The sequence below is a fragment of the Pinus tabuliformis genome, chromosome J (genome assembly GCF_031772625.1).
Source record: "Pinus tabuliformis cultivar Carrire ecotype Pingquan chromosome J, CPIR1, whole genome shotgun sequence".
NCBI classification, from domain to species: domain Eukaryota; kingdom Viridiplantae; phylum Streptophyta; class Pinopsida; order Pinales; family Pinaceae; genus Pinus; species Pinus tabuliformis.
In genome coordinates, this window is record NC_142295.1 from 540,146,778 (window position 1) to 540,218,866 (window position 72,089).

At 38.3% G+C, this 72,089-nt stretch overlaps 3 protein-coding genes and 1 pseudogene across 3 annotated transcripts; 2 read left to right on the forward strand and 2 right to left on the reverse strand.

Moving 5' to 3' along the window:
* Positions 1 to 7,893: 7,893 nt before the first annotated feature.
* On the reverse strand, positions 7,894 to 9,066 carry LOC149228144 (protein NRT1/ PTR FAMILY 8.1 pseudogene; annotated as a pseudogene).
* Positions 9,067 to 15,910: 6,844 nt separating this feature from the next.
* Positions 15,911 to 17,206, reverse strand: LOC149228145 (protein DEHYDRATION-INDUCED 19-like). Its single transcript, XM_089378058.1, has 3 exons — positions 16,888 to 17,206; positions 16,171 to 16,312; positions 15,911 to 15,956 (listed from the first exon to the last, which is right to left on the reverse strand). The coding sequence occupies exons 1-2, from the start codon at positions 17,190 to 17,192 to the stop codon at positions 16,294 to 16,296; spliced, it is 324 nt and encodes a 107-aa protein (XP_089234184.1). The 5' UTR covers positions 17,193 to 17,206; the 3' UTR covers positions 15,911 to 15,956; positions 16,171 to 16,293.
* An 11,680-nt stretch (positions 17,207 to 28,886) lies between these two features.
* LOC149228146 (uncharacterized) lies at positions 28,887 to 29,930 on the forward strand. The gene has a single exon (XM_089380688.1). It carries the CDS (start codon positions 28,887 to 28,889, stop codon positions 29,928 to 29,930), a length of 1,044 nt encoding a protein of 347 aa, XP_089236814.1.
* Positions 29,931 to 39,055: 9,125 nt separating this feature from the next.
* LOC149228147 (uncharacterized) lies at positions 39,056 to 41,242 on the forward strand. The gene is made up of 6 exons (XM_089375645.1): positions 39,056 to 39,358; positions 39,534 to 39,641; positions 39,799 to 39,903; positions 40,063 to 40,168; positions 40,378 to 40,631; positions 40,813 to 41,242. Exons 1-6 carry the CDS (start codon positions 39,274 to 39,276, stop codon positions 41,043 to 41,045), a joined length of 891 nt encoding a protein of 296 aa, XP_089231771.1. The 5' UTR covers positions 39,056 to 39,273; the 3' UTR covers positions 41,046 to 41,242.
* The last annotated feature ends 30,847 nt before the right edge of the window (positions 41,243 to 72,089 follow it).

A 72,089-nucleotide genomic window follows, 5' to 3' on the forward strand; every position in this document is an offset into this window, starting at 1 on the left:
GTGCGCCTTGGAACAATGAGTCTGTAATTGTTCACTAAGAGGACAAGTGGCACTGGATTGTAGCGCTAGACACTCGATGTAGATTTGACTTTGCAGTGGAAACTGGACTTCCTGGGAAGGAAGTGAATCTCGGTACTACTTTGAGGGTGGAGATGTGATCCTCTGGATTCCTTTGTTGATTGATACATGCATCATATCTTTTTATTTGTTGGTTTAGAAAATGTGCACATGTGTATATGTGGTTATTGTAAATACTGTAATGAGCCGTGTTATAAAGATCCAGTATGCGGTATGGTTATTATCTGGTCATGTTGTTATGTTTTAACAAATGGTCATTGTAAATATTGCAATGAGCTATGTTATAAAGCTCCATGGGCAGTATGTTTTGTTTTCAACGGTCTTGTTGGTTATAGGTGTCATTGAACACCAAGGACGGTGTTCCCCCAAGGGGGAGGGTTCTGTAACAACCCTGGTGAAAAATTCCATGTAAGAAAAGTTAAAAACAATAACCACAGTTGATGGGACACGTATTCCAAGCTGAATGTTGGGCAAGACATCCTAGGGGGTGTTCATTTGGTTGGTTATGGTTAAAGAAATTGGCAAAGGCAATGAATAAGGCTTTGGAAAGGCAAAATGGAATTTTTTGCACATTTATTTATGAAAATAATGGAAATTAGGAGAAAAGGGAGGTGAAAGGTTACAGGTTGCATGTGAGGAGGAAATTGAAGGACAATAATGGAAAATGAAGAAAATAGAGACCTCATTGATAAAAAGTCTTCTAAGGATCAGTTGGCAAGCTTGATCAGTTCAGTTTTGGAGCTCTCTCATTACTCTCTCTCTCTCTCTCACACTCACTCTTGGACACTTAGAGTTTTCTTGGAGCATTTTGGCATTGGATCAAGAAAGTCAAAGAAGGAAAGAGGAAGCAAAGATCAAGCAGAGAAATGTAGGGTCAAGCAACTATAACAGGCTTCATTGCAGGCATCGACTTGCATGAGATTTGGCATGCATGTGGTTATTTTGCTGTTATGGCATGGGTTTTACCAGGTGTAATATTGTTTTCAGCCTAGCCCAAATAGCCATGGTGTGATGGGGTTCTCATGTTTTGGCTGAGTTGGATTGCCAGATGGATTTGAAGTTGATTGAGGTGGATCTCTGAAATGATAGAACACATGGCCTAGTAACCCTTGAGCCAGACTATGGGTGGAAGTAAATATGGATTTTGTGTTGCGTTGGATGGCCTAGAAATCCTTACTAGTGAATGACAGGATATACGGTAAAGCCAAGAGGTGGTTTTCTCTCCATTGGGCCTAGTAATCCCGGGTTTGGGATATGCAGTAAATCTTGGAGAGTGGTTCTCGGTTTAGGGCCTAGTGATCCGGGTTTGGATTGCGGTAAAGCCTGAGAGACTAGGAGACAGGAAAATTCCTCACGGTGTAGGTGGAGAAATCTGGTGGCATCCATGATTTTTTGTCCTAGTGATTGGGTGGAGATCATGGTAAAGCCTGTTATGATGTGTTCATTGTGGTGGCCTAGTGATCCGGGATGTATTACGGTAAAGCCTGGTTTCTGTTGATGAGGGTGAGGTGGTGTAGCCTCGGTATGCCCTAGTTGGTTCTTTTTGTTGAGTCCCACATTCATGCTTAGAATATGGCATGGGGGTGAATGGCTGAAGAGAGATTTGGCTCAACCATTCTATGGTCGGGTGGAACATGGTAGTCCCATCCCCAGTTGGTTTATTGCATTCATTAATGATAAATCCATTCCCTTGATTTTCATGTGTAAATGTATTGATGTATATGTGGATTTTGATGGCTAATATGTTTATGGTATTTCTATTCCTATTATGTTGGTTATATGTACATTTATGACAACAACTATGTATGGCTCGTTTTTACTTGTATATGAATGGATAATGTGTTTATGACCTAATAGATGATAATGCAACAAATGACATGAGAGAATAATGGTTCATAGTGATTCTTAGATAAGTATGAGATTCCTACACTTAATTATGTTGTTTACACCTATAGGTTACATGTTGATGATATGTTTGACAAAATTCCTGGCATGGCTAGTAGGGGTCTGGTTATGGTCATGTTCAATTTATTGCTTTTGCATCGTTATTTCCCTATACTTTTAATGATTTCAAGCTATCACTCCATTTTGGGCAGTGGCCTAGGCTCTAGACCTAGAAATGTGGCTTAAATCTCAGGGTTGTTGGCACAGTACTGACAATTTTGGTCTCTGATCACTGGCAGGCAAGCCTGTGAGAGCGAATTTAGATTGTTGGTCACTCCCTTGCCCATAGCATTAGAGAGACTATGGCCTAAGAGATCCATAATAACAGTGGGACCTAGGGACACGCTGTCTGAGTGGCTAACTTGTTTCCTGAGGGTTCTGTTGATGATGTTGGATGACTGTGTGTGATGTTTCCGTCGATTCCACCTCCTTAAGGTCATATAGGAGGTCTAATCTAATCATAGTAGCCTCTCGTCTCATGTTTACCCCAGTTGGCATGCATACTTAGGTGGATGTAGGAGGAGGGTGTTACCATTAACGTGTTTGATTGTATGGGGTGGGATAACCACACCATCTCCTTCTTAAATGTGATGGAAGACAACAAGGTGGCAGACTCCCCCTTGCTCCATTGATGTGAATTCCAACACTCCAATTCGGAAAGGTTTTCAAGGTTAATATTAAAAAGAAACAATTAATTAATTTACTGTGAATGTTTAAATTTTAATGATATTTTTAACTATATGTAATATTATTAATACAATATGAGTGAGATTAAAAATTAAAAACATATATTCTTTCCCAACAATTATTGGTTTAAATTAAAAAATTAAAAAATATATATTTTTATAAACTTTAAAATTAAATTATTATTATTTAATATTAAAAGTATGATTACTAAAAAACAATAATAATGCAAAAATATATATATTAGCAATTGCACTACATGTTGCAATGGAAATGCCGTAAGGAGACAACATAGAAGAAAGAAGTAATTTTTTTTATGTAATTTTGTATCTTTACTGACATTTCTTTCTAACCATATAGAAGAAGTAATTTTTTAATGTAATTTTGTATCTTTACTGGCATTTCTTTCTGACCATATGTTATGTTTCAGTTATGTTTCAGGGATCTGACCATATGTTATGTGTTTCAGGGATCTAACCATATGTTATGTTTCTGTTATGTTTCAAGGATCTGACCATATGTTATGCTTCAAGTATTTTCCAAGCATGCCAATATTCTTTCTGACCATATGTTATGTTTTAGGGATATGGCCATATGTTATGTTTCAAGTATATTCCAAGCATGCCAATATTCTAGAATACATTCAAAATGAAGGCAATGCACAACACCTTAATTCCAAATGATTTATGAAATTGCTCTTCATTAAAATTCATGAACTACACCATAGCCAACTGTTATAACAAAATGACTTAAATTAAACATTTCATAGAACAAATAATATCATATCAACTTTAATTCACAATGAAATTGATAATAGTTTTTGTTAGAAGAGATTCAAGATAATGTATGCGCATTTCGAGTCATTTTTTTATGTCAATTCCAACATGTTGTCACAATTCCAACATGTGATCAAAGAGTATAGAATTTTTAGGGTGGTGTTCTATGTGCACTAAAATACCTATGAGTTCCAGCACTATGTATGGGGTTTCTTTTTCAATATCTATTTGTCGAGAGTAAGGAATATTTCAAATGTAGAGAAATCCACATGAAAATTTTTCTTTCTTTGCTTCAATTCAATAGACCATTTTCACCATATTTTAGAAGCTTCAAGCTAGAAGTTTTAGTTCACAATGTCAAAATAAGTATGACATTCTCCACTAACCTTGTATTGCTAATACTTTCATAACACACTTTGGAGACTCTATCATGGGCTTGAAAACCTACAAGATTTTTCTTCTATAATGGCTTTGTATCTTTTGTGTGCTATCCATTTTCATGCATTCAAACAAGATCACATGAACAATATGTGGCTTTTTTTCTTGCAATTCATCACTAGGTGCTACCATCCTCATTTCAAACATTTAACACCTTGTACTTCTCTTTAGTTCATGTGTTTGTCGTAATGACTCCTCATGCCCCTCTTTCTAAAAAATCCACTCCAAAAAAACTTGCCTTCAATGCCATAACATTTGCATTTGGGTGAACATGTACACGTACCTTCGGGGCTTCTAGTATCATCAATAACAGTGTTCACGTGTGCAAAAGAAAGAGTAAAATGATGAGAATTTTCCCAATAGATCTCATTCAATGCATGCCATTATAGATTAGGTGTCTTCTCATAATGTTATATTGGGTCCTGACTCCGTGAACCTTTGGTCCATATCACTTCTCAATTTGAACAAATGCATAAACTTCAAACTTATTCCACCTCCAATAATGTAGGTCAAGTATGTTTTTAATTATTAATTATATATTATTAGTAATTACACCATCCTAGATCCATATTTCAACAAAGGATCTATCAAGCTCTAAGAGGGATCAAATCTCTCAAGTGCAAACTTCTCCTCAAGTTTTTCACAAGAGGTGTCCATATCACTTCTCAGTTTGATCAAATGCATAAACTTCGGACTTATTCCACCTCCAATAATGTAGGTCAAGTATGTTTTTAATTATTAATTATATATTATTAATAATTACACCATCCTAGATCCATATTTTAACTACGGATCTATCAAGCTCTAAGAGGGATCAAATCTCTCAAGTGCAAACTTTTCCTCAAGTTTTTCACAAGAGGTGTCCATATCACTTCTCAATTTGAACAAATGCATAAACTTGAGACTTATTCCACCTCCAATAATGTAGGTCAAGTATGCTTTTAATTTTAATTATATATTATTAATAATTACACCATCATAGATCCATCTTTTAACTATGGATCTATCAAGCTCTAACAGGGATCAAATCTCTCAAGTGTAAACTTTTCCTCAAGTTTTTCCCAAGAGGTTTGAACCTCCAATAATGTAGGCCAAGTATGTTTTTAATTATTAATTATATATTATTAATAATTACACCTTCATAGATCCATCTTTTAACTCGTATCTATCAAGCTCGAAGAGGGATAAAATACCACAAGTGCAAACCTTTCCTCAAGTTTTTCACAAGAGGTTTGCATCTCGAGAGATACAAATAAATGGACGTTTACACACATAAAAAAACACATATGTTAAAATCAAATTGTTAACACTAAAATAATGTCGTTATTATTGAATTAGCTTTTGAATAACATTATTAGATTTTTATATTTATTAATATTATAGAATTAATTTTAGAAAAATAACTTAATCTATTATCTCTAAGAGTGTTTTAATGCTTAATATGGATTAATGCCTATCTATGTTTACTAACCATTTACTTTATATGATTATACTAATATATGAGTAAGCTAACATTTACTCTATATAATAAATAATACTTATTTTATATACTTACTCACACTTAAATGTTGTAACACTAGCAATTGTCCCAAAAGGTACAAAGAGAGGCCGATAGGATTATTAAATTGAAATTGTTGAATTTTTCTAAAAGAGTTAATTGGTTTGTGGAAAACCTTGTTTTCTTGGACTGGATCATTGTGCAATTACTTTTCTTTAGATGTTTTGTTTATATCTATATTACAAGGAACACATTGAAAAATCAAGAGGTTAAGTTAATTACCCAAAATCAAGAAACCTCTATAAATGACCATTATAAGTGGATTTCTGGTGTCAGTGGCTTTCACAAGCTCAAATTCAAACGCCCACCACATATTCAAACGTCCCAAGCATTGACACATGCCAGTTGATTCTCGCAATTTAATTATAAAATCACGTCAAAACGTACGGGGGGATTAAGTCTGCAGAGATACAGCTAAAGAGTTGGCCGCAGGTAGTTTTAATTGGTGTAGGGGGTATATAATTTAATACTAATCAGTGCTTGCCAAAAGCCAGGGAAGAAGAACAACAACAACAATTGGCATACCAAAGAAACGATTAACTCTGAGGCCAAGAGTGACATAAAAGAATGGGAAAAGCAGTTAAAATATCTTCAAGAGTGACATAAAAGAATGGGAAAAAGCAGTAAAAATATCTTGCCATGCCATGGAGCGCACAATAGAACTCAGAGGTGAAAAGAAGGCAACTCAACCGATATTTGGAAACATGATCATCCAGTGATCTGCAACTTGTATGGAAATGATAAAACAGTCTCAGATAGTTTCCTAGGAGAGATTCCTACAATATCTCATAACAAAATATTCTTAAAACTCAAATAGTTCTTGACCTTCATTTATGTGATATTTCCTCTTGGATTTCTTCCAACATATGGCAATACACACCATTAATGTTAAAGCGATCATCAAAGATCATCAAAGCTCCGGGTATCGTTATTCCAAGAACAATTTTCACTTTGGCATTTTTTAGATTTTGATTGAACGGTACATTCCCCTTTATGCATACAGAGGTAGCGATTACCAAAGAATCTGCAACGCATTGAAATAAAAGTATTTTCAATAAGCCTAAGATTATATGGCCCTTCAACTGTTTAGGTATTAGCATTGTCTGCAGAATACATTGCACTAGTTGGAAACAAAATACAATGAAAATTGCTGATGAATACCAAAATGAAATATCAGATTGCATGAGTTTCAGCGAAGGCTTGCAGAGAAGTTGTACTGGAATTGTTGTTCTCTATATATCTGCACCATAACGCTAAACACGATTGTTATACAATTTTGGTAATGGAAATCCATTTTATTTTGAATAATTGTCACAAAAAGTGCAAAGAGCAACATACAACTCTTTAAGGTTTTTTAGTTCTAATAGCCAATCTGGAACTGTGCCATTCACGTTGTTGTTTTGTAGATGTCTACACAACCAGTGAACAAATAATCACAACTTTCTTTGTAATATTCGTGCTCTTTTTCCAAATATACATAATTGGCTAAAGATCAAATGACCTAGAAAGTGGAGGTTTATGTTTAAAGAAAATACTTACATTCTCTCCAATATGGTTAAATTGGAAAGGTCCAGTCAGATGGTTATTGTTAGGTGACCTGCTAATTTCAACACAGTAAAATATTCAAATGGAAGCGGCACAATCAGATTTTATTTTAACAACCAAATACTTTTAACCCAAAATTAAGAATCCTAATCAACACAATTTCTATTTTATTTTAACCCAAAATTAATACCATTGCTATGAATTTTTAGTTTGTACGCACAACCCTCCAGCCAAAAGTTGGATGTAGGCTAGTATATATGTATATCATAGACTGTATGTTGATAATATTATCTGCAGTTTCACCATGCATCAATATGGAATAATATATGCAAATTTAATAAACTCCACCGCGACACTTTATACTTGCAGTATGAACTTTTCAGAAAGCATTCTAAAAGGTAAACAATAATAAAACGTGTTACATGCCTAAGAACTCCCTTCCCTGTGACAAATCTAAAGGTGACATTTAAATAGCTGGTCCATTATTTCATAACCAAGGGGTCTGATACACCAAATTTGGGGTAGAGTACGTATGCCTTGGTAAATTTAGCAGTCAAATTGCTCTGCAGAAGTGGATCTCTTGTCGCACAAACAAGGGATCTCATACACCAATTTAGTGTCTGGCTTTGCTGTGACCTTAAAATTACATTATTATTATTATATGTGTTTTCTCATCTAAGCAATTTTCCATTATAAGCAGACAACAATGATAATGATTATTATATATGTTTTCTCATCTAAGCAATTTTCCATTATAAGCAGACAACAATGATAATGATTATTATATATGTTTTCTCATCTAAGCAATTTTCCATTATAAGCAGACAACAATGAAGAGTAGTTTCTCTCAAGTGGTTTGAATGTCGAAGCTGTGAAATCCTTTTAAGATCGTGCTGCATTGAATACAAGAGCCGTCATCAACAGAAGGCAACCTATCAGCTTTCCATGGAAAATTCTTGTGATTAATCTGCGAGGTTTCTTTAATGGTGATTTATTCAATCCTGAATATGAAACCGAGTTAGTTTTGAAACGTCCATATGAAGAAATCAAACATAGAGTATTATCAAATTACTTCTTCCGACGGAAATTGGAAATCACAAAGGTTACTTTGTAGGCCTAGTCAGTTGATTGCAGGTAAATTAGTATTAAAAGACACTAAAGGCACTTAATTAGGTTAACCATTTTTAAGCAGATGCTTGAAGTCAAATCATTCTCAATGATTCTATAAATAGGAAAATTCAGAAAAAAGTATGAAAAAGAAAATCAGGAAGCTTGGTAGTAATCTTACAGGAATTTATCTGTGTGCTCAAGCTTTCGACTTCCTTCAATGACAGACTCCTTATCTTGAACTTCATAAAGACCAGACTTATCACGTGGAACAGGGATGTTCCATTTTCGAAATGATGCAACTAACACCTGGGCTATCCGGGTCAAGGGACTGCCCCCTGGCTTTTGATGTCGGTATAAACGGGTACCTGAAAAGAAGCTGCACACCGCTATTCCCATGGCCACAGTAGGAATTCCAAAACCCCACCCCCAACCAACATTCTCTTGGACCCAAACAAGAACACTAGCTGCAACAAGAGCACCAATGTTAATTGAAAAATAAAACCAGTTGAAAAAAGAACTTTTCTTTTTCTTTTCTACATCATCTGTCTCATCAAACTGGTCTGCTCCTAACGATGATACGCATGGCTTGATACCACCAGTCCCTAGCGCAATAATGTAAATTGCCAAAAAGAAAACACCAGTTTGAGTCGTTGTTGCATGGCAATTAAGGTCTGAAGCTTTGCAGGGAGGCTTAAGATTAGGCACAGATGCAGATATAGTCAACAAGGCCATTCCCTGAAAATGGACAAAAATATTCTTCAACCAAAATGTGTTGCAAACAATGTCAAAACATGATAAATTGACAGAAAGGTGTTGAGAGAATTTGCTTCTAAATATGTTACTATTCATTTCTCAATTAACAGAAAAACTTGATAGAACAGCAATGAACTTACAAAAAAATACACAATAGAAAATACAACAATTGTTTTATAACGTCCCTGTTAGAATATCTACAGTTTCAACAACGATTCTTCATGCGGAATAAACTCAAAGAATCATTAAATCTTAATGCCCAGGGATACGAGTTACCTCCAGCCATTGGTGATGTTTTGATGGAGGCCACAGTCCACTTTCTTCTTCTTCAGCACTCCAGCTTCAATCCAAGCAAAAGGAAAAGAACACAAAAATTCTGAAGGCACTTCCAAGCTCTGTTATCTCAGCTAGATGGTGTAAAACTGAAGGGGATTGAGATATCAGCTTGGGGACCAAACAGATGTACATATAGCTAAGCTTCCATCAAGCTTCTAATAGCTATGTGTTAGATGTCCCACAAATCAAGGCAGAGAACTCGAATCAAAGTGATGGACCACTATATTAGCTCCTAATAATAAATTTAGTAATTGCAGTTGCCTTTTCTTAACTTAAGGAAACTACTGCAGTTGGTTTCCATAAGTTAAGGAAAGACTGCAACTCCATAATTGTAGGCAGCAATTTGTGCAAAACTTAATGGAGCTAACATTCTCCCACTTGGTCCATACTTCCAAACTTAATGTCTCAAAAACCATTGATAATCTTTATTAAGTAATAGATACATGAATCATGGCGATAAGTCCTCTAATGACGAGTATTATCTTCCATGTATTACTATGCATTTATTCTTATTATAATTTATGTGGAAACAATTTCTTAATGAATAAACCTTATGTTTATTCTTGGTCCTTCTTAAATGAATTTTCTCAAATCAACTTAAGGTGCACATGAATATGAGAAAAAACATCACAATAATTAAGAATTTCATTAAAAATAACATTGTCCATACAATGAAAAACTACATAATGGAAGCAAGTCCCATATTCAATACATGATCCTTGAATTTAAACGGTGGCATGCCCTTAGTCAAAGGATCAGCGATCATTAACTCACTGCTGACGTGCTCAATGACCACTTTCTTTTCTTTAACACGTTCCCTTATAGCTAAATACTTAATGTCGATGTGTTTATTTCGACTCCCACTTTTATTGTTTTTAGCCATAAAAACAGCAGCTGAATTATCACAATATATTCTCAATGGCTTAGATATAGAATCCATAATTCTAAGCCCAGAAATGAAATTCCTAAGCCATACACCATGTAAAGTAGCCTCAAAACAGGAGACGAACTCGGCTTCCATAGTGGAAGTGGCAGTCAAGGTCTGCTTAGCACTCCTCCATGATACAGCTCCACCGGCCAACATAAAAATGTAACCTGATGTTGAATTACGTGAATCAACACATCCAACAAAGTCAGAATCTGAGTAGCCAATTACTTCCAAGTTGTTCGTCCGTCTATACATAAGCATGTAGTCTTTGGTTCCTTGAAGGTACCTCATTACTTTCTTTGCAGTTCTCCAGTGGTCTAAACCTGGATCACTCTGATATCGTCCCAACATTCCCACAACAAATGCAATGTCAGGTCTTGTGCAGACTTGAGCATACATTAGGCTTCCGACAACAGAAGCATATGGAATGTTCTTCATTTGTTCCCTTTCAAAGTCGTTCTTCGGGCATTGGTTCAAATTGAACCTATCACCCTTCACAATGGGAGCTACACTTGGTGAACAATCCTTCATCCGAAATCTCTCTAAAATTTTATTAATATTGGTTTCCTGGGACAGACCCAAGATGCCTCGAAATCTGTCTCTATGGATCTTAATGCCAATGACATAAGATGCCTCACCCATATCCTTCATATCAAAAATTTTAGAGAGGAATTGTTTCACCTCATGTAGCAAACCCTTATTGTAGGTTGCTAGCAAAAGATCATCCACATATAAAACAAGAAAACAAATTTTACTCCCACTAACCTTCAGGTATATACATTGATCCATAATGTTTTCTACAAAACCAAAAGAAGAAATTACATTATGGAATTTCAAATACCATTGGCGGGATGCTTGTTTTAAACCATATAATGACTTCTTGAGCTTGCAAACCAATTGCTCACCATCACTAGAGGGGAATCAATGAAGATGTGTTATTAATGAAGAAGTGTTATCAATCATTAATGAAGAAGTGTTATTAATGAAGAAGTGTTAATAACCATCATCTTTTAGTGCCAGTGTGAACATGCATTGAATCATATGTGACATTGTTTTGTAAATTAATGCAGTAAAGACCATTAGACAAAATACCATTCCCAACATAATCAGATTTATAGAATAGACTGAAAGATTTTTCTGAAAAGTTTAAGGAATATCCAAAAGGTACAAGCCTTGAAACTGAGATCAAGTTTCTAGAAAAACTTGGAACATAAAAGGTCTTTTCTAACTCCAAAACAAAACCACTACTTAAAGTTAAATAACATGTTCCTATAGCTTCCACATGCGAGCCCATCTTGTTTCCTAATAAGATGCTTCGCTCACTTCCCACTGGCTTCCTTAGGTTTTGCAAACCCTTTGTCTGCAAGCCATTTCTGAAATTTGGCGCATTCCTTCTTCATGTGTCCCTTCTTCTTACAGAAAAAACAATTGGAAACCTTTTTGATATCGGCTTGGGGAGGTACTTTACCTTTCCCTTTCCGATTGGCTTGAGATTTGCCCTTTCCACGCGTTGCCAGCATTGCACTCTCTCCCAGTTCCATCACCAGTCTTTCTTCCTCTTAAACACACATGGTCATGAGTTCATTAATTGACCATTTATCCTTATGTGTGTTGTATGAGATTTTGAAAGGTCCATATTGGTGCGGAAGGGTGTTCAGGATGTAGTGCACTAGGAAGGACTCCGATATTTCAACTTCGAGTTTCTTCAATTGAGCCACAGTGTCCCTCATCTGCATGATGTGCTCGCGCACACCTTTCACACTGGTGAGCCTTAGGGATGAGAACTTCATGATTAGGGTGCTTGCTAGTGCCTTGTCTGAAGAGACGAATTGTTCATCAATGGCCTTCAACAAGTCTTGGACCTTGTCATGCTGATCAACGGAACCTCGAATACCAGCTGAAATTTTAGTCTTAATGAACATCATGCTTAGACGATTGGATCGTTCCCATCGTTCATAAAGCGTGATGTCCGCTGCAGTGCTGGTATTAGAGAGTGCCGATGGTTCATCTTTTCTGATAGCATAATCTATGTCCATCCACCCTAGATGAAGGAGAATCCTCTCCTTCCAAATCTTGTAGTTATCTCCCTTAAGTTCGGGAATGTCACAACGAATTTCAGAGAAATTTGCAGGTTGTACTACTGCATCAAAATAAAGAATCACATGCTTATGTTAAAATTGAGGCTTAATAAACTTTCATGTTTTACCAATGTAAATCATGCTAAAAAGAATTGAATCAAATGACATAAAAATTGCCTGTGGGCTAAATTTTTAATTCAAACAGATTCAATAAAACTTTATGATAAAACTTATTAATTCATAACTCCTGTGGGTAGGTTATGAAATTTTATCCTAATTAATTACATAAATACAATAAAGATTCCTGTGGGATAAAATTTATTATATTCAGTGTAAATCATGCTAAAAAGAATTGAATCAAATGACATAAAAATTGCCTGTGGGCTAAATTTTTAATTCAAACAGATTCAATAAAACTTTATGATAAAACTTATTAATTCATAACTCCTGTGGGTAGGTTATGAAATTTTATCCTAATTAATTACATAAATATAATAAAGATTCCTGTGGGATAAAATTTATTGTATTCAGTGTAATTAATTACAATTTAATGTCTAAATAATCTTTATGTGATCTTATCAAACAAAATATATAATTTTATTTAATTAAAGATGTTGTGGCTATTCTCTAATTAATTAAAATTATTTGGATCACTAGACATTATTTTGCTGCATAAACAAAACTTAACCAGAGAGAAAAATAATGTTTACTGAAGGGAGTAAGTCAAAATGACATTTTAATAAACTCCATATAACTGTAATATTTTTCCAACAAATCAAAATTAAGGTTAAAGCAGTCAGCATTACCGAAAATGACTACAAATTGATTGTTCAATTTATAAACTTAACCCGGAGATTGACTGAAGCAGCGTTGATCTACTTTGCACTTGCATAGCAAATGCAGTTCGAAGGCTAGCTGGCTTGACTTCAGGCTCCGTCCTTAAGTTTTTAAAACAACAAAAATTGACCAGCAAACAAGCTATTTTGGTCACAAGATAAAATTAAAATCAAATTTAGATTCCTTAGTCTAACTGTCCCATAATTTATTTAAGACTAATTCTTAAATTAATTACAAAATGGGCTCTAAACAATTTGCAAACAAAACTGCAAATTTGAAATATTCAAAACAAAAGACTAAACCATTTCAAATATTGAAATATTGAAATATTTAAGAATGCATAAACTATTTCCTTTAACATGACTCATATCAAAAGGAATAGACTTCACAAACATTTCATGTTCATACCCGAGACTTTGGTGAGAGCCTTTATGTCATGAATGTGGAAATCTAGGTATTCTGTTCAATTAATGTTTGAATTACTAGAATTTTATGGCACATACTTACAAACATTATGCACTTCAATTAGTGGTTGTGCATGATTATGAACAATACACATCATAGCCTGCCGAAAACACAAATTTTCTTTGTGCAGCGCAAGGGCTTCATAGGCCTTGAGAGAAATGTTTTGGATTCCAAAAAACGTGGATATGGAGGAAGTATAAAACTTCAAAAGTATCCCCATATGAAAGTGAAAACTGAGGTTATAAAATTTCTATCAAGATGCAAGTAAAATGTTCGGACTGTAGGGATAAGATAAGATGGAATCTGTAGGTTAAGCCTCAAAATCAATTTCATTAAGAATATTGGCACTGCATTTCATATTCTGGCTGTTATATTGCTGCTGAATAGAAAACAGAATGAAAAGAGAACTATGCTGAACATAAAAAGATGCACGTGAACAGAATTCTAAAGAATTGAAAACTTGGTTTAATACTGTGTAGGTACCGGTTGCAGCAGCAGTATATTATGAAGACATGTATGTTAACGTCCACATTGCTCAAGATACGGCTTCACGGATTGCTGGCATCAGACTTTGGATAACAAATGAATTCAGGCATTCTGGCATTCAGGACAGTGGAAGTCGGGTATTTGATTACTTAATGGGAATGTGGAAAGGGAAAAAGCCCGTCTTCTAATCCCTTTTCCAGACCTGTGAAAGCTCCAATAACAATGACCACGACGGTGGCACAGCATTGCGATAAGCAGAAGGCAAAGAAAGTAAGAGGAAGAAGCTGCATTGGAACAAGACTTGAAATCCGTTGCATAGCCATCCAAAAGTTTCTTACTGACCAAAGTTCTTGTTCCGAGATGTCTATTCGTCAAATATTCGGCAACTTCCTCGACACCAATAAGGCTCTAAGAATGTAAGCTCAATCCTCATCACATTCCCCAAAGGACTTCGTGCTACAGAAGAGTTTCTATATTATGCTTCAAAAATATACTTTCTAAGAAAGCATGAGTGCCTTAATTCTTGCCGCAGACTACTGAAGCAACACCGAGTTACAAGGTTTGGAGTTGGAGGAAGAGCCCATCCATTTGTGTATATGGTTAGTGTTACTATATGATTAATTTGTCTTTAAATTTCAGGTTTTGTAATACGGAAATCTCTTTTTCTCTAAAAGATTTTGTAATTACAGAAATCTCTTGGCCATTAAATATGAAATAAGCTGATTTTGTGCAGGCCACAACTCTTCCAGGGGAAAGCCAGCTTGAAAAGCTTAATGAAGCGATGACCAGCGTATGATGCCATGATTACGAACATACATTGATGTTAAGTTTCCTTTTGTTTAGCTGCGCTCACAGCAAATGATCGAGGTGACATTTACGGCAAATAATGGAGGTTATGTTGTATTACTCTCCCATAAACGAGAGATAGTTATACCTCTTGGAAATCTCAAGCTTGAGAGGTTAAATGTATTACGCTCTCATAAACGAGAGAGTTATACCGGTTAGTAATCTCAAACTTTTGCTGACATGTTAAAAACGATCAAACATAGATGAAACTATATGTGAGTGCCAAAGAATTGTTCCCTAAGCTTCCCACGGCAGTAATATTTTGCTTTTGCTTTTATATTTAGTCAAGTGGAGGGCATGCCAGTCAAACAAATGGAAATGAAAACAATAACGCATGCATGACAAGGTTTCTTGGCCAACACACAACAAGGCAGAGATAAAAGGGCTCTGATACCAAATGTTAGAATATCTACAGTTTCAACAACGATTCTTCATGCGGAATAAACTCAAAGAATCATTAAATCTTAATGCCCAGGGATACGAGTTACCTCCAGCCATTGGTGATGTTTTGATGGAGGCCACAGTCCACTTTCTTCTTCTTCAGCACTCCAGCTTCAATCCAAGCAAAAGGAAAAGAACACAAAAATTCTGAAGGCGCTTCCAAGCTTTGCTATCTCAGCTAGATGGTGTAAAATTGAAGGGGATTGAGATATCAGCTTGGGGACCAAACAGATGTACATATAGCTAAGCTTCCATCAAGCTTCTAATAGCTATGTGTTAGATGTCCCACAAATCAAGGCAGAGAACTCGAATCAAAGTGATGGACCACTATAGTAGCTCCTAATAATAAATTTAGTAATTGCAGTTGCCTTTTCTTAACTTAAGGAAACTACTGCAGTTGGTTTCCATAAGTTAAGGAAAGACTGCAACTCCATAATTGTAGGCAGCAATTTGTGCAAAACTTAATGGAGCTAACAGTCCCCAGTATGCATCAACCATAAAAGCTCCAATCAAAGGAGTTATGTAACAAGTTCCAGACCAATTTGTGACATTATTGGCTGCAGTTGAATTGCCTTGCTTGAACTTATCTGTCAAATAGTTCACCAGATTTGAACTGAATCCATAGTATGCCAATCTTTCGCAGCACTCATTCCCTGTAAAATAAATCCGTTATGGAGACCATAATCCAATTGAAGGTATATAAATATAAAATAAGAGTGTTTCCTTGCCCAAATTTCAAAACCAGTTCTGTAATTACTAGTTATTTTCTGGTTAGTTTGTCAATAAATATGTGTGCTAACTACTCGTTGAGAAAGATATTAGTATGCTGAAAAGAACATTTTGACGTTTAAAGGTCATCACATATACCCAAAATAAATGGACAAGCCTTCCAGTTCCCCGATTTGTTCTTGACTGAACGTTTTCCATGAATATCTACAGACCCATCTTGAGTGTACTCATCATCAAGATTCACTGAAGAGTTCATACTTCTTATTGGTCGAGTGTTGACCTATAACATAAAAACCAATAAAATGTTAGCAAAGAATGAAAGAACAGGAATTATATTTATTTATAATTACTGGATAAACAGTTCCATAAAAAAAACCATGACAACTCTGTATCATACATTTCACGTAGTTACACCAGGCATACAGATTTGGCAAGCACACACAATAGTTTAAGTCATTGTGCAAAACGTTTCACTAAAAGGGGATCAGCGTTATGCTTCAGCTCAAGATGTGTTTACTAACTACATCCCCAATTTGTAATTTAATTATTTATGAAGAGAAATAGGGAACTGAATATTGGGAAACAACTTTGGCTAAGACCACAAAGATAATACATTGCTAGCTCAACGTTACCAGAATTCAGATGCAACAACGTTGATGATTGATCCCTCAATATATGACCATAAACTGGCCTTAATACAATATTTCATTCTGGGACATATCAATGGGTCAGCAATCAAAGGAACAATAGGAAAGAAAACTACATGAGCATTGAGAATCATTAAGTAATTGTAGATAAGCATTAAAAATTTATTAAAAAAAAAAACATTCTTAATGTTACCTGCCCATAACTCACACATCAAGAGATTTTTTCATCGAGCTTTCCTCTGATGATACAATTGGTTTTATTTGATCCTCATTGCTCTCAGAAATCGACAAATTATAAACAAAGGAAGATAGCAGAGGATCTGGTACTGCACTGTTAGCAGCCACCCCACGCGAGGACACACCTCCCAGAAGTGGATGCAGCTGCCCCTCCCGAAGCTCTCTACTCAGAAAAGACAGTGTGGAATTAGGTGGCAACCCACCTCTGCGAAATCTCCTCCTACGCTGCATGTATCTAGTAATTAAAGGGAACAAATTGACACCCTTCGCAGCCATGTCATTCAAGAACTATAATTTTAATGGATACAATACTAAGGCCGACAAGCACTGACAAACATAATCTACATTTTTAACAGACAGAAAACCCAAGGAAGTTAGAACATAACTCTGCTGATACAAGGGAGTAGCATCTGAAATATTGAAAGTAAATATAAATTCTTCTTTGCCCAAGCATTTCAAACTTAGATGCCACTATATCTTGTCATGTCATAGTCAAAGTAGAGGATATTTTGAACAATTGACCATGTTGAAGAGTTATATGCCCAACCATATCCTTCCCAACTTTAGTTGCGCACACAGGACATGGTTGCAAAGAAATACACAAGATATTCAGGAAAGCATTACACATGAGACCTCATCTAACAGCCCAGTGTCATAAAATTAAAGACCCACAAAAGTTTCCTCTTACTTAAAACAATAAGTTTATTTGCGCTTTATAGGAAGTCAAACTATACATCCAAAAACTTGAGGAAACAATAATGTTTAGACAGAAATAACTAATAAGTATTCCATAGCTTATTGCAAATAGTCAGCAGGAAAGCAAATGTGTCATAAGAAGACTGAAAAGATCAAACAATCAAATGGAAATTTCATCCAGCAATAGGAATGGTTTTCCTATGTATATTACCGTTTACATATCGAATTAAAAAGTTTAAAACGACTTATCAGAATAGATTTTTTACGTTCTTCAATGCATCTCCTAGGCTTAGACCATCTCAATAACAAATACCTGCCTATTCACTGTCATCTCGTCCTAGGAGTGACTCTTAAATATACTAAAAAATACTAAAAGTTGTTTAAACCAACATGGATGTAAATTCTCACACATTGAGACTTGAAAAAGCAACTTTTGAACAATGTCAACATGGATTGTTCCATGTCCACTAACACAGATGACAGATTCTATCTATCTCAAAAAGGCACACCCCACATACAGGCATTTTCTTGCTGGAAAATTCTCAAACAAGTAATATATCTTTATTAAAATTGGGAAGACTTCCACTGACCCATGTTATATTGGTCAGTGTCAAGCAACTGTTTGATTTTGGTACTCAGAAATCTCAAGCAGAGAACCGCTTATCCATTTGGCTAGTGGATGTCATTTGCCAAAAAAATACCCTTGGGTTCAATGTGATTGGACTGAGCAACTGATTATATAATATGGGCCCCATTGTCTATGGCACAGATGGTATTCGCTTGCAACTGTTCTATGGAATATTTTCCTAAAATGGCTCTTGTAAGGTCTTGAATCCGTTCCTCAATCTTACAGCCATAGTTACAAGATTAAAATAAACTGATATGCCAACCCAGAACTGATGAATACACTCTTAAAATGTGTAATATAAAGATGCAGGAAAAATGCTGGCAAACAGTAACTGCGGCTGAAAAGCGACCCAAAAAACAATGTAAAAATAAGGACAAAGTTTCCACACACCGCATTTTTTGTGTCGATGCAATGTTCATCCTCAAGATGGTAGCAGAGCAATGCGATATCAAAATCCTCAAAACAAAATGGGCAAGTGAAATCCGCCTGTATGTCATCATTGCCCTCCAATTCATCAAAGTTAAACTGCCGATTTGTACAGACAGGAAAACAAGCTACTTAGAGCTTCAAATGATCCCGAACAAAAAAATAGTTTACAAAATTGAAAACCCCCAAAAGGCAATTAGCCTGAAGCAGGTCAAATTAATAGGCTCGTAGTTTGAACCCAGACAAAACAGAGGGGTCTTCTAACGGGTAATACCGATGCATTTACGAAATTGACCCCAAAAGTAGATAGATAAAAAAATGAACTTTACAGCACAGCAAGACCAACTTTGAGCCACTGCAGTTAATATGTAGCAATAACTCCACAATTAATATGTAGTGATAACTCCACAGGAGTCGCCTTCAAAGTACTGCAAATACTACATGAGTATATACATAGTTTTTCCTTCATCTCCCATATTTCATAAATATCCCAAACCTCAGCCAAAATTGCTCCTAACAAATCAAAAACCATAAGCCCGTAGAAAATTGAAAATTGAGAAGAGGAGAAAAGCAGATTCTAAACAAATCAAAAACCCTAATCAGAAAAAAATAAACGAAGTATAATTGCCTTAGCAAACCCACATCGCCAGTAAATCTGCAAATAAATACTCTGGACATATTCATGGCTAAACCATTTCCTTTTTTAAAGGAGAAAACTTAGTGAAGCCGTCAGTTGGTGATGCATGTAAAATGGTCATCATGATTCAGAACAGTTCTATGAATGTATGTCCTCATCCGGCTTTGCAATATTAAAGTAAGAAACCTGTATGATGATGATAATGATGAACTGCGTGATGGCGCTTTGCTGCCGTGATACGAGCCGCCCATAATTCAACGTCCATGGCGTCTGGAGCTTAACAATTTCTCGCCTGACACAAGACCAAAATGTATTCGGCCCCAAAAGACCATTTCCAGAGCTCATAGTCGAAAGTAAAGGGCTTTCCTTGAAAGCCACAACAAAAATGTAGCTTCTAGGAACTTTCAAGACCTTCAACAAAAATTCATGTGGACAAGTCACTTGCAGGTAAATACTTGCCTAAAGGGCTTTCCTTGAAAGCCATAACAAAAATGTAGCTTCTAGGCACTTTCAAGACCTTCAACTAAATTCATGTGGACAAGTCTCATGTGGACAAGTCACTTGCAGGTAAGTACTTGCCTTATTGGGGCAAGTATCGAAAGAACTGCCCCGACTGAACTCTCTGTTCAAACATAAGAAAGAGCCCGATATTACAGAATCCAATAGATAAAATCTAAATGGTAAATGGTAATTACCAAAACAGAAAATTCCAATCGACCTTCGTCGAAACAATATAATGGCTAAAACACCTGGAACGAAAAAGCATATAAACAAATGAAAAACAGCTCGGCAAATCAAAAATTCTTACAACATGCAAAAAGTTTGAGAATAGTGTGAGATACATGTGATCAAATATTCATGTTACCATAGGAAAACGATGCTCGCTAGAAGCTCCAAAATATTTATGTCAGCAACAATCCTGATTAAAGAGGGCGAGGAGACCCCATCAGGGTCTTATACGCCTTGGAAAACCATTAAAACTGATAATACCCAGTAAACAAAAGAACAAAAATGCACTTGCAAATGTTAAGGCGCTTCGAGAAACAATCAAGCAACAAGAACATAAGATAAATTTGAGAAACAGAGGACATTTATATAGCTAGGGCAACTGTCAGCTGGTGATGCATGTTGAATCTTCAATATTATATGATCCAGAACAGGTCTATGAATTCACTCCTCATCCGGTGCGCTGGCTATATACATAGTTTTTCCTTCATCTCCCATATTTCATAAATATCCCAAACCTCAGCCAAAATTTCTCCTAACAAATCAAAAACCATAAGCCCGTAGAAAATTGAAAATTGAGAAGAGGAGAAAAGCAGATTCTAAACAAATCAAAAACCCTAATCAGCAGAAAATAAATGAAGTATAATTTCCTTAGCAAACCCACATCGCCAGTAAATCCGCAAATAAATACTCTGGACATATTCATGGCTAAACCATTTCCTTTTTTAAAGGAGAAAACTTAGTGAAGCCGTCAGTTGGTGATGCATGTAAAATGGTCATCATGATTCAGAACAGTTCTATGAATGTATGTCCTCATCCGGCTTTGCAATATTAAAGTTTCAATCCCGCAAAACCGCAAAATGTATACAAAAGAACTATCACTATAACCCTCAAATTACAAAACCCTGAAGAATCTCATGTACTTTAATAAAAAAGAGCCAGGAAAGAAAAGATGCAGAGAAACACCTGCCTTAGATGTGATAAGGTTCCGCATTTGTCAACAGATATTGGTTTTGTTTCCTTTCCCCATCCGAGCTGTCCTCCTCCGCTCCGCGCCTGAATACCTCCGCCCCTTCCTTGCAGCGAGGCCGATACGCAGGGGCTGACGTGTTGCTGAAGAAGTACGAAAACGAATTGCCCACAAATTGCCCGCTCTATGCCCGACGCCAGGTGTCAGCTCTATGCCCGACGCCAGGTGTCAGCCTGAGAAACAAAAGGACGATGAAATTCCCTTTCAAAGGAAGGCCTATCAGCCTAAATATATTTAAATACCACATATTACATTTATAGTATAGGAGAATTGACTTCTTATTTACATATTGTTCAAATGATTAAATGAATGTAATTTATTTATACACTGGTTTTGGTTTTGACTTTCAAATTAGTTTTAGAAATTTTTAACTTAGAGATCAAATGATTATATGAATGCAATTTATTGATAGAATGATTTTGGTTTTGACTTTCAAAATACTTTTAGAAATTTTTAACTTAGAGGTCAAATGATAAATTATGGCAAACAACTACCTTTACTATAATTCCAAATCTAAAAAATATTAAATAGAAGACTATCCTTCACAAAAATAATGATTTGGTTTTGACTTTCAAATTAATTTTAGAAATTTTTAACTTAGAGATCAAATCAAATGCATAAACTTCGGACTTATCCCACCTCCAATAATGTAGGTCAATTATGTTTTTAATTATTAATTATGTATTATTAATAATTACACCATCCTAGATGCATATTTTAACTACGGATCTATCAAGCTCTAAGAGGGATCAAATCTCTCAAGTGCAAACTTTTCCTCAAGTTTTTCACAAGAGGTGTCCATATCACTTCTCAATTTGATCAAATGCATAAACTTGAGACTTATTCCACCTCCAATAATGTAGGTCAAGTATGTTTTTAATTTTTAATTATATATTATTAATAATTACACCATCAGAGATCCATCTTTTAACTAGGGATCTATCAAGCTCTAAGAGGGATCAAATCTCTCAAGTGTAAACTTTTCCTCAAGTTTTTCCCAAGAGGTTTGCACCTCCAATAATGTAGGCCAAGTATGTTTTTAATTATTAATTATATATTATTAATAATTACACCTTCCTAGATCCATCTTTTAACTCGTATCTATCAAGCTTGAAGAGGGATAAAATCTCACAAGTGCAAACTTTTCTCAAGTTTTTCACAAGAGGTTTGCATCTCGAGAGATACAAATAAATGGATGTTTACACACATAAAAAAACACATATGTTAAAATCAAATTGCTAACACTAAAATAATGCCGTTATTATTGAATTAGCTTTTGAATAACAATATTAGATTTTTATATTTATTAATATTATAGAATTAATTTTAGAAAAATAACTTAATCTATTATCTCTAAGAGTGTTTTAATGCTTAATATGGATTAATGCCTATCTATATTTACTAACCATTTACTTTATATGATTATACTAATATATGAGTAAGCTAACATTTACTCTATATAATAAATAATACTTATTTTATATACTTACTCACACTTAAATGTTGTAACAATATATTTAAATACCACATATTACATTTATAGTAATAGGAGACTTGACTTCTTATTTACATATTGTTCAAATGATCATATGAATGTAATTTATTGATAGACTGGTTTTGGTTTTGATTTTCAAATTAGTTTTAGAAATTTTTAACTTAGAGATCAAAATATGAATGCAATTTATTGATAGAATGATTTTGGTTTTGACTTTCAGATTACTTTTAGAAATTTTTAACTTAGAGATCAAATGATAAATTATGGCAAACTACTACATTTACTATAATTCCAAATCTAAAAAATATTAAATAGAAGACTATCCTTCACAAAAATAATGATTTGGTTTTGACTTTCAAATTAATTTTAGAAATTTTTAACTTAGAGATCAAATTATCATATAAATGTAATTGATTGATAGGCTGATTTCGATTTTGACTTCGAAATTAATTTCAAATTTTTTTAACTTGGAGATCAAATGATAAATTCTCGCAAATAACTACATTCACTATAATTCCAAATCTAAAAAATATTAAATAGAAGACTATCCTTCACAAAAATAAAGATTTGGTTTTGACTTTCAAATTAATGTTAGAAATATTCTTCACAAAAATAAGGATTTGGTTTTGACTTTCAAATTAATTTTAGAAATTTTTAACTTAGAGATCAAATGATCATATGAATGAAATTTATTGATAGACTCATTTTGGTTTTGACTTTCAAATTAATTTTAGAAATTTTTAACTTAAAGATCAAATGATTATATGAATGTAATTTATTGATAGACTAATTTTGGTTTTGACTTTCAAATTAATTTTAGAAATTTTTAATTTAGAGATCGAATGATAAACTATGGCAAACAGCTACATTTACTATAATTCCAAATCTAAAAAATATTAAATAGAAGACTATCCTTCACAAAAATAAGGATTTGGTTTTGACTTTCAAATTAATTGTAGAAATTTTTAATTTAGAGATCAAATGATCATATGAATGTAATTTATTGATAGACTCATTTTGGTTTTGACTTTCAAATTAATTTTAGAAATTTTTAACTTAGAGATCAAATGATTATATGAATGTAATTTATTGATAGACTGATTTTGGTTTTGACTTTCAAATTAATTTTAGAAATTTTTAACTTAGAGATCAAATGATAAATTATGGCAAACAACTACATTTACTATAATTCCAAATCTAAAAAATATTAAATAGAAGACTATCCTTCACAAAAATAAGGATTTGGTTTTGACTTTCAAATTAATTTTAGAAATTTTTAAATTAGAGATCAAATTATTATATAAATGTAATTGATTGATAGGCTAATTTTGGTTTTGATTTTCAAATTAATTTTAGAATTTTTTAACTCAAAGATCAAATGATAAATTATGGCAAACAACTACATTTACTATAATTCCAAATCTAAAAAATATTAAATAGAAGACTATCCTTCACAAAAGTAAGGATTTGGTTTGGACTTTCAAATTAATTTTAGAAATTTTTAACTTAGAGAGCAAATGATAAATTCTGGCAAACAACTAGATTCACTATAATTTCAAATCTAAAAAATATTAAATAGAAGACTATCCTTCACAAAAATAAGGATTTGGTTTGGACTTTCAAATTAATTTTAGAAATTTTTAACTTAGAGATCAAATGATAAATTCTGGAAAACAACTACATTCACTATAATTTCAAATCTAAAAAATATTAAATAGAAGACTATCTTTCACAAAAATAAGGATTTGGTTTGGACTTTCAAATTAATTTAGAAATTTTTAACTTAGAAACCAAATGATAAATTTTGGCAAATAACTACATTCACTATAATTTCAAATCTACAAAATATTAAATAGAAGGCTATCCTTTACAAAAAAACAAAGATGAGTAAATAAAAAATAACTCTACCTGACTTTCAAATTAATTTTAGAAAATTTTTATCGATCATATAATATTTAATAAAATTATAAGTTTCTATAATCAAATGATGATATAATATATTGAAAAATCTTAAAATATTTATATTATACAAATTTAGAATTCCAATAAATTTCTATGGATATTTTAATAAAAATATAATCCCAACAAAACCAAATTTATATTTAAAATGTTTTGTAATAACCTAAATAAATTAAATACCGTAAAAAATTAAATTATATAAATAAATGCCCTAATTCAAATTTATAACCCGAACCAATATACTCACTTTTAAATAATATTAAGTACAAATACTCACGTCTATGTCGTCAAAATAACTTTCTCCCTAAGCTTTTTTTTCCAAACTAAATCGTTACCCTGCTATCGTCATATCTACTTACTGCTTATATTCACAGTTTCGATACCCTGTCCCACTAACTTCACAGAAGGCCTGTATGGTGTAAAATCGAGCTATAAAAAAATAAAATCAGAAATTGTGTAAAAAGCAATATTATCAAATTTTTGATGTGAAATATCTGTTGCTCATGCTATCTCTCAAAACATAACACTGGTTAGCGCTAAGAAGCCTGAAGAACCAAAATATAACACTGATTAGCGCTAAGCACCCTGAAGAACCAAGAACCGATCTGCAGAAAGAAAGACACTTTCGTATGATCAGACGGTTTAACATTTTCTAATCGTCTAGAAAAGCAAAGAGGAAAGTACTTTTCAGAGGGAACAAATTTTAATTTTAATTTTAATTTTAATTTTAATTTTAATTTAATTATTTTAATTTAATTTTTTTTTTGGAAGGTGGTAAAATTTATCAAATTCAGGGGTCAAACCAACAGTGAGGATAGCTATCTCTCGCTGCTATCCACGAATGTGGCTTTGACTCATCACTGTTATCAAGGAAAACCAGGCCTCCTCTAATAACGCCCGCTGGTGGTCCGTAAGGGAGCAGGCTTTGGGTCTTGGGCCACTCCCTGCCAGATGCCTTTGGGTCTTGGGCCGTTCCTGTTTCCTTACGTCCGCGGAAGACGAGCTCTTAGCCAAGCAAAAACAGTTTCACGACATACTCCAGACCTAAAGGAACTTATTTATTATTAAAAACATATGTAATTTATTTTATAATTTTTCGTGATTTATTTTATAATTTTTCATGATTTAATTATTTGAAAAAATACAAAATAATTTTAAGTTTTGGTTGTAAAAAATAGATATTTTATTATTTTAGGAGTTATAAATGCGCTAAATGTCCTCGAATTTTATTTTTTAAAAGGATATATGTATTGCTAGTAGTTATTCAATTTTTCATTATTTAAAGTATTAAATTTTAAAAAAGATATAAAAGTATGTTTATTTTTTTAACAAAGAATGTTATTATTTAATTTTATAATATTAAGATGAAAATAATTTACAAAATCATGATAATGTTTATATGAGTATGGTTTTTTTTCCCAGGAAAAAAATTCTGTAATTTTCATTGATAAATCAGAAAATTACATGTTGTAGACGCTAAACGCATATGGAGAAGTGTGGGCAAAGCCACTTACAATAACTATACTTCAAGAGAAGTATACAGTAAAGCCCTCAGACAGGGCAGCAAGTAAAGGGTATGAACCCCATAACTAGTCTGCGGACAGACCAGGAGGATAGCCATGCCCAATAACAAACCAAAGAGTAGAAAAGTAGCTCCTGAGAAATGTGTGAAGATTCTAATGGCCGCCAAGACGAGGAGGAGAGGCACGAAATGAGGTCGAAGCAGCAAAGGTACCACTCCTCCCCCACCCCCTCAAAACTCTCCTCCAGAAACCGAAGAAACGAAAGGAAAATAACACCCATACATCTCAGCAGCCTGCAGAAAAACAACCAGCTACAACCATATTGAAGCGGTAGGAAACGATGCAGAGACTGTGTCCACACCCCAGTTCCCTCAACGCTCCAGTTAACTGCAGAGGAAAGCCAAACGACGACCAATAGGACCAGAAGCCACAGCAGGGGAACCCATCAGGTCCCAACCAACCAGAGCAGAGGCATTCCGGGGGCAGAGGCGACTAGGGCAGCCACCTCGCCCCCAAGAAGACTAAACTAGAGACCAGAAAATACCCCACACCCGCGCCTCGGCTCAGTTCAAAACGCCAAGGCCAAACTCCTTGGGATAGTCCACCAAAGTAAAGCAGTGCAGGGAGTCGAGCAGAACCGCCGAGAACCAGGAGTAAAACACGCCTTCGCCTCCTGACTTAATGCACGATGTGAGACCCCGGGAAAAACTCTTCAGATGATCTCAGAATCTAAGATGTGCGGTCCTCCAACCCTGGAATGTCAGAGCCGCAGACGAGAGAAATGAATAGTGCTGCGATATGGAATGAAAGGTCGGATCTGCAGTAAAGAAGTGGAGGCCGAAAATGAATCCCCGCCCCTGGCAGAGCAGGAACCGCAGAACAGAGGCGGCCCTGTCACCGCAGGCGCAGTGGCGGCCGCAAGAGTCGATAAAACCCTAACTCAAAATCGCCAGAGCCCGACCTTCCCGATTCTTCCTCCTTATATGAGTATGGTTTGATAACAAGTAATAAGAGATTAAGTTTTTTTAATTATATAGCTTTGAGTTTAAATTTTTAAATAAATGTTAATTAGGTTAAGTATAAGTTTTGGATGATTTTGATAATATAAATTTGCTTTTTTATAAAATATTTTAATTTTAAAAAATCTATAAAATATTTATTAAAAATAAAATTAATTTTATATAATAAATATTTTTTTATAAATAAAAGTTATATATTAAATTTTTTTAATAATATATGACCTAGCCGCCCCCATCCTCGAGCTGCCCCTGCGGCCTCCCCGCCTAGCAGCCTTCTGCTGCTGGGCTCGATCATCCTCCTCGACACCCCTGGATCGCTCCCATCTGTCGACTGAATTCGCTGAAGTGATAAGCACCTCGGATAAGGGCTAGCACAGGCCCCTGCGCTGCTGTGCTCAGCCATGCCTCCTTCTGAGGACCTGAATAACATGAATCCGCCCCCGCCTCCCCCCCCAGAGGTTACAGCCTTCAAAGCAATGATAGCAGCTGGAAATAAGCGCCCGCCATCAGCCATACAACAGAAATTTGTAAAAAAGATGGAATCCATTCCTTCGGTAGCACTCCCGGAAGAAGAAACGTGCAAGGCAGCACTGAATCTAGCTGAGAGAGGACTTATAGGCCAGTTCACGGGCCTCTGGCCCTCTCCCAAATCGGTGGAGGACTGGACTCAAAGGAACTGGAAACCCTTAATCAAAGAAGGTATAAAAAGTTATTTCGTAGGCAAAGGTTTCTTCGTCTTCGTTTTCGAAAGTGCAGAGGATAAAAGCCTAATCTTCAGAAATGGACCCTATTTCATGGGTCCTCAAGGATTATACCTCAACAAATGGTCGCCAGACTTTGATCCAGCCCAGGATGTTCCATCTGCTGTTCCGGTGTGGGTGCGACTCCCCCACCTCCCTCTCCATTGCTGGAATCAAAAGTCTCTCCAGATTATTGGCAATGGACTAGGCAAATACATAGACCAAGCTGTAAGGAAAGATCAATACTCATGCGCTCGCATCTGCGTTGAAGTAGATCTGGAGGAGGGCCTGCCGGAAGCCATCAATCTTACAGTCGCAGGATGGACGCATGTACAAGAGCTGGATTATGAACAACTTCCCTTTAAGTGCAGACACTGCCATGGCTACGGGCATTTTGCCAAACACTGTAAGAAGAAGGCGGATGAACAACCAGAACAACAAAATGGGGAACAATGGACCCGAATCCAAAAAACTACTAATCACAAAAAAGGCAGTGGGAAAAGCATTCAGAAAGAGGCACCAAGCAGCTCCAACCCCCCTCAAGAAAAGAACCAAAAATCCAAAGAAAGCAATCAGAGCATCCCAGTTACAGTAGATACTGAAGATCTGGAACAGATAGATCCCCAAATCCCCAACAAAGAAGACGGTGAAATGGCATATCAGGAAACTCCTCAAGGGAGCCCTTCTAATCCTTCTTATGCAGAAATCACTAGGAAAAAACTAGCGGACAGTTCTGGTTCATCGGAGGATGAAACCTTCGAGCAGCCCACAAGAAAAGTTGGCAGGAAATCTCGCAAAGAGATAAGAGAAGAGGAAGCGGAAAGGCTTAAAACACAAGGAAGTCAGCCCACAATAGAGATGTCTATTGGGAGAAACTCCAGGAATAGGCCCTCTAAGGGAGGCTCTCAACCCACCTCTGGTAAATAATGCGTCTCGTCTCTTGGAACTGTAGAGGACTGGGGAATCCCTCGAAAGCAGAAGCAGTCAAGGACCTACTCAAAATAGAACCCTCAGACATCCTCTTGCTCCAAGAGACCAAGATAGAGGGGAATACCCTTCTAGATATCAGTAAGAAGAAATGGAAGAAAAGCATGGGAAGAGCAGTCAGCTCAAGAGGCTCAGCCGGAGGACTTGCAACCCTTTGGGCAGAAGATCTCTTCCTTCTGAACAAAGCCCACGAGACTCAGCACTGGATCTTCACAGAGCTAACGCACTGTACAAGTAAGTTGACCATCTCCCTTTTCAATCTTTATGTACCTGTTAATTATTCTGAAAAGAGAGACTGCTGGAATTCCCTCCTTGAATTCTTAGAACAGCAATCCCCAAACAACATCATTCTCGCTGGGGATCTTAATATTGTCTTAAAACCAAAAGAAAAAAGGGGAGGAACTAACAACAGAGATCCCATTCTCCCCCTGGTGGAAGACCTTATACAGCAGTGGGAATTAATAGATTTTATTCCAATCAGAGGGCAATACACATGGACCAACAACAGGGTGGGGGTGGATCATATCGCGGCCCGCCTGGATCGATTCCTAGTACAAGGCACTCTGATGATGAATAAGAAAATTATCACTACCAAAATTCTCCCCAAGCTGACCTCAGACCACAAACCAGTCCAGCTCATATTGGAAGATGAAGAAGATTTGGGCCCAATTCCCTTCCGATTCAGTCCACTCTGGATAGAAAGGAATGGATTCATGGATACAGTGAGAACAACGTGGGCCAAACCAGTCACTGGGTCCTCCAGCTATGTATGGGAACAGAAGCTCAAAGCTACAAAGTTAGCCCTGAAGGATTGGATAAGGAAGCCTGTCCCGAATCCTACCAGTCAAAGAAAAGAAGCAATTCAGACATTAGATACACTGCAAACTGAAATGGAAAGCAGAGAGATAACCACATCACTGCTAGAAAAAGAAGTCAAAACCCAATGCTCAGCATTCCGATCCTTCAGAACAGAGGAAGAACATTGGAGATTAAAATCCCGAAGCCTGTGGTTGAAAGCTGGAGATCGTAACACCACCTTTTTTCACCGTCAATTTAGAGCAAGACTCTCCAGGAACCACATATCTGAAATCACATCAGCAGAAGGACAGCTATGTAAAGGTTTCAGTCAAATAAAAGAGACATTATAAAAGTTTGTATACAGCAGATAACCAAGGCAGTGAGGAAGATACCGCAGATCTTCTCTCAAACATCCCTCTTTTGGTCAGCTCTGAAGACAATTCAGCTCTCACTCAACCTATCACGGAAGAAGAGATCATCAAAGTCATTTGGTCTATGGAACCGGATAAGGCCCCCGGGCCTGACGGATTCACCATTCATTTTTATATGACTTGCTGGGAAATCATCAAAGAAGATCTAATAAAAATGATAAAAGGTTTCATGAAAAAAGCCAAGGTAGGAGGAGGAACCAATTCCACCTACCTCGCCCTCATCCCCAAGGAAACTAATCCTGAAACCTTTGCCAGATTTAGGCCAATTTCGCTTTGCAATGCCTCTTATAAAATTCTGGCTAAGCTCCTAGCTACCAGGATGAAACCATTGCTTAGCAGGCTGATCTCTTGCAATCAAGGGGGCTTTGTAGAAGGCAGACACATCTTGGACAATGTCATTCAAGTTCAGGAGACTATTCACTCCAGCAACCAGCGAAAGGAAAAAGGAATGCTGGTAAAGCTTGACATGGCCAATGCGTTCGACCGAGTCAACCGCTCCTTCCTGTACAAAGTCCTCCTCTCTTTCGGCTTCTCCTCTCATTTTGTCGATCTAATCACTGCCTGCACTCAGAATCCCTGGATCGCCCCCCTTGTCAATGGACGCCCCACCTCCTTCTTCCAAGCTCAAAGAGGGCTCAGGCAGGGATGCCCGCTCTCCCCCTTCCTATATATTCTGATGGCAGACTCCCTCAGCAGAAAGCTATCCATTGAAAAATCCTCAGGCTCCCTTCCTGGCCTCAAACCATCAATCAGTTCCCCTGCTCTGAATCATGCCCTTTTCGCGGACGACTCTCTTCTCTTGGGAGGGGCATCTGCTCGAATTGCTAAAGCTATGGATTCAGTCCTCAAAAGTTATTGCAGGGTATCGGGCGCCTCCATTAACGAAAGAAAAAGTGAAGTATATGGATGGAATATCGGGCAGCAAGAACTCACAGGCATAGCAAACATTTTGGGCTTCAAAGGGCATGCCCAATGGGATATGATAAAATACCTCGGCCTCCCTATTACTATTGGGACCAATAAGAGGACGTTGTGGACGGATATCATTGGCAAAATTAAGTCAAAAATTACTTCCTGGGGTGGGCACTGGCTCACAAAAGGAGGCAAGGTTATTCTGATAAAATCCGTGTTATCGGCTCTACCAATCTATCAAGCAGCATATCTTCTTGCCCCAAAGAGAGTGACAGATCAAATATCAAGACTCCTGCGCGATTTTCTATGGCAAGGGGGAAAGGGTAACCAGCAAAAAATACACCTTGTCAAATGGGAGACGGTGAAGCGCCCAATTTCAGAAGGCGGACTGCAAATCCGTGATCCAGCCTTGGCAAATTTGGCGATGGGAGGGAAATTATTATGGAAACTGTACAAGGAATCATCGCACCCTGTAAGCGTAACGCTGAAGTCCAAATATGCCTGTAATGTGCCGCTCAGGAATCTTCAGACATGCCAAACTCCCAACAGCACGCAAACTTGGAAACTCTGCAATAAAAGCATAAATTTATTTAAAAGGAAGGCATACAAAATTCCAGGAAATGGCAAACGCACAAATTTGTGGTTTGACCGAATTATGGACCAAAATCCGATCGCAGAGATAGATGAAATTGCAGAAATAAAAGAATGGTTGGAACGCGCAGGGGTCACCAGCATATTCGACCTATCCAAATGGGATAGGCACGGAGATTGGCAGGGATGGGACTTCTTCGGAGTTCCTGAAAGACTTCAACAGCAGAAACAGATTCTCGAAGAACTGTTGGAAGATGCGGCCCCAGTAAATAGGAATGCTAAAGACAGCTGGGGTTGGGGGCGCTCTGGAACATACACCATAGCAGAAGCGTATAACACCATTCAACCAAACAGGAACAACAACAAAACACCTGAATTCTGGAAGAAAGTTTGGGATCCGCTCGCCTTGCCCAAGGTAAACTTCTTCTTCTGGACGCTGGCGCATGATAAGCTCCTAACCGGAGACAATTTAATGAAAAAAAACATTGCTGGCCCGCACAGATGTGAGATGTGCAGAAGCAGCGTAGAAAGTGCCAAGCACCTATTCATAGACTGTAAGTTTGCGAAAGAAGTATGGGGATTCTCCCTCCATGGGCTACAAATCACAGTTCCGACTCACAACTCAGTAGCTGATCTATTCGACACATGGAACCACTGTTATCCCAGCAAAATTCCTGTCAAATCCATCTGGAGGAAGATCTGGAATGCCATTCCCAAATTTGTGTGTTGGCAGATTTGGTTATCCAGGAACGATTTGATTTTCAATGAAAAGGCACACACTCCCCTCTCCGCAGCGGTAAAAGCCAAGTCTCTTCTCCTAGAAGCAGTGCAACAACAAAACAATACAGGTGACCCATTGCTCCTCCCAGAAGAAGAGCGGTGGCTGGGACCCCTCCACACTCAACCAAGGAAGCAGCTATCAGTTCCACAAGCAGGAAATCAGACTTGGCGCATAAGAGAAACTGAAGAAAAATTTCAAGAATGGTGGAGAATGCAAAAAATTACAACAATATTCTTTGACGGAGCCTCCAAAGGAAATCCCGGGGCAGCAGGTGCTGGAGGGGTCATCTTCGCTCCGAACGGAATAAAAAGGGACAGTTTTAGTTGGGGCATTGGGCAGAAAACCAATAATCAAGCGGAGATCCTAGGCCTTCTCAAAGCTTGTCAAATTGCCAGGGAAAGAGGAGATAAAGAATTTCAAGCGTTTGGAGATTCGGAGATCATAATTAAAAATCTAAATACAGGAAATCTGTTCACTAAAGCATGCCTCAACAAAACTCTAAATAGGCTGAAGAGAGTGCTGCTCGATTTTGACTCCTACAAATTCTTCCACATACTCAGAAATCTGAACAAAGAAGCAGATCAAATGGCGAATAAAGGGTGCACCCTCCGGAAAGATCAACTTCTCACAAACGATGAGAGCTCACTTCATCCCTGCAATCCTTGAGGAAATGGAATTCTGTAATAGCTCAAAAGAAAGTGTTAGAAACAGCAACAGAAGATATGTAACAATGGCTGCCATGGTGTAATTCTGAGTCTCTTTTCAAATAAATAAAATCATATCCGTTTTAGTTAAAAAAAAATAAAAAAAATTAATAATATATACATCATTTTAAGATTTCATTTTTTTGTGTAAGTTGATGTTTTATTACCTTGAAAATTCATACATATTAGTACATCATTTATCTATTCATTAACAACATATTTTATGTTAGGTGGTTTTAATCTGCTGAATGGAAAACTAGATGTTGTTGACCACATGCCCATAGAGTAGCATGTCCAAAACTATGATAGTCCTAAAAACTGCAACATAACAATAGAATCTACTACTTGAACATAACACAAAAAACTACCCAAGTTCATTTGACAGCTAGAAGTCAGAAGATGTAATCGAAGTTGGATCTTTCGCACTAGATCCTGGAGGGGATGACCTGGTGGTGATGCATGGAACACGCTGCTCAATCTGTGCCAAACACGTCTATTCTCTCCATGTAGAACCTTTGATTTCTCTGTTTGAGTTTCACATCCTCTAGGCTTTCATTAAGAACCCTGCCTAGCAGGGTTTTCATTTTCCAGTAGAGAAATAAGGCTTGATAGTATTGTTTTTTCCTTCTCTTGGTGTGGCCTGGTTCAGGAACCCACTGGCCAATATCCTCTATGAGCTCCGAGTTAGAGAAAACATGCCTAGCTCTTGCTGCCATAGTCTCTAGGTTCTGTAATTCACTTCTGATTTCCAGGAGAACCATTACTTGAAAAGTCTCAACAACCTCTTGGGCTTGTTGTTGGGTACGATTTAGATGCTGAGGGTCGTGACCTCCCCCTTGTCCCTCTTACTTCTCATACGTTGCCTCTGCATTTGACTTAACTGGCCGATTCTTCGAGGGTTGACACCAACCTGGCTTAGAAGTAAGATTTTAATGAAGCTATACAATAAACAAACAAATGCCAACCAAATGGGGGAGGGGGGAGGGGGGGTTTTCAACGACGAGTCAACCCAATTCAGATCGAAAATCAAAATGCTACCTCTGGTATAATTACCCTGAAATAAGCAATTCATGACATGAGAAAACAAAACACATCCCCAACATAGATACAAGGTCCCAGTAACTTGTAACAGGCAAAGATTGATGGTATCCAATTCCAGATGCCACTACACTTCATAATATTGAGGCCGAAAGCTATCGGTACCCTAAAAAACTTTGGACCATATAAAGAATTAGGATCACAGTTTAAGGTTTCAGAAAATTGGAGAATTATCGGAGAAAGGTGACCACTGTCGTCGAGAGATGTAAGCTAGCAAGTGCTTTGTGTGTCATATCCCTTGAGAGCAACTAAACCCCGTAAGGCTCTTGTTTCTCGCGCCTCGACCAACCAATGACCTTCTTTAAGACTTTGCCCTGAAGGATTAGAGCTCAGATTTCCTCAATGTCAAGAATATGAAGTTTCTTTCTGATATTATGCTCTGCGAGACTTGTTCGCCATGTCGCCAAGCTAACAGGAGTCCAAATTAGAATTTTCACATTGACTTGCTCAAACCCAAAGCCCACCTAAAAATTTGGGTGAGTCTCTCTCCCAAGGGTGACGAGCTAATTCTTCTCTGAGACATAGGGCAGACCGACCTGACTTGCCTCTCTCCCTCAACGTTTAACAAAATTCATGGTTCACTGGGATAAATGAAACTGCATGTGTTCACATGCATGGGGTGGCCATGCCACCCCGGATTTAATGCTCTCTTAAGCCTAGGGTGACAAGCACACATCCCTAGACCAACTTCCTCCTTCATCACCCCATCTGAGGATTTTAAAATTTCATTGTTTACACTATTTCAAAATTTATATTATTTGAAAATCTACCTGAGTGGGCCCAATGGTTAAGAGCATGTGTTTCCTCCTAGGAGGTCACAGGTTCAAAACCAGAGAGGGGTAGAGTATGTATGCCTTCGTAGACTTAGCAGTCAAATCGTTGCGCGGAAGTGGGTCCTTTGTCCCACAAACAAGGGGGTCTTATACACCAATTTGGTGTTTGGCTTGGCCGTGACCTTAAAATTGGATAATAATAATACCTATTCAACATTTTTATAAATAAGTTTTTTATAATATAATATAAAAATATTGTAACAATATATTTATATTTTGAAAATATTTTTCCAAAAGACTAAAACTTGATAATTTTCAATTTTAGGGTTTGACTAAAATTTCTAAATTCTCTTTTCTTGTAATGTAATTTAAACCATGATATAATGAATGGAAAAATTTATTTTACTATTTAGATTACTAGTAATTTTAAAGTGTTTCAAAGTCATATAATAATTTTAAAGTAAAAAAATTCTAAAGAATTAATTTAATTGGTAGAATGTTTATAGTTAAAAGTATTTTGTTAATCGTTGCTAACTGGACTCGGAGAGTATTGGAAGAAAACTGCGATGGTGAGGGTTTCTGCGAGGGCCTATGCGATCGAGCTCCGCGATGGTGCTGGCTCGAGCAATAACGGAGAGATGGCTCGCATGAAGCAGACAGCCTGGAAGTCGATTGGCGAGAAGGCACCGTGGAAGCAACTTGCAACGAAGGTTGCGCCAAAGTCTGTCCCAGCGACGGGAGGAGTAAAGAAGCCTCACAGATTCAGGTTTAGCACCGTTGCCCTCCGTGAGATCCGAAAGTACCAGAAGAACACTGAGCTATTCCCCTTCCAGCGCCTGGTGAGGGTGATTGCCCAGGATCTCAAGACCAATCTGAGGGTTCAAACTGTTGCCGTCTTTTTGCAATCGGAGGAGAGGAGCTTCCAAGGGCTAGATCAAAGCTTTCTCGCAGCAGGGTGATTAGATCTGGGCCTCGGGCAATGCTAAAGTCTAGATCTGGAAACAAATCTATCTTTTTTGCTGCAGATTCCTCTTGCCATAGATCAGCCGCAGATGGGTTCCTCAAGGCAAGGCAGATCCACAGCTATTTTCATGAGATCAAGGTTCTACACAGATCTGATGCAGATCTGGATGGGCCGGATCTGGAAAGTATCGAAGCCACTTCAGTGGAAAGGGAAGACCACAAAACTGGCCCCTGGACGCAGATCGCCAGCTATGATGAGATAACTCCCAAGCGTTTTCAAATTTTCATTAGAACACCCACGGGGAATACAACACTGACCTGGGTTTACGCTACAGACAGTGTAATAGATTTGAAAAACAACATTGCCGATCAGATCGGCTACCCGGCTGACAAGCAACACTTATTAGCAGGGGGCAGATCGCTACAGGACTCCAGATCCATAAAGGACTACAAAGTCAAACCATGATCTACAATCATTCTCAATATGAGACTAAGAGGAGGTGCAGCAATAAGCAAATCAACAGAAGGAGGAAGCGGATCCAAATCAAATCACAACCCAGATCTACACCAGCAGCACAGAAGTGAAGGAACATCTTACAAGAATATTTTACAAGGAGGGAAAGCTTCTCCAACAATTCCAAAGCAAGTTGGATCAGAACCAAGTCCATACATAGTGGAGCAAATGCAACAAACTCCAGAACTAACAATCGATACAGCAGAAGCAGAAAAGGTATGTTGCAGCTATGAGAAGCTAGCCATCATATGCCGTTTTAACGGATTTTGGCCCAAACCCTTGGATCTGTTTCACTAGATATTCACAAAATGGTCTATGGACTGTGAGATCCACCTCTGTTCCAAAGGGTTTTTTATAGTTAAATTCCAATCATCAGAAGTTAGAGATCTTGTGATTCAGGAAGGACCTTGGTTCTGGGGATCTTCGGGTCTCTTTATAACTCCATGGTTCCCGGAATTTGATGCAAACACTTTCGTTGTATCTAAAATGCTTGTATGGGTACGTATTCATAATCTCCCTATCCATTTCTGGGACCAAAAAATGCTTGCAAGCATAGGGAACGCCATAGGCAGATATATCAAAATGGATACACAAAGAATAGATGAAAGAATTTTTACTTTTGCACGCATATGTGTGGAAGTAGATCTCAGTAAAGGATTACCGGGAAACATTAAACTAAAACACAAAGATCGCAGCTGGATGCAGTCATTAGATTATGAAAATACAACTTTTAGGTGCAGAAAATGTCGGCAAACTGGACATCTCCAAAATGCATGTCCAAAATACAAAAAGAACAGTCGCAGAAAGAAGAAAACCGGCAATCAACAAAAGGGATGGAAAATTATACATTCAGATTCGGACGAGGAGGAAGAATATGAAGAGGAAGAACCAGTTCCAAATGAAATAGAAACTCAGAAGACTCCTACACAGGAGCCCATGGAATCACAATCCGGAAAGAATTCAGATCCAATGGAAATAAATGGAACCAAAAGGCAGCATTCATCAGACCCCTCTGATTCAGAAAAGGAAAACCCCCGACCCGGCGATGAAAATCCACTTCAAATTGTTCCCATAATTCCGTCCCAAGGAGAATGGCGAAAGGTCAAGAAGAAAAAGGGGAGGAAGTCATGATCCCCCCAAATGTCAGCGCCTTTGTTCTCGCTGTGGTCTTTTTCACTTGAAGTTTTGTCTTTATTTTTCTTTTTATGTGTTTATCACCTTTGACAGACACTGGCCGGAAATTTCCTCATATGAGGAGGCCGTGTATCTGCTTAGTGGTGCCTTTAAATGTTTGGCTGGACTGAATGTTCTCATCCAGTGAGCTCTATGATCAACAAGTTATAGAGCAAATCGAATGCCTCGGCATATACTTGTAACTTTTTATCCGGGCAATAAAAAGTTCGCTTTTTTCTCTGGAAAAAAAAAAGAGTATTTTGTTAATAAAAAATTACAGATCAATTTTCCTTGATATTTTTAAAGTTAGATTTTGCTAATTTATTTAATAAAAAGAAACAAAGAAAATTATTTTAACATTTACAAGGCTAAAAAAGACAAATAATTTCTTCATTTAATTAATATATTCAACCTTTTTTCCTTTAATAAATATACTCAAATAATTATTATTAATATAAGTGCCACCAATTGCTCATGGGGCTTTGGATTAATGGTCAATGGGTGCATTGTTAAAGCACTCCATGCAGTAGGTCACTGGTTCAAATCTCCCATTGGTACTTATCTGCCAAAAACAGAGTTAAGTGCCACCAATTTAAAATAAAAGTAGCAATTTACCAAACAGATTTAAGTGCCACCAATTTAAAATAAAAGTAACAATTTTCAGAGTGAAAATCCACATATGGCCGAAGCCCTCATGATTACAATATGGCCGAAGCCAGTCAGAATACGGCCGAAGCCAGAATACAATAAGGCCGAAGCTAGTCAGAATACGGCCGAAGCTGGCAGATACGGCAAAGCCGTCACAAATCGCCGAAGGAGGACCTCCGCAGGGTTCGAACTCGACTGGGGGAGCGAAAACCATCCTCCCCAGCCGTTCACTTTTTTTTTTTTTTGGGCAGTCACAGGGAAAGGTGGGAAATCGGAGATAGTGAATCTCTCGTTAGAGTTACGAATCGAAATCTGATCTCGAACCTTACGTAATTTTGAAATCAAAGATTATTTGGTGCTATTTTATTAAGTGATTTAAGATTTGAGTCCATTGTTGAAATTTATGATGGTGTGTATATATTAATAATGATTTGATTATTAAAATTTATGAATATATATATTTTATTTTATTTTTTTACTTTAACTAAAAAAATATTCTGACAAATCTAATTAGATTATTAAATAATACATATTAAATTTTTAAAAGTTACCAATAAATTAATGAAGATGTGTCATAAATATTTGGGTAGCCAAAATGACATTTCAAAGCCAAAGTCAAAATATGCATTGTGGCAGTACTGATGACAATTCAAACACATGAATGTTTCATGGCCTCCACGTTCTTAGTGTCCTTCCATATAGTCATTTGAGGGTTGACACCACACTGAACTTACAAACGGTTTCATCATCTATGGTTGTGTGTATAAATTAAAGATGCAATGTGGCATTGTTGGTGACAATTAAAACAAATCAATGTTTGCATGGCCTCCACGTTCTTATTGTCTTTTCATATACTCATTTCAGGGTTGACACCACACTTGAAGCTTACAAACGGTGAAGCTTACAAACAGTTGGAGATCAGATCTCATTTGCTGTTGTCTGTATAAATTAAAGATTGGTTTTACAAAGGGTTGGAGATCAGATCTCATTTGCTGTTGTCTGTATAAATTAAAGATTGGTTTCAAGTTTGCCTTGAAAAAACATTCATAGTAAGATTAAAGTGGGATCGTCACTGCAACTATATTTAGATTAAACTGGGATCATCATGGCAAATGAGCAGCAGCCCAGGCGGGGAGTTGCTACTGACATTAGGGAAGATGCAGGTCCTGCTATCTTAGACCCATCTATAGGTAATTAGCTTACTGCCTCCATAGTATATCATGCTACAGTATACAGATATACATGACACCCTGACATGACAATGGTCTTGATCAATGTTGTTTTGGTTTCCCCTTTGTTTTGATTTAAAACAGTGGAGGAGTGTGTATGTGGTGTTTATTTGTTAAATTGATTTAATTAATGTAGGACTTTATAAAGTGCCACATACCAGGGAAGCCATCTTCATTGGCACAATGCCTCCTCCAGGTACTGCTGTGAAAGAGAATGCAGAAAAAGCGGGTATAACCCCTAACGGTACGTGAAACCATCAAACCTGCTCTATTTGGTTGCAACTGTTTAGCCCTAATCTTGAACTGATGGGATTTTCCTCTCAGTTGTCGAAAGCCCTATTTAGCATTTAAGGATTTGTTCCCCTTTGAACCCACTTTTGCCCTGTTTACTTATGGAGCAGAGAGAGCTATTGACAGACCTGGTAAACTGGAGCCAACAGCTGCAGATGAATCGAGGCTCAGCTCCAGGATAATAAACGCTCAGGGTTTTACTACTCCTTCTCCTGGTAAGATCACCAAGTTTCAACATAGCAATCTCGATTCCTTTTAATTATGAGCCTTTAATGACAAAGGCCTCGCATTCCTGTGCACCGCCTGATATTTGTAAGACACTTTTGAGTATAAACAACTGACAACTACATAGAACTGGCTCTTCTCAACTGCAGCTGAGCTTCAAAACGAAGATCTCACCGTGTCTGGCACTAGGAGAGATTACCCATCTGTCCAAGAGTGCCTTGAAAATTTGAAACTTGTCCCAAGGCTATTTGACAGGTACAGCATTCTTTGGCTTTTGTTCAAGAGGATGCTTAAATACTACATGCAAGTTTATCCCAATTTTAATGTTGTTAATCACCATCTATACATACCTTTATGGCATGATCCGTGTATTCGTATGTGGGCGTAAAGCCAGTAGACATGCTTTATTTGAATATACATTTCTCAACTAATATGCCCTTTTCCACTTTCTTCATTCATTCCAGAATTGAGGAAAAACCTTTAGACTTGATGGTAAAGTTCGGTGAAAGAGCAGTGGCATTTGCTGGAAAACTACCCATAGCCCAAACATGTGAAAAGCCTAGTTTGTTTCTACGAAAACATGGGATAGTTACTGCAGAGGACGTTTACCTGCTGCTATTGGTTAGTGTAGATATTGCAAACTTTGAGAGGAACGAAGCTCTGTATTTGCAATGGCTGGTGCAGGATGTTAGGCTTCCATCAGCTTTACCAGACGTTGGTAAGTTTTTCTGTAACACTGTACTCATCGTCTACCTTAAGCTTTTACACTATGATATATACATTTCCCCTTTTCAAATTAGGAAGCAGCCTTTACTCCATACATGTAAAGTAATACAAAAACACAAAAGAGTGCAATAATTTCTCTGAGCAGATTGGATTATTCTGTCATCTAAATCCAGATGTTGTCAACCGTTTGGGTCGAGAGATGGTGGAATATACATCATCCCCATCATCACTGGCAGGAGGAGGTGTTCAGGGGCACTTATTTTTCTTATACCAGCAAGAGAAGCCATTGCCGAGCAACCTTGTAAATGAGATTCAAAGGGAAGGGTTTGATGCAAAAAGCTTTATCCGATCTCAGAACTTGGAGCATCCGTTTCCTGTTCTGGCTTTTTACTATGAGACGGAATGAATAATGTATAGCGCGTGATTATCTGCATAATATCACATCTTCATAACGAACACTGGTTAGCATGTATCTATCCTTTTTAGTAGCCAATTAAGACAGCTAGTACATGTATATATCTATCTATATCTTTTCATTTCATTGTGAATCTGCTACAACCTGCAGGTATATCAATCTATGTGCATCTTTATGATTTGTGATTATTTTGAGTATCCTATGTAGACCAAATTGAGCATAATATATCTTCTTAAAATCAATTTGCTCTCAGAGATATTCCTTAGTTTACAGAGCAGCCCGTCATTTCAATCTGATTTGAAGCCTAACCATGAGAATAATTTGATACAATACAGCATAATTATATGAATTGCAAGATTTTTTTACAACATAAGTATTTGTTATTATATTTTCTCCAGATCAATTTGCTCTCTTTCTCCGAATCAATTTGCTCTCTCAGATATTCCTTAGTTTCCACAGCAGCTTGACTTGAAAGCTAACCATGAAAATAATTTGATACAATACAGCATAATTATATGAATTGCAAAATCTTTTTTCACTTATGTTATTATATCTTTCACCAAATCAATGTTATTATATCTTTCACCAAATCAATTTACTCTCAGTGATTATATCTTTCTCGAAATCAATTTGCTCTCAGAGATATCCTTACTTTTCATAGCAGCCTGACTTGAAGGCTAACCATGAGAATAATCTGATACAATAAAGCATAATCATATGAATTACGCGAATTTTTTAACAACATAAGTATATGAATTACGAATTACAAAGATTTTTTTTTTTTTTTTGGGGCAAAGTTTAAGGATTTTTGGCAAAGTTCTTCACCTTTGAGAAAGAAACTTGCATAAAGAGGTTATTCAAATAGTATAGCATGAAGTTCAACCTAATTCTTGTTAATTTTGACTTCAGGTGAATCACCGTTTCTAGAAACCTTCAATTTTGTTGGTCGTTTAATGTCATCATAAACGTATTCGGTGCCATAAAAAAAACCTCTAAACATAATGGCCATGATACTACAGAAGGAAGAGCTCTATGATTTGCTACTATGGGTTCCTCCAACCACTTTTAAAAGCCTCCAGAAAGAGAATGACCTTCCCATTTACCAGCTTTCCCTGCTAGATTGAATACATTTTTATAAACTTCTGAATACATTTTTATAAACTTCTTTGGAGAAGGACATTGCATAAATCAATGTTGGATTTTTTCACCATCAACGCAAGCTTTCCCTGCTAGACTGAATACATTTTTATAAACTTCTTTTGAGAAGGACATTGCATAAGCCAATGTTTGGGATTTTTCATCATCAACGCTTGTGTGCAGAACACAAGATCTATAGTCTTGTCACGCTCTCTTTTGCAACACTTCCCATGTTTACTACTTTAGTAGTAGGAGCCAACGAGACTAGCTAATACGAGCTGTCAACCTCCCCAGTGGTGACACCACCAATAATCTTCTTCTCCTCCCTCTAAGAACATGGCTCTGTATCGCAAACTTCCTGTGGACGCGTCGAATTCCTAGATCAGACCAAAGAATCTTTCTCGCTTCTTAAGGTGAAAGCATCTTACCTACAATCCATTGATAAGACTAATCCATTCTTTCTCGCTTCTTAAGGTGAATGCATCTTACCTACATTCCATTGATAAGACAAATCCATTGCCCAACGTACTGACCTCTCCTCCCAACTCTAAGCTGGATGTAACTTGAAATCTACCGATAAGTCTATTCCATTGCTCAGCCTCATGGCTTCCAACATTAAATCCCTTGCTCCCTCCCTTTCAACCTGTTTCAACATGGCTTCCAACATTAAATCCCTTGCTCCCTCCCTTCCAACCTGTTTCAACAAATTATCTCTTTGTACAAATTACCTTTGGACAGATTACCTTTGGACAGATTAGCATGTAAAACACATTACCTTTGGACAGATTACCTTTGGACAGATTAGCATGTGTTTATTACCTTTGGACAGATTAGCATGTAAAACACATTACCTTTGGATTAGCATGTGTTTATTACCTTTGGACAGATTAGCATGTAAAACACATTACCTTTGGATTAGCATGTAAAACACATTACCTTTGGATTAGCATGTAAAACACATTACCTTTGGACAGATTAGCTACCTTTGGACAGATTACCTTTGGACAGATTAGCATGTAAAACACATTACCTTTGGATTAGCATGTAAAACACATTACCTTTGGACAGATTAGCTACCTTTGGACAGATTACCTTTGGACAGATTAGCATGTAAAACACATTACCTTTGGACAGATTAGCATGTAGTTATAAAATAGGTTATTGATTAGGAAAGAAGGTTAAATTAACCAAGAAAGGGAATGCAACTGAACATAAAGGTTAAATTAACCCAGAAAGGGAATGCAACTGAACATAGCCATACAAGTAAAAACTCAGGATTTACGTGGTAAAAACCCTAACAAGGTGTCAAGGAAACATTCACGAGGCAAGGGATTGGAATCTCTATTCAATCAATAAATGATTCTCTTTACAATAGTTCAGGTATTCATCAGTTTTATATATGAGCCTCCTCAGTTACATAACTACTGATCCAGTATGAAACTAACTTGTCAATAACTAATACAATTTACCCAAATTTACATTAATTAGTTGTCAATTACCAACAAACTCCACCTTGACAACAAATTTTCTAATCTCTTGCCCATTCCCATTCATCATCTCTTCTGCAAGCCGAGATACGCTAAACACCATTGCAACTTCTCTACTGTGCAAGCCAAGAGAAGTTAAACACCATCACAACTTCTCTACTCTAACTAGCTTTGTGAATATGTCTGCACAATTCTCCTATGTATGGACATTTTTAAGATCTACTTTTCCGCCATCGATCACATGTCTCAAAAAACGATACCTTACATCAATTTGCTTGGTTTTGCTGTGATAAGATTGGTAGCCAAGTGAATAGCACTCTGACTATCACAAAGTACATTCACTTTCTCTTGTGTCCTTCCAATCTCATAAAGTAGACCCTTTAATTAGATTGCTTCTTTACTGGCATCTGAAGCAGCTATATATTCTACTTCGGTAGTGGACAACGCAACTGTTTCTTGAAGCTTTGACATCCAACTAATTGCTCAACCTGTAAGAGCAAAGACATAAAGACATAACTTGTAGTAGATCTTCTTTTGTCTAAATCACCTATATAATCAGCATCTACATATCCGCAGACTAATCCTTCACTACTATTAAAGATGATGCAATGGTCACTTGTGCCTCTTAGGTATCGAAGCATCCATTTCACTACTCGCCAATATTCTTCACCTGGATTTTCCATGAACCTGCTGACAACTCCAACTGCATGTGAAATGTCAGGTCTTGTAGCTACCATCACATACATTAAGTTGCCTAAATCATTTGCATATGGTACATGAGACATATACTTCTTTTTTTCATCTGTTTTAGAACTCAAAACCGAAGAAAGCTTAAAATGGGAAGCTAATGGAACATTAACAGTTTCACATTGTTCATACAAAACTTTTCAAGTACTTTCTCCACATACTTTTGTTGTGATAACCAAAGCTTACCATTTTTCTTGTCTTTGTGTATCTCCATGCTGAAGATATGTTTTGCTGCTCCAAGATCCCTCATATCAAACATCTTAGAGAGTTGAGCCTTTAATCTGTTGATCTCTTTCATGCTTTTGCTTGCAATAAGCATATCATCAACATACAAAGCTAAGATAATGAATATGCCATTGAAACTTTTGAAGAATACAAAATGATCATACTCACTTCTAATAAAGTTCTGGCTCACCATGAAGGAGTCAAACTTCTTGTACCATTGTCTGAGTGCCTGCCTTAGACCATACAATGATTTCCTGAGTTTGCAAACTAATCTTCTGCTGCGTCCTTGTACAAAATCTTCTGGTCGTTCCATATATAACTCTTCATTCAAATCACCATGTAGAAAAGTTGTTTTAACATTTAATTGCTCTACCTCAAGGTTAAGTAATGCAGTTAGTGCCAACACAGTACGAATAGAAACAAGTTTTACAACTGGTGAAAAAATCTCATGAAAGTCGATACCTTCAACCTGAGAATACCCTTTTACTATCAGTCTCGCCTTATACCTTTCGATACTTCCATCAACTATCCATTTCAGTTTGAAGACCCATTTGCATCCAACAACACTTCTCCCTTCAGGAAGTTCTACAAGATCCAAGGTATTGTTCTTGGCTAAGGAATCCATTTCTTCTTCCATAGTCGTTTCTATTTTTCGCTATCCATATCATCTACTGCTTTCTGATAACAAGAAGGTTCCCCATCTTCAGTGATCAAAGCAAAAGATGAAGCAAAATCTTCATACCTTTGGGGAGTTTTTCTTTCCCTTGTAGACCTTTTTAGAGTGACTGGTTGCTGATCTGGTTCAGAAACTTCAGCGATTTCCTTTGTATCTTCAACATTTTTTCTCAAGGAGTCTCTTCTTTCTTTTGACTGTCACCGAAAGGTCTAGCTTCCAACTGAATTTGTTGATTTGGCGACACCTGTTCCTGTTCAATTCTTTCAACATTTGATTTTAAAAGAGAAGATTCATCAAATGTTACATCTCTACTAATGACTATCTTCCGCGATGTAGGATCCCACAACCTGTATCCTTTCACCGCATAGTCATACTCAACAAAGACATAACATTTCGATTTTGGATCTAATTCTGAATGCTGATTTTTAGGAATAAGAGCATAAGCATCACAGCCAAATATCCTTAAATGTGAATAATCACAACACTGACCTGACCAAACTTCTTCAAGAATTTTACAGTTAATTACTACTGAAGGTCTGTTAACTAAATAACAAGCAGTGGATACTGCTTCTGCCCACAACTCTTTTTGTAGATTAGCATTGTTGATCATGCTTCTGGCTCTTTCCATAAGAGTCTGATTCATATGTTCAACAACACCATTTTGTTGAAGAGTATAAACAAAAGTTTTGTGTCTAAAAATTCCTTCAACCTTACAGTATTTTTCAAACTCTATTGAAGTAAATTCACCACCTTTGTCAATTCTTAAGCATTTAATTGATTTGCTTGTTCTTTTCTCTACTATCACTTTAAATTGTTTAAAAACATTGAATACATCAACATTCTTTTTCAGCATAAAGACCCAAACTTTACGGGAGAAATCATCAATAAACGTTAAAAAATATAGAGCACCTCCATATGATACAACAGGAGATGGTCCCCACAGATCAGAATGAATACAGTCTAAAATATCTTTACTATTATGATTTCCAGTTTTAAATCTCTATTTACATTGTTTTCCATACACACAATGTTTGCAGAAATCCAACCTCAAGGATTTCAAATCAGGAAGTGATTTACGTTTCTTCAGTACCTGAAGACCTTTCTCGCTCATGTGACCCAATCGTTGATGCCATAAGCGAGTACTTTCTTCTTCTTTCTTTGACACAATCGCTGATTCACTCACCTGAGTACTTCCTTTGAGTCTGTAAAGATTTCGACCTTTTTTGCTTTCATAACAACTAAAGCGCCTTTAGAGACTTTCAACACTCCATTCTGACCTCTAAACTTATAACCATCCGAATCCAACACTCCCAAAGAAATCAATTTTTTCTTCAATTCGTGTACATGTCTAACACTAGTTAATGTTCTAACTTTGTTATCATACATTTTAATCCTGATATTTCCCATCCCAACAATCTGACATGTTACATTATTACCCATAAACACAAAACTACCATTTACATCTTCGTATGAAGTAAACCAATTTCTGTGTGGACACATGTGATGAGAAGCACCAGAATCTAACAGTCAGCTTTCAAAACCCTGAGAGACATTACATACAGGTGAAGTTTCATCTATTATACATAATTCTTCAGCAGATAAAACTTCGTCTATCATACCTAAATCAACCTGATTTGCTTCCTTCTTCGGGTTATCACTCTTTTCGTTTCCAACAGTCTTTCTTTAGGTGTCCAATTTGATTGCAGTGCCAACATTTTGCCTTACACTTCTTTCCCTTTGATTTAAATTTGGAAGACCCCCTTGTTTTTTCTCCTCTTTTCTTTGACCATCCTCTAGCTATCATGGCTTCTCATGCAGCTGTTTCAGTACTGGATTTCCTTCGTACTTCTTCAAACAAGAGAGCTCCCACAACTGATTCAAATTTCAAAGAATCAGCGGTGCTCAAATTGATTGAAGTTACGAAGTGGTCTCATGACTCGGGCAGAGAATACAACAAGGCTATAGCTTTGTCTTCTTCCTAAATTTTAACTTCCATATCTGATAATTGACATATAAGTGTATTAAAAACATTTTAATTGCTCTGTAATTTTTGAACCCTTCTTCATTTGAAGATTGTACAATTGTCTTTTCAAATAAATTCTATTGGTTAACGACTTTTTCATATATAGTTTTTCCAGTTTTTCCCATAAGCCTAAAGCTATACTCTCTTCAACAATGTTGAAGAGAACTTCATCCGCCAGGCATAACCTGACGATACTGAAAGTTCGGGCATCCAAATCCTCCCAGTCCGAATCTTTCATGTTTGTAGGTTTCTTATTTGCCCCGTCTAATGCTTTGTGCAACCCTTGTTGCACCAGCAAATCCCAAACATTTAGTTTCCATAGAGCAAAGTTCCTCTTGTCGGTGAATTTCTCCACCTTGAACTTTGCATTCGACATCTTGGCCATTTCTTTCTTACAAATCCTTCTTTTAACTAGGTTTCGCAAAGAAAACAAGGGTTTAGGGTTTCTTCAATTTTTGGTTTCTTCTCTAGAAGTCACTAATTTTGAGTTAAAAAAAAAAAACAATCAGATTTTTTTGTAACTCTTCCCAAAAAAAAAAAAAAAATTTTAACAAAAAACCCTTCAACAGATTTGCAAAAATACCATTTTTTTTAACACACAGATGGCCAACACTCTTCCTCGCTGCGGTTCTGCTCGCTTCCTTGGCCAGCACGCAGGTCCCTCCCTTCACACACAGGAAATGGTTTGCAGTAGACAGGTTCCACCCTTCACATGTAGCCACGCAGGGCTTCCTTCACACGCAGGTGGCCAACACGTTGAGAAATGGGCTTCTTTGCCAGTCCACGTAGCTCCACGTAGCTTGTTGTTTTGATGCAATCTTGACGGCTTTGATGGCTCTGCACGCTGAGAACATGCCACTTTGCCAGTCCATGCAGGTAACACTTTGCTTCTCGACCAGCACGCTTGACGGCTTTGACAACTCTACATGTTGAGAATGGGCCACTTTGCTAGTCCACTCAGGTAACACTTTGCTCCTCGACTAGCACACAGGTTCTTTCCACCAGCCGTTCACCTCCAAACACTACTCTAACCGCTCTGATACCAATTGTAGTTATAAAATAGTTTACTGATCAAGAAAGAAGGTTAAATTAACCAAGAAAGGGAATGCAACTGAACATAAACATACAAGTAAAAACTCAGGATTTACATGGTAAAAACCTTAATAAGGTGTCAAGGAAACATCCATGGGGCAAGGGATTGGAATCTCTATTCAATCAATAAATGATTCTCCTTACAATAGTTCGGGCATTCATCAATTTTATATATGAGTTTCCTCAGTTACATAACCACTGATTCAGTATGAAACTAACTTGTCAATAACTAATACAATTTACCCAAATTTACATTAATTAGTTGTTAATTACCAACATAGCAGCCTCAGCTAAAGAGAGGATCCTTATTCTCCGAGGTACCCAGCATACAATCAGATAAGTTATACGAACCATTATGGAGTATACCACTAGATAAATTATAGAAACCATCACTCCATTTCTAGGTATTAATTTCTAACTTCTGCGATTATCTATCTTGCAAGCCAACCACCATGGTAGAACCATTTGCAGTTGACATCTACCATGGTGGTTGGCTTTGGTTGTGATCCAATCTTCCATTACTGAGTACATCACTAGATAAATTATAGAAACCATCACTCTATTTCTAGGTATTAATTTCTTGTCAAGCCAACCACCATGGTGGAACCATTTGCAGTTGACTTTGTGTGTTTTCCAATCTTCTATTGGCAAAGAGTAAATGTACTTTACTTATATCACATGTTTTCACAACTCTTTGTGTTTGATTAGTCTCCACAAATTCATTGCGGTTCAAGCTTGATCAAAGTGATGAATATATTTAAAATCCCACAGGAGGAGTTTGGCCTTGCCATACCAATACCACTTTTACTTTCCCTTCCATTTAAAAAATCTGAAACAAAACATTTCTTTTGCCAACTAATGAAACAAAATAAACCTAAAAAAACAAAAAATTGAAACAAAACATTTCTTTCAATTAATGAAACAAAATAAACCTAAAAAACCAAAAACTTAACAAAATAAACTTAAAACAAAACATAGACCTGAAACAAAACATAAACTTAGAAAACCAAAAATTTGAAACAAATATTTCTTTCAGGAATTAACAAAACAAAATAAACCTGAAACAACAAAATTGGCAACTAGGGCCAACTCCATGTGGGTCTATTTATTTATGGCCGTTGATATTTTTTTTATTTATGGCAACTGACATATTTTTTGGTTTTGGATTCCTCACAAGGTGTAGGATTGATCTAAAGATCATCCGATTTCGACATGTATTCATGCAGATATAAATTTATTTGTGTTATGTGACAATTTGTCAAGGTCTACCAACAACCAAATTACTTCACTTGTCCTCCACGTTTTTTATAAATAGAGGTGGCCTTCAAGTCATTTTGACACATTCACATTTTTGTGATCTCTCTCTTCATTCTGTTTTAGGTTTTGATGAGGGAGTCCCCTAGGCTCTAGGTTGCCCTAATGAAGAAGCCATAACGGAGTTAATAAAGAAGCCTTAATGCAATAGCCCTAACATAGTTAATAAAGAAGCTTTAATGCAGTCGTGGAGGAGTCTTACAAGCAACCATGAAAGAGTCTAATACGCTGGCCTAATGATGCCCTAGTCTAATATGCAGTCATGAAGGCTAGATCCTAATGCTGTCATGAAGGACATCCCTTAACTCGGTCATGGAGGAGTCTAAGAAAGGCTCCTACGCTGTCCTAAAGAAGGCCCTTCTACGCAGCAAGGAGAAGCCTTAAATACGCTGCCAAAGGATGCTCCAAAAGAGCCCTAGCTGCAGTTCACACAGCTAACCCTAGGTGCAAATAATAAAGAGAAGGCTCTTCGCTGTCAAGGAGGGAGCTTTATGAACGATGTCTTAATGAAGGTTAGGAAAAAGAGAAACACGCTGTCTCAATGTACCCTAAACACAAAACCTCGCATATGTCTCTGATGTGAGATGGACAGTGGAAGAGGTTAGTTTGAATGTCACTATAACTTAGAATGGATAGTAGCAGCATAATCTTTGGATGAGGTTAGTTTGAATGGACAGTAGCAACATAATCTTTGGATGTAATCACAGGAAAGATTAGGGATTGTGGAGTTCTGTCTAGGACTAAAATAAGTCAGTAAAGCTCAGATTCATCTCTGAACTCATATAGTGATAAGGTCAAATAAAATGCAGGGGGAAGTTTGGTAATGAAGCTTGATAAGGGTACTATATGTTGTCTCACTATTAACGAGTTCGGATGGCTTGTAGTCTCAAATTCGGAGGACAAGTATTTCGATATGGGAACTCGGATTACAATTACAAGAATTTTAGTGTTGCTACATTGGTCACATTTTGGTGACTTCATTGATATGTCTCAGTATGTATCTGGAGGTCTGAAAGGAAAAGACAACATATAATTCGAATTGTTGTAGGTGACAACATGGTGATAAGTCACTGTTACATAGTGAAGGAATTCATCTGCCCTAGATCAACGTATGTAAACAACTGGATGTTTGAAAGGGCTGACATCAGAGTCAAGTTCTTATGATGCTTGGATGCTAGTTGATAAAATGATGCTTGGATGCTGGTTGATAAAGGACTGGAGGCCTATTTTGTTGCTAGGCTAGGCCATAGGCCATAGCCAACAACAAGGCTATTCCAAGGATTGCCTATAAGATGGACAGAGCTACTGTCATGGGTTAATATTACTATGTTGAGGATAAGTCAACATGGTGATAGTTGCAGCATGGTGATGGATGCCTCATGGTGATGGAATCACCTTGGAGAATCAGTTGAAGCATGAGGACTGATAAGTGTGCCTTCACCTGAGTTCGTATCTGCAATCCTTCTAATCAGAACTATTGTGTCATCTTCATGGTGAAGATATCTGATGTATGATCTTGTCAAGGCAATGTGTTCACTTCTAATGTATATGTATTATCTCTCTCTTTGCTGAACTATTGAAGAATATAAGAAGAATTGATCAAGGGTTTCCCCACATTGGGGTTTGTCCCTAAATTAGGGTTTGTCCCTGCTTGGCACCACATCTTGTGTCCTCTTTTCTTGGCTTGTTTTATTCTATTTATTTATGTTTATGTTTATGTTCTATTTGCACTTTACTATCATGCTGATGTGATTGCTGATCTAAATATTATCATTGAGCTAAAAATGAAAAATTGAAGTAAATTGCTCCTAGCATTGAACATACCTAAAATTATATTATCATTTAGCTAAAAATGAAAAATTGAAGTAAATTTCTCCCAACATTGAACATACCTAAAATTTAACATGGTATCAGAGGTGAGTTGAAGACAAATCCCAAGCAAGAGTGAAAGAGCAATCACTGAAGATAGTTGGACAAGGTCAAAGGCTCAATGGGTTCCTCATGTCACTTCACGTGATGGAAGATGTCTCTGGATCTGACATTGGAAGAGCAAGAAGTGTTGGATTACATGAAGGGTAAAATCCTTGAGCCCCCATGCAGATACCTTGTTTACAATAAGTTTGGCCATTATGGGTGGGAATGTCCGAATAGAAGGGACACCTCACCTGATGATGATAACAATAATTTCAAGGGTATCTTCAATGACAGGAGGGATGACAGGTACAATGGAAAAGGAAAAAGGAATTCATGTCATCAAGGAAATGGAAGACTCTTCAAGAAAGCAAGGATCTTTAGTAATGCTTCAAGTCACTTCATCGGATACAAGGAAGCGCTCTCTAATCTGATAGAGAAGGAGACAATCGTGAAGACTATTCTTGGAGACGATGCCATGCCACCTATCTCGAAAAGGGTGTATGGAATGTTACCCTTCAATTGAATGTGGGTAACAAGATTCATTTACAAGAAGTTTTGATCTCAAGAAGAACTTGGTGTCCATTTTGGCAATGGAAGTCAAAGGTTACAAGGTGGCATTCATCAATAGAGAGGTACATGTTTGGAAAAGGAATCTTAAAGATGCTTTTACTCTTGAAGTTCAGGATTGACAATTTGTATCAAGTTGCAGGAAGTCCATTGGGGATCATGTCGTGTGACTCATCTCTTCTATGGCACCAGACATCTGCCCATCTTCATTATGAGACCTTACCCGACGTGAGACAAATGGTGACAGGGATGCATGAATTCAAAGAAGAACATGAAGGTACATGTCTGAGATGTACCGAAGGAAAATTTACTAGGGGACCATTCCCCCCATGTAATAGCAAGACCTCTGATGTGGAACAACCCGAGGGGTTTAAGATTCATGATCAGGAATCTCATGTATGCATGTGGAAGAAATATCTCTATGATTTAAAGCAAGCATCTCAGGCTTGGTATGAGAGGATTGATAGCTAGCTGATGAAGTTGAGATTCACTAGGAGTGAAGTCGATCCAAACCATTGCTTTAAGGTTATGGATGATAGACCTCTCATAATGGTACCTTATGAGGACAACATTTTTCTAACAGGTGCAAACCCTCTCATTTGCAAAAGTAAGAGGGAGTTGGATTCCAGATTTGGAATGATGAACTGCAAGCCAATAACTACCCCGATGGAGCTTAACTTTAAGAAGTTATACGGTAGTGCTGTCGGACCTGATTTGGGAAATGCCTCTAAGCTTCATCAACTCATAATAACATTGATGTTCTTGGTGAACTCTCGTCCGGATATATGTTTTGCAGCTAGCATGTTGAGCCTCATTGGATTGGTGCCAAAATCTTCTGAGATATCTTTGGGGCACAATATCTCATGGATTGAGATACACTACTAGCTCTGCGTGGCTGCATCCGATGCTAATCGAACAAGCAATGTGGAGGATCGCAAGAGCACTTATGGGTGCTAGTTCTGCTTCGATATCCTGGATGAGTAGGAAGTAGAAGTCAGTTGTGTTGAGCACCGATGAGGCCAGATACATAGCTGTGAGTATGGCCTCCTTTGAAGTTGTATGGTTGTGGAAGCTCTTCTGTGAGCTGTTTGGACACTTGTTGAGTACCATCGTGATCTTCTGTGACAATCGAGGGGGATTCAATTGTCGAGGAATCACGTGTTCTATGATCACTCCAAGCATTCAGACATCAGGTACCATTTTATCTAGGATATGGTACAACAAGGAGAAAGAAGGCTCCATCACTATGGACTGATGTGCAGGTGGACGATATTTAGATAAAGCCCCTGGGAAAGGTCAAATTCTTGATTTTCTGAGAATGACTAGGAGTCATGGAGAGACTCTCTCTTGAAGGTCCAATATAATATGGACATTGAGCTCTGGGAGTTGGGGGGGCTTGGGGGTACTTCTTGGAGCAATGAGCAACCATAAGGTGAGTGGTTCAACCTTGCCCTAGTGGTCTGCTATGTAGGCAGGATGAGTGGTTCATCCTTCTCCTACCAAGATACAATCATAGGGTGAGTGGTCCAGCCTTCCCTTGAGATACCCCTGGCAACATGTAGGTAGGATGAGTGGTTCATTCTTCTCCTACTGAGACATCCTACCCATGCAGTCTGGGACTCATGGGAAGTACCTCTCATCTGGCCAATGAGTAGGGAAATGAGAATAGAGACCATAGTAGTACCGATTGACACATCGTGTAACTGCTGTACTCCATATCCTAGGATGATATTGATTTGGGATCAATTGGAACTGACTTTGGGTTAGTAAGAGTGGTATGATATACTCTCTTTATTTGCAATTGATTTCAGATCAGTAAGAGTTGTATGATACAATCTTTATTTGGGATTGACTTCGGGTCAATAGAGAATGGTATGATACATTCTCGGTCACTTCTTCTTCTTCATAGTTCAACAGAGCAATGTAGGGAACTAATGGCAGAGATAGTACAATCTGGCAGATGGATTAGCAGATGGAGTTGTCCCTAGTTGAGAGGGAGTGTTAAAATTGGCAACTAGGGCCAAACTCCATGCGGGTCTACTTATTTATGGCTGCTGATATTTTTCTTGGATTCCTCTCCTCGATAGGTGTAGGACTGATCTAAAGATCCTCTGATTTCGACATGTATTCATGGAGATATGAATTTATTTGTGTTAAGTGACAATTCATCAAGCTTGGCCAACAACCAAATTATCCCCACTTGTCCTCCATGTTTTATTATAAATAGAGGTGGCCTTCAAGTCATTTTGACACACACTCACATTCTTGTGATCTCTCTCTTCATTCTGTTTTGGGTTTTGATGAAGGAGAGATCTAGAGGGAGTGCCCTAGGCTCTACGCTGCCCTAATGAAGAAGCCCTAACGCAGTCAATAAAGAAGCCTTAATGCAGTCTTGGAGGAGTCTTACAAGCAACCATGAAAGAGTCTAATATGCTAACCTAATGATGCCCTAAGTCTGATACACAGTCATGAAGGCTAGATCCTAACACTGTCATGGAGAGACCTGAATGTTGTCATGAAGGACAACCCTTAACACGGTCATGGAGGAGTCTAAGAAAGGCTCCTATGCTGTCCTAAAGAAGGCCCTTCTACGCAGCAAGGAGAAGCCTTAAATACGCTGCCAAAGGATGCTCCAAAAGAGCCCTAGCTGTAGTTCACACAACTAACCCTAGTCGTAGATAATAAAGAGAAGGCTCTTCACTGTCAAGGAGGGAGCTCTATGAACGTTGTCTTAATGAAGGTTAATGTTGTCTTAGGGGGTCCTGACCTAGGTTCAGAGTTAGTTGCACCAACCAACAAATCCCTACACTACTGGCCCTTTCGGAAACAACTCGTGTAGCACTGGTTGTTGTCTCACTCGAAGATGTATGGGGGGATGCAAGAACCAAGTTTCCGCATCTAGAGGCTAGTGTGATGTCTTCCATATCCTTAGATCTGCCTTCACATAGACCGATACACTCCTAGGGCACATTGCTACAACTCTGTTGGAATGGCCTTTAGAGCTTTGCAGAGGTCTACGATTAGTCTTTGCAGACCTTTAACAATTAATCTATCTACTGACGTGCATCAGAGAACAACCCTAAATTAGTGTTCGTGCATATATACTTAAGTTATTAGTTAACATCAAAAAGATCATTAGAGTCTTCGAAAAAATACGTAAACATGCTTTGCATACATCATTAACAGTTATTCAATAGAATCGTGCAACATTCAATCAATATTCCATAAAACACATTATTCATTGACAACATATATCATAAACATAAGTAAACAAAAATACACCAAAATTCTTCGGAAACTGTCTTTATTTATCTTCAATTCAGCATTACAGACTCAAAACTACCCTGCGAACTTAGCTGCAGGGGTTTGCTCACTCAGTGGCAGACTCTACCTAGGCCTTTGCGCACTCAGCTATAGAGCCTTTCTTCTCCTATCTTACCTACTTTTTTTCGCTATCACTTCTCTTCCATCTACCCATTACATGCCAAAAAACATGCCTTAGACTCTCTAAGACACACCTATTTATAGCTTTTTTCATACAATACCATGGTTAGCGGTCCATGGATGGATCTCAAAACAACTCAAACTTTACATAAAACAAGGGGTTAAACCCCTTTCACTCCTAATCATCTATGCGCTCTGCATCCACAAATCACAGAGACTTTACATTAGTTACAAGAATGTATCAAAACTTGGGTTTACTTAAACCCCAAAACATACCTAGGGGACGCCAGCCCAACAGGTCCCTAACAGAAAGATCGTGACTCACCCCTGAGTCACTCGAATGGTGCTGTGATCTTGCTGCGAAGATCCCGCAGCTCCACCTGGATCATTGCGACTTCGGCAACGCTCTGATTTGTTGCCTGCTTGACTTCCTCAACTAATCTTTCCGTCACTGGTCCTTTGATGAACAACCTCATCATGTGTTGTGTTTTCTGCAAGCCTTTAAGCTTATCCTGAATGGTAGTTGTGACTTGATAAGCTTCCTCCAACCATGGTTGCAACCTGGCCTTTAGCAAGGCCTCCTTCTTCTGCGCTTCTTCCACTTGTGCTAGGAGCTACTTTCCGTCCTGCAATTTGGCAAGGCACCGCGCTGACGCTATGGAGCGCGTAGTTGCCCTGACTTCATCATACTGTCGCTGCATCTCCCTGACTTTTGTTTGCAGGTTCAAATCCTCCTGCAGATTGGTCACTAACTCCATTGCTTGCTCGAACAATGCCATACAGTCACCAACTGTGGCATCTAGGGTAGCCATTCCTTCCTTTATCGCAGCTCCGCACTACTCCCAGACCTTAGGCGGAGTTGTGGGCTGCAACTTTAATTGTAGCTCTGTGATCTTCATGTTGAGCAAAACTGAACTTGGCCAACCTCTGATTTGGCTTCGTGCACACCAACGACGAGTTTTCTAATCTTTTCTTCTGGCTATGCATCCTTGGGATGTGAAGCTCAGGCATTGTCCTGCATGCTTCTGCGACTACTGACTCTAGTCATGAACTCTGCGCCTGCAACATCTCCTTTTCCTTCAGAGGCTCTATCTTTTCAATGCACATCTGTTCATTGTTCACTTTGTATTCGCTGATGAGGTTGAGGGCGCGCTGCTTCTGGGCTCCCAATTCATTTGTCACCCCTACATGCAGAACGTGGAGGGTCTCGTTGGAGAGCGCCGCTATATTCAGTCCGATGTTTTTGATAGTACTTAGGATAATATGATCATCGACGGATTCTGCATGAAGGGACCCATCTGGCAATGCTATGGTTCTGAGGTCAAGGGTCCTTACTAACTCGGTTGCTTGGCTCGTCCCAGGTGTCAGGCTCTCTTGCTTCGCGCTCGCTTGTTCGGTGCCCACCTGTATCCTACTTGCTTGGATCTGTAGCTCGTGCAGATCTTTTTGGACGCTCCCCAACGCTTGCATATATTGCTACTCCAACTGCTGCAACAATTCAGTCGTGGTATCCATGATTTTATCCCCATATCATCGAGATTGCCTTCTGTTAAGACCATGGGATCAATGTGTGACTTATTCAATTTTTGCTTCTTCCTTGTGCCTTCTTGCTGCGCCTTACCACGTTTCTTCAGAATGAATGGGGTGCTCTGCCCCTCATCTCCTCTGCCGCCTTGCCCTAAAATTTCCTCCTCCTCTATCTCCGGTGAAGGTGACTTGTCACTTTTTTGTGATTCGCGCTGCTCCTGTTCGGCCTTCTCTTTGGCAGCGCATTCTTGTTCCACCCGAGCCTTTTTTATGACTTCCTTCTTTTTCTACTCTGCGAGTGTACGCGCAACTTGCTTAGCTACCTCTTTTCTCTTTTGCGTAGCAGAACTCCTTGCGCCTGTGCTTGTTCCAACATCCAAGTCTGAGGGGGTGCACCACTCTGCAGGCCATCTCGCTACCACCTCCAGCACAACTATTTTCGTCACCAAATATGGCAAGTCATGTCATTTTTGTTGGGCATCCTTTTGCGCTTGAATGTACACTCCGTGGAAGTCAGCTTTGAATGCCGCGTAGGGTGACAACTGCATGTTCAAGGTTGGGGACAACCTCGGACGCTGGTTAATGGCCATGTGAAGGCTCTTTTCCATAAGGACCGAAAATATTTTCGTCTCTGTAATTTGCGCGGGGTCCTTTGTAGCACATAAGGATGCGAATTGCGCTGCTTCCGGCAATCCTTCCTCAAGCGGAGGAAATTGGCTGTCCTCCGACAATTCCCACACGACAAGCACAATGGACAATAATAACCAAGCGTAGTGAAACAACTTGGTTTCATCTTGGGCCTCTCGACAGTTCGCAAGAAACTCCTGACAGAGGTATCTAGACCAATTGAATTGTACGCCCTTTGCGCACTGGGCAACCATGGAAATTACATGCACTGAAACTTCATCCGTGCGACATTTCCTCATCACCTTCCCTGCTAAGATCTCGGTGGCTAATTGAACTGCTGGGTCTGTTATCGACAAAATTGAATATCCTCGCGACTTCTTCACGAGGCCGTAATCTCTCTTCTTTCTTTTTGCGAGGTCCTTTTCCCCCGTATTTTCGCCAAACTCCTTAGCCGGGTTCAGTCCTTCGTATGGCAGGTGCGTGACTCTATGAATTAGCATGTCTGTAATGGGTATAGGCCCTCCTAGCCACAAACAGTCGTCATGCACCAATGTGAGAAGCTAGCGCACACAATTATGTTAATGGGGGTGCAGTGATAATGGGGCACCCATAGCAGATTAAGTAACCCCAAGTTCTTGACACCGCAGACCCATTCCTTCATCTCTAATGTTGTCACACCTGATTCGACATAATAAACCCTACGCATATACTTATTTGTTGTTAGGTGTGGAAACCTAACATGATATGCGAGGTCCCAATACTCCATTTTCAACAGTGGGATCTGCGTGAACCGTGAACCTTCAAAAGGGGCCTGATCCGATAGCAGTGTCGTGGAAACTATGAACTTCTCAAAATTTGGGTCCTTTGGGACCTTCGCCTTTCCCTTCCACGGAGGGATATACCTGGGTAGCCTGGTCATGGGTTTTATTCCTTCAACATCAATGTCTTCGGTTCCCTAGCCTTCTTCCGCCTCCAGGTCCAATACCTTCTACTTATCCTTCTTCAGCTTCTGTGTTTTAGAATGATTCCTTGGGGAAGCACGGAATGACACCGACTTCTTCTACTTTTCCTTCTTTGATTTGGTCGGTTGGTTTTCTCTAGTGGGTGTAGGCTTCGGCCTAGGTGACCTCAGTGTCGTAGGCACAAGAGCCAGAGCTTCCATACTTACAACCTCTGGGGCAGCTCCCTCAGAGGCAACATCACCGTTGCTCATAGTTTCAGCAGGACTCGGTGCAGACATTTTTTCTAGAATAAATTTTTGGTTCAGCTCAGACAACTTAGAAAACGTGAGTCTCATGACTAAATCATCCTGATAAGATCAGTTGATAGGTGACATATAGCAAATCTCACTAACAATTCTGAGAGCGCAAAGTGTTCTCTATTGGACCGGCACGCGTAGTTTATAGGGAGTTTTGAATTCAAATCCGATCGTTCCCCCCAATTTATGATAGTAAATACAGTTTTGGCGGCAGATCTTCAAAGATTTTTGCCTTAAATGCCGCCATCCCGCTCCTCTTAACTGTCTTCTGGTCATCAAGTCATGAATAATGACTCCAACGGTCACTTTTCTACTGTGCTGTGCGGTACCTTCCTCCATGACACAACTTCCTGGATTGCATCTCTGTCATGGTCTACGCAGCCTGCCCACTGCGTTGTCCTCCAAACCTGGCAGTGTAGTTTATAGTCCCTCACTCTCTTGCAACTGCGTGGAGCACTAAGACCATCCTACCGCCATATAGTCACTGCGCAGGATCCCCTGTATACAATTTCAACCTACTTCCATTCACTCTTCCTGGAAAAGGTTCCCCATTTAGATTCACGAGTTGAACTGCACCTCCATCTGTAATTTCGTTGATTATATATGGTCCCAACCAATGCATTTGGAATTTCCCCAGAAATTTAGTGAATTTACTATTATATAACAAGACAAGATCATTTACCTTGAACTTGTGAAGCTTGATGTGGCGATCGTGCCATGATTTTTCTCGTTCCTTTTGTACTTGTTGATGAAATCCTGCAAAAAATTGGTCCTCTTCGAGCTCTATCAGTTGCGCGAGCCATTTCTCCAAGGCCTCGTGATCTTCCATACCTATTAGAGCTGCTATGCGCAGACTAGGCAAAATATACTCCATCGACATTACAGCTTCTACACCATATACCAATTTGAATGGCATTTGCCCTGTCAGCGGGTTACAAGTAGTGCTATAAGCCCATAGTACCACAGGTACATGCACATCCCAATCATTTCGCCGCGTGTTGCAGATCTTCGTCAACACGTTCTCCAAAATCTTATTGAAGGCTTCAACGGTTCCATTGGCCTGTGGGTGATATGGTGTACTTTTCTGATGGTAGACCTGGAATTCTTCAGTGAGCGCGCTGATCATTTCATTCAGAAAGTGAGTATACCTGTCACTCATCAACACTTTCAGGTAGCTAAATATGGTTAAGACATATTCAAACAAAAATTTGTTGTCGTAGCCCCCATACAATCCTTAACTGGATGTGCTTCCGCCAATCTGGTTAGATATTCTGTCGTGGTGATGATATAACGCGCACCCGCTTTCTTCCCTGGGGGATGAATTGGCCCACAAAATCAATCACCCATTTCTCAAATGGCTGCAAATATACTAGAGCATGTAGTGGCAAGTCATCCCTTTGCGATGGTCTTCTAGTCCTTTGACATGCATCACATGCTTTACAATACGCTTTTGAATCCTTGTGCAGCGTTGGCCACCATAGACCTGCATGCAAAATCTTTTGCGTAGTTGCCTTGCCTGCATAATGACCTCCCATAGCTCCCCCATGAGCTTCAGCAAGAATGATATCCCTCTCAAAGCCTGGCACATATCTTCGCAATATTTCATCTGCACCCATCTTATACAAATGCCCCGCAATAACTAAAAAATCTATTGCGCGCACTATTAATTCATTTTTTTTGCCTACTTGTGTATCCTTCTGGTGCCATCCCTGTAGTCAAGAACTGAATAATGTCTGCAAAATGATTATCCACTACCTACACCGCAAAGAGCTACACATCTGGCAACGCTTCCTCCAGATTATTAGGTTCCTCGCATGTTTTGATTTGCGACAAATGGTCAGGTCCTGCATTCAACCTCCTTGGCTTCACAATGACTTCAAATTCATACTCCTGAAATAGTAGTAACCATCTACAGATCCCCCCCCCCCCCCACCAACACAGGCTTATTGATCAGGTACTTAAAGGCAGAATGATCTTTGAACATTTTGAAATGTCCTCCTAACAGATAGTGCCTGAAATTTTACAGCGCGTAGACCATGGCTAATCCTTTGCGCTTAGTTGTTGAATAATTCTTCTAAGCCTTCGATAATTTCCTACTCACGAAGGCTATAGGATGGTCCATTTCTCCTTCACCAGCCTGTGTTAACACTGCACCCAACGCAATGCAAGAAGCATCCACATGTACGTGAAACTCCTTTTTCTAATCAAGGAATACCAAGATCGGCGCGGTGACCACCTTTTATTTTAATACATCTAAGCTGCACTGACATTCTTCATCCCAACAGAATGTTGCGTCCTTCTTCAACAATTTCTCCATGGGCGCGGTATGTCCCAACGTCGCTCGCAACTGCTTAATGTTCCTTAGGGCCTCCAAATTCACAATTACTGCAATCTTTGCAGGGTCCACCATCAATCCTTGCTTGCACACCACGTGACCCAACAAGATCCCAAAGGAGACACATAATATGCATTTTTTCAAATTTAGAGCGATAGGGTACTTGCAACACGTATCCAACATCAGATGCAGACTTGCTACATGGTGCTTCACTAAACCGAACACTGCCCAATCATTGAAGTTCCAATAACTTATGAATGAACTCCTTAAATGCCACTATGACTATGCGGGAAATATCCCAGGCGTATTCTTGAGTCCAAACGACATCACAATGTATTGAAAACAATCACATTCCGTTGCGAAGGTCGTTTTACTTCTATCCTCTGTCGCGATCTTAATCTGATGATACCCCAAGAATCCGTCAGTGAAGGAATATGCCTCCTGCCCCCAACATTGTCCAACACTTCATCTGTAAATGGTGTCAGAAATGGGTCGTGGACACACACATCGTTGAGCTTCCACAGATCTACACAAATTGTTATTTCACCTCTTTTTTTCTTCTCCTGAACTACCACCGGGCTCACCCAATCATATTCCTCCACAAGTTCTATGATGCCTGCTTCCAGCATCTTATCTAGCTCCTGGTGAACCTTTTCCTTGTATTTAGGATTAAGGTGACATGACCTCTGTTTAATAGTCTTCGCGTCCAGCTTCAGAGTGATTTTCGTAACACCCAAATCGCCAATTGTGCCCTTCAAATCTAAAAACTTGGTAGGGAAGAGATCTTGATATTCACGGAGTAACTCAACAACTTTATCCACAGTAGCATCGTCCCAATAGTGTCCAATCTTTGCAAACTTCGGTTCTGCTTCAATGCCAATATTTACTTGCTTTGTCTTCAACGATGCGGTGATGTTCGGGTTGTCTATTTGTGGGCCCTTGACTTCACAATGCCCTTCTGCCTCTGGAATGTTAATGTTTCTTGGATCTTCATCTTCCTCTTTAGTAGTTACATTATAACATTCCAGCACATGGCGTAGTTAGGTGCTCCAATCTGGTTGGACCCATTCCATGGGCTCTTGCAATGTTCTGAAGATAACCGCCTTAATCTCTTGTAGTGCTTCATTGATGCTTGTGAATCCGTCTTCAAAACTGAAGGTCAATAAGGATCCTTCCCTCAATACATCCCACTCCGCGGTGCCATGGTGGAGCTTCGTTTCCAGATACTATTTCATGGGAATTGTATCCAAAGTATGGCAAAATATGTGTACCCACTCCGGTTGCAGTTCTATTCCCCAAGCTTTAGTCCATTTCGCTAGGTGATCACATAGATCATCCTTCTCGTTATATTTCAAAGTCAATCTAGTGTTAGGTCGCCCAAACCGTAACCTCATCATTCTTCTGTAATCTTGCCATCCATCAAAACTATCTTTATGCGTACCCCACCATCATGCAGGCGTAGCGCGCAGTGCCAAATCTAATGCTTGGAAGCGGTGATCCTCAGGGACTTCATGCTCAAATGCATCAAAAAACTTATCTACGTCAGTTAAACCATCATAGTATGGTAGTTTTCTTACCTCCGATGAGACATAATGCAACGCCTTCGTTATCATATTGCACCATAGTGCAGATACTTCATGCAAACGATTCTGCCAATGCTCCAACTCTTCGTCTGAATCAGAGGTGCAGGAACTCTCCCAGTCCCATGCAATCCGCCCATCCACCATCAGGTTGATCCATTCCTGATCTCGCGCTGTTATTTTGTAGATTTGATCCAATTCATCCTCACTTTCTTCATAATCGCGGACTGGTTTAGTGTAGCACGACCCTTCTGTAGGGTCCAATGGTACTACAACCCGAAGCGACTTCATTTCAAATGACAGTGTCCTCTTCTTTAGATTGATGGCCCCGTTCATATTAATGGCCCAGTCAATTCCCAGGAGCGTGGGGTATGTGTTACTGTCATTGACGATCTCTATAACCTCAAATGCGGCCATTACGCTCACACCTTCTATATCAACGGTTACTCCATATAATTATCCCATGGGGATGATCTTCTGCTGGTTCACCATTATGAGCTGAATCAAGACCACTGCAGCGCAGGTCTCCCATCACATGGAGAGAATTGGTTGGGGGAAGGTTATAGATCCTAGCCCTGTCAACAAACTTGATTTTAACGACCCTGCATCTAATCAATAAAAGTTTGGCAATGAGCTTGCATATCTCAAGATGCTTCTGGAACAACTCATAAGAAACAAACATGATGACTGGAATACAATCATCTCATTCATGAATGATCTATAACACAACTAGTGGTAGATGCAGGACATATGAGAAAATTTGCAAAAATTTGCAAAGGTGTTAGGGTTGTTTACAGGAAAAACTAGATCGCTTTGAAGGTAGATTGGCTCACATGGAAAAACATGTTCACTGTGAGTTTTAGCTTTTGTAGTCATCGCATTCAAGACTAGAGAATCATGTTCAATAAATACCCCTCATAGTTAATAGCTTTTGGTTATTTACTAATCTTGAGAGTTTTCTGGATCTATATTTATTTCCCTTTTTTGGCAAGGAAACAATTTTTTGCAATTTGTAATGTTTTTTTTTCTAATTAGCTTTTGGCCAATAAATTTGGTAAGAGTCGGGCCAATAAGAATTTTCAAGTTGTTCTTAATAGTGTGATCTCTTTTTTGCATAAATTGATACTTAGTTTCATTTATAAATTCTTCTAACATTGTGAATTGTTTGAGGTTTTGCATTTTCTTGCTATGACGTCCACATATAAATTTTTCTTTATTTGTATTTCTTTTTATTTAAAATTTGATGAGATGATCATTTTGTTTATTTAGGATGAGGTATCCAATTCACGTGTGTTGAAATTCATTTTTAGTCTTTAATATCTTATGCTTTACACTTTATTGATCTTCAATGATTTCTTGGATGCATTAAAATTATTTTTATTTACCATATTGCACACCACCATGATCGAATGCAAAGTCTTTTCCTGGCCCTTTAGCGAGAAATTGTTGCCTTTTAGAAAATTGAAAAGAATGATAAAATGCACAAACAAATGGATTTTTAGTTTTAAAAACATTTTTATTTGGCTATCTTTTTTCTTTTCTTTATTGTAAGCTTAGTAGTACCTTTCATTCATTTACCTATAAATAGGCAGGTTACAAATATATAAGTCGTTTGGTGGCCTCAACCTGGCCAGTGGGAAACTAGGTCTATTGACCACCGAATCACAAAATATACCATCCAAAACATAAATAGTTTGAGTCAATTTAACCAAGCCTTATAAGGCTAATAGTTTGGAAACCAAATAGTAAGCATAACACTTAAAACATAGATGTTACCCGACATATACAACCAAAATTAAGCCAAAATTAATAGGCATAACTTTGACCAACTAATCATATGACGATTCCATCGAAGCAGGATCTTTAGCACTTGATCTTGGAAATTTAGATTGCTGCATACATGGGAGATGCCTCTCAATGCGACCCAAGCAAGCGTTCTGATTCTGCAATCGAAGTTTAATAAGGGTGAGCTCGTTTTGAATGTCTTGGAGGCCTGGCTCGGCCTCACTTTGTGTTGCAGTGTTGGTGGTCGTAGCCATTGCTTTGGCCACTATGCATTTCATCAACCAGTAGAGATGGACGGTCTGTCTAAACAGGGTGAGACGATCGCAAGTGTACCCAAGGTTCGTGATTAGCTCCTCCCAATCTTTAACTGGCGATTCAAGCTTGGCTTTCAAATTCAACTTTGCCTCCCAGGTCACGATAAATTGTTTCCCCTGTATCGAGGTCCCTTCACAGTATGCCTAAACTGTGTCCTAAAGAATCTTAGAGTTTGTTTTCAGACACCCTTGTACTCTGCCATTTAGTATTCTGTTGCGCAGTTCTCTGCCATTTAGTATTCTGCCGCACAGTACTCTGTCGCGCAATCCTTTGCCACGTAGTCTGACCAGAAGATGAACCAACTTCTTTTCCTTTTCACTTCTGGTGTCTGTGGCTTGTTCTGCCTCAGCCCAAGACTCCACTGTGAGGCTAATACTTCACCATATCTACCAAGGTCGAGCCCCCTTTCTTCAACTTTCTTCCACCTTCCCTCACTCTTAAACCAGCTCACTGTATAGAGGCTGGAAGTGGATACAACGTAGGCGAACCTGGAATATGATTGATATAGAGAACCACCCAAAAGACAAACATTAATTTAATGTATGACCAGAAAAACAAATGAAGCATCGGACAACACTACGTCCCTTCAGAATTCCACTACCTGAGCCAGCAAGAATACATAAACAATAACCCTCTGGGAGTGGGAGGTACCACCAGAATAAAAATGGTGACTCCAATTCACCCCTGAGCCCCGAGTTTGTAGACTCGGCCCTGATCATTTACCATAACCCTTACTCTCCACAGGACTTTCCCAGACAATTCAAGCTTAAAACGAGGAACCCAATTATCAACATGCAAAGGAAACATCATGAGAAAAAACTGGAAACCAGTAAACATGCCCATGCGAGAAAGGATGTTGCCAAAAAAGATAGAAATCGACATTACATAGTCAAGAAAGCTAATATTGCTAGTCACAGAACCTGTTAATTTAGCCAATGTTTCCTTTCCCCTCCATATGTGAGGCTTATCATGAGTGGCAACCCCCAACCCAGGATACAAAGATAGAATTATAACATACTAGCATCTATACGCCAACCTCGAACTAAGACATGCAACAACTGGGTATACCTCTTGCGTTCTCGGCACCGCGAACCTATAAACATCAAACTTAGGCTCCCTAAGAAGCTGAGGACCCGAGTTTATACGCCAGACAGATGGTCTTAACTCCACCTCCGCTCCCACCACCTGTAGGCACCGAGGGTTACCAACCTTCACGTCGTGGATCTACCTTGATCTGTGACACTTCATGTTATCACAGTGAATAAGCATGTGAGGGCATGGGGGATACCACCCACCATCCCAAACCAATAAATTCTCTGTCATATCAATCAAACCCAAGTGTGCCTCCCATTGTTTCACACCCCTGTAGGGGAATGTTTATTTAGCTATCTTAAATCAATTTATTTAATTAAATAAATAAATAGTTTAATAAATTGTATTTTTAAATTTTGGGAAAACCAAAAACATCTAAACAATATGTGTAGAGTGCGAAAGAAGCCTTTATTCTACTTCCTTCGCACTCCCACATGTACACATTCAGAAAATTGAAATGTGAATCATAACCATTTCATTATTAAAATAATGTGAGCACAATTACAAAAGCAGTCTGCAAAGATAAAATAATTGCCAGATTTGTTCTACCAATAAAAATGTTGTTTCCGAATGAGAAAATATGTGTATCAAATAATGTAAAAATTGACGATTTTCAGTCTGCAGAAGGAAGTGTGTTTTATGGAAAATTCTCTTCTGTAGACAGAAGTGAGTCCCTTAGATCTAGTGGTTGATCTAGAAACAACAGAAACAAAAAAGGACAATGTTTTCCTTAGAGAAATTAATAAATGGAGGAAATACCTATGTTGAATCCAACGCTAGTCCTCCTCTTCTCTTGGCTTGTAGACTTACGTCCAACTCCAATTACTATAAATGGAAACTACAAGACAATCATAAGAAACAAGAGAACTATAAGACATCCATAGCATAAACTAATAACTCTATTTAATGAGTCAAGTAGGCATTGAAACACATATCCATCAAATAAACACAAAGTATAGGAAAACAAAGCTTCTTGTATTAATGAAATGTAGGAGAAGATTACAACCCTTTTTATAGTTCTTGACAAAGTAGAATCTCCCACCAAACTTGTCCTTCCTTAGCCACAAGGCAAGCCTTCAATCACAACTCAAGGATGGTAATAGATCCTTAGGTAAAAACAACATCATCAAGTCATAGCTAAGAGTCTCCAAAATCAAACACAGACTATATGGGAGGTAATGAATTTATAGGGTAAAAGTGGTAGTCTATGTAACATCCCTGGTGAAAATTCCATATAATAAAAGTTAATTAACGCAAAAATAATAACCACGGTTGATGGGACACTTTTTCCAAGCTGAATGTTGGGCAAAACATCCTAGTTGGTGTTCATTGGTTTATTATGGCTAAGGAAATTGGAAAAGGCAATGGATAAGGCTTTGGAAAGGAAATATGGCATATTTGGCACATTTATTTCTTAAAATAAGGGAAATTAGGAGAAAAGGAAGGTGAAAGGTCACAGGTTGCATGTGAGGAGGAAAATGAAGGAAAATAATTGAAAATGAATAAAATAGAGACCTAAATGATAAAAAGGCTTCAGAGGATCAATTTGTAACCTTTTGTCAATTCAATTTTGGAGCTCTCGTTATTCTCTCTCTCTCTCTCTCATTCTTAGACATTTAGAGTTTTCTTGGAGAACTTTGATATTGGATCAAGAAAGGCAAAGAAGAGGAAGGAAGGAGCAAGCAAGGAAGAGTAAGTTCACGCAGCTACAAATAGTATTCTTTTTAGGTATCGATTTCCATGTGTATTTTCCTTGCTAGATTTGGCATGCATGGTATTGCATGTGGTTCTTTTGTTGTATTGGCATGGGTTTTTCTAGGTGTGACAATGCTTTTAGCCTAGCCTTTCCATTTATGGATAGCCATGATGTGATGGGGTTCTCATGTTTTGGTTGTGAACTAGATTGTCGGATGGCTTCGAATCTGAGTGAGGTGGATCTCCGAATGATATAGTCCATGGCCTAGTGGTCCCTGAACTAGACTGTGGATCACGGTAAATCCACTAGCCTAGCAACCCTTGAGCTAGACTGTGGGTTACGGTAAAGCCAAGATTGTGTTGCCTCGGTGGGCCTAGGAATCATTGTCGGTGATTAGCAGGATATATGGTAAATCCAATAGGTGGATTGCTCTCTATTGGGCCAAGTAATGTCAGGTTGGGATATGTCGTAAATACTGGAGAGTGGGTCTCGGTTTAGGGCCTAGTGAAACAATGTGGATTATGGTAAAGCCTGAGAGACTAGGAGACAGGAAAATTCATCATGGTGTAGGTGGAGAAATCTGGTGGCATCCATGCTTGTTTAGCCTAGTGATTGGGTGGAGATCATGGTAAAGCCTATTATTACATGTTTATTGTGTTGGCTTAGTGATCCGGGATGGATTACTGTAAAGCTCGGTTTCTATTGATGAGGGTGAGGTGGTTTAGCCTCGAGATTCCCTGGTTGGTGTTTTGGTTTGAGTCCCACATTCATGCTTGGAATATGGCACAAGGGTGAATGGCTGAAAAGAGATTTGGCTCAACCATTCTATGGTCGGGTGGAACATGGTAGTCCCATCTCGGGTTTGGATTTTGCATCATCAATATGAGGTTATTTCTCCTTGTAATTCTATGAGTATTATATTGGTTTATATGTGAATCATATGGTTGTGATTTCCTTGGTATTTATGTTGTTATTATGTTGGTTATGTATATATTTTATGACAATGGTTATGTATGGCTCTCATCATGTTTTTACTTGTAAATGAATGAATAATGTATATATGACCTAATATGTGATATTGCAACAAATAATATAAGGGAACAATGCTTCATATCGATTCTCAGATAAGTATGAGAACCTTATGCTTAAATATGTTGTTTACACCAGTAGATAATTTACATATTTGTGATATGCTTGACGAAATGTCTGTCATGGCTAGTAGGGATTTGGTTAAGGGCTTGTTCAAGTATTTACATTTTCATCAGTGTTTCCCTATTATCTTTCTGTTTTGAAGGTGTCATTCAATTCTGGTCAGTGACCTAGGCTCTGGGCTTGAAAAAGTGCCTCAAATCCCAGGGACGTTGACATGACACTAGGAAAAATAGTCCCTAGACTCTGGCATGCCTTGGCATGAGAACATCCAAAGCCTATTGGACGCTTTCAAGTCCATATCATGGAAGCGTCCGAGGAAAAAATGGTATAAAAACTCAGGGGGGCCTAGGGGCTAGTTACCTAAGTGGTTGGGATGGTTCATGAGAGTCCTGTAGATGATATGGAAGATTTGTATGTTATGTTTCCATCGATTTCACTTCCTTAAGGTCACATAGGAGGTTGAATCTGATCATAGTAGCCTCTCGTCACATGTTTTCCCGGTTGGCGGGTTACTTGGGTAGTGTGGGAGGAGGGTGTTACAGTTTAGGATTTACCAATCTAGGCTTGAGATCCACACATGGAGGAGGATAATCTCTAGGGATAAGATATAAGACTTTTATAGTAGGATAACATAGGAATTCGAGATATTAATAAATAGTAAATGGTTAAAACCACCTTAGAAGCTTCTAGAAGAAAAAGTTTCATAAATATTTTATTTTTCTCGAAATTCTAGAACCATCGCACCTGGAAAGTAGAACAACATGCGCTGGTTAGTGTAGATGATCATTTGTGCAACATGCGACCATCACAGGTGGACTGAAAGGTAAAGTGTGTTGGGGCCAAAAATGAATTTTTAGGCTGATAAACCCAAAATTCTTGGACTTTTTGGAGAATCAATTATTGAGGCTTTGCAAAGGGATAATGACAAGGTGTCAAGAATGTTGATTGTTCTAGTTTCCATTCCATTTCAATGAATGTGAAAAATTACATGTAACAGATTGCCTCCTAAAGTACAAAGTCAGAAGTAGTGGTTGAGGACTAAAGTGCTTTACCTTGTGACAAGTGTGAATCAAGCAATGGTTGGTCGAGATCAACATCTATTAAAATACATATTATCATCATGATACCATTGTTGAGGGAGGCATACCCATACTCAGCACATAAGCCAATATACATGTACAATAATCAAAGAAGTCTCGTCCATGGATGACAGTGTGGACCCATGCTTGGATGACCATATGAAGGATCATAGCTGTCATACTTTTGTTATCTTGTATGAATCCTGAAATCGCAACCCGAACGGATGAAACTAGATTCAAGGTCTTCTACCTCGTCACTTGACAGTACGAGTCTAACCATGCAAATAAATGAGCTGGAGTCAAACATGGTAGACATCATCTGTTATTGTCTAATGATGTAAGTCGTTAAAAAATACAAGAGAAACCACTGATAATGATAATTTCTCTCAAGGTACTACAGTACAATCTATGTGGTGTGAATGAATTAGTTGAATTCAAACACCACACAAAATCTTTCGGTTGAAGGCCAATGGTGAGAACATGTAACCGAAAGTGAGGAAACTTTCCATCGAAGTATGCAAGCTCCAAGGTACTAAAAGGAGTTTCTAAGTCAACTTCATGGATAATGATCTGATGTTGACAGGAAGTGACCCGTCGCAGGAGGGCCTTTATGTATCCCTCATCAACGACATGAAACAGGTATCAAGATTTGAGACAGAATGATGTTGATGCAGAGTTTTTTCAGGAATGACAAACATGAAAGAAGGCTTAAGAGTATTGTAGAAGATGTCAACTAGAGGACTTCTCTTGAACATATCGGCAACACTTTATGGAGTCGGAAACATTGACTCAAAACTGATTATGGAGTATTTTAATATGGTGTGGTTAACCAAAGAGGCAAGCAGATTTCCCCAACCTAGCAGTCATAGAGATGAAGTGAAAGAGTGTCATGTTCAAGAGCGACTCGTTGCCATTAATAGGTTTAGTACCCTATTTTCCCAATTCCCCAACCATTTTTGGCCAATACCTCTTTATTTTTTGACAAGCTTGAGGAGGATAACATATGCTCGATCTATAAGTTCATCCTTTAAATGAATCCTTCCGAGTATATTTAACTAGCCCTGAGAAGGATTGGTTCGATCTCATCATGTTTGATAAGTCTAGCGTTGTTTAATGATTTTACAAGTCCAACGAAGGTGTAACTTGACTTCTTTTTCATGTTTAGAGAGTTTGAAAAAGAGGTAAAAAATAAAAATACAAGATATTCCTTTTCGTAAATTTAGTATCTTGGGCCTGAAAAGACGTAAAACAATACTTAGGAGAACCTTTTCTCCATGTGTTATAGACACTTTTGTGCCTTACAGCATAGAGCATGAAATGTCAATAATCTAAGGGATCCAAAGTCCCTAAACAAGTTGTTCTTACCCTTAGAGGAACAAGGTCAGCAAACCACAGCACTGCAAGTCAGTTCTCCACTGAAAAACACTCAAAAACAGGTCAGTTTTGGATCATTGCAGCTGCTCCACTAGGCATCTGCGCTGCATAGCAGGTACAACAAAGGCTACCTGCGTTGCATAGCAAGTAGAACAAAGGCTACCTGCGTTGGGCGTACTTGGACATGTGGAGGAATCTTTTTCTCAAAGTGCCAGTGCCCAGGAAGCTTCTAAAAAGACACTTGATGATAAGATTCGCCTAATGATGAGTTAAGAGCTTCTAAAACTCCAAGTGGAAGACAGAAACTCCAAGTGAAGAACTGAAGAACAACTGGAGTTGAAGAGGACAACAAGTCACACATCAAGCTGACTTATCTTCACTCCAAAACTCTATATAAGGATCTCATCCCATGGGATCTAAGGAGGCCGGAATTTAGTGCAAAGAATTGCTGTTGGTTTACAGTTGTGAGCATTGGGTGATTGCTTGAGGGAGGTGAAGAAGAGATTTCTCTCCGTCGGGAAGGTGATGCTGGATTGGACCTCTCATGGTTGTATCACCGCTTGAACCTTACTTCCATATATTAATAAAG

Bases quoted from the DNA above. Each gene is read 5' to 3' on its own strand.
- LOC149228145 (XM_089378058.1), bottom strand. From the start codon at position 17,192: ATGGCTGCGAAGGGTGTCAATTTGTTCCCTTTAATTACTAGATACATG.
- LOC149228146 (XM_089380688.1), top strand. From the start codon at position 28,887: ATGGGAAGAGCAGTCAGCTCAAGAGGCTCAGCCGGAGGACTTGCAACC.
- LOC149228147 (XM_089375645.1), top strand. From the start codon at position 39,274: ATGGCAAATGAGCAGCAGCCCAGGCGGGGAGTTGCTACTGACATTAGG. The intron at 39,359-39,533 runs GTAATTAGCTTA...TAATTAATGTAG, and splicing joins TATCTTAGACCCATCTATAG to GACTTTATAAAGTGCCACAT. The intron at 40,632-40,812 runs GTAAGTTTTTCT...ATCTAAATCCAG, and splicing joins ATCAGCTTTACCAGACGTTG to ATGTTGTCAACCGTTTGGGT.